We start from the raw sequence: 72,089 nt of genomic DNA, 5'->3' as shown, positions 1-72,089 counted from the left end.
AATGCTGTCATTAACCCAGAACTAGATCAGGGTCTTACCACAGATGACAAAAATTCCGAGGATAATTATTACTGTTCAGGTTTGTAGCTAAGTATATTTTTCCTATAGCTAAATCATCATTTCCTAAATCATCATTTATTTAGAAAGCTTGAAAAAAAATTAAAAAGTAAAGTTTCATGTTTCATGAAGTCTGTATAATTGAGAATTCTGTCCTGTGTTAAAAATTTGTCCGGCAGTACTGTAATGAGTTGTGTAGGCTGTACACATTACATATTGTTTTTGCTGTAAAATACTAATTGATCACTATTTACATATGTTGGACTAATTAGATCATTTTTTCTTTTTTCAAAGGGGTTCAACCATTTAGCTTCAGGGAACTTTAACCTTGCAACTTGCTGCATGCAAGGGACTGGAATCAGACAAGGGCCTGGTCCTAAACCCAGAATAACTGAAATTTAATTCCTGAAGTTCAGGAATTGCTATAATAAATGCTATGCAGAGAAGTGAAATGTGAACACAAGACTTGAAGATGGAGGTTTTACTATTATGTAATTAACAAGAAATCTTGCTAGCCTAAGTTTATGTATGTTTATAGAACTTTTCAACACTTGGAATTTTTGGTAAAGGGCAGGGAGAGGGAAGGATCCTGTCTTTAAAACTGAGTTCATGGGTTAAAAAACAGAGAATTGCATAGTGATGAGGGTCTACTCTTCATCCTAATGGATTCTTCTCTTAGCAGCCTAATTAGTGAGGTTTAAATATCATTTCACTTTCCTTGATCCTCATCTCACAAAAGCATTAAAGACCAACCCAATGGGATATAATTGCAAGTTTAAAATATTTGAAGTCAAATACTCATCCATTCACTAAAACATAGTGAAATTATTGTTTTGAGATTTTTCAAGGGATAAACTTTTTGAGAAGGATTAAAAGGGATGCATTTTTATCAAGCTTTCTAGTGTGCAATATAGGTCCTAATTTCTTACATTTGTTTAAATCTTGGATGAATTTCCAAAAATGGCAATTACAGAAGGGGCTGGTCACACCAAGATGTTGCTGAGACTTGTGAAAATGGGCTCATATATAAGCATTTCCATAAGCAGAGTGAAACTGAATAAATCAAGAGTGAGGATTTAACTTAAGAGCCCTGAATTTGCAATGGAACAGTTGGAGACCCTACTCCTGCCACCTTTTCCCTCTATAATAATTTTCCATTTGTAGCATTGTGAGTATAATTTTGCTGCCAATTCCTAGGGCAATCATCAGTGGGTTATGGAAAGCACTCAGTGATTCCACAGTGACTTCTTAGTACTTATAGATTAACCCTCTGCCACTTAAGCTATGATAGATAATCCTTTAGTCCCTATCCCAGCACAATCTTGTATTACAAATAGACTCTTCCCTAATTTGACTGTGAATGACTCAATGACAGGGACTGTTGTAACTGTACCTGGCACATAGTAGGTGCTCAGTAAATGTTTGATTATTATTAGTTACTGCTCCACAGGGATGAGGACAGAGCTCTGTAGACAGTAAATCCACAGTTAATGATGTTGTGATTGATCTATTTGGTGGGATGATTATCCATTGACAAATCCAAATTTCCATCTTTTCTTCCTTCTCTTTTCTGCCAAGAAAGTAATCAGAACTTTTTGTTTCCTTGCCTCAAGGTCATTGTTTTGCAGAGCAGAAAACATTATTTTCTTGAAGATACTGCTCAACTTCTCTCTGGCATCTAACCCATATTTACCACTGGCTTTAGTTTTTGAAAGCCCAGTCTCTTTAAGGATGTTATGTGACAGTCTATATCCCAGAGGAGACAAGAAGAGAGAAAAAGACTTGGAGGAAGAAAGATGGAAGTGGCCGCCTCTGGGTTAGGGAGTGAGTCCTTAAGACTACTACAAAGAAATGTCCCATACTCTTTGGGCCCTTGGCAAGATGCAGGACGTGGTAGGAAGGGTCATAGGGCATCTCAGAGGCTGGGCCCTTGGTACTCGGGCTGCAACTCTACAGGAATTTCAGTGATGTGGCAGCTGAGCCTGCATCTCTCTTAGGTTGAGATAGTAGCAGAGTGACCACTTAATCACTTGACCGGAAAATACCCTTCACAAGGACTCTGCTTGCTAAATATCTCTGGGACCCCTAAACAAGTAAGTGGGTGATGAAGAAGACCCTAGAGTAAAATAAGGAGAATGTTTTTAAAAGGCTTATCTCAATCATGGCACCCAGACTATAGCTGTACAGACCAAGTGAGGCAGAAAGAGTAGGTGCCATGGAAAGAAATGTGATCAAAATAGACATCTATCTGGAGAGATTTAGGGATTTAAGTACAAATCCCTTTCCAAACTTCCTCAATTTTTTCCCATAGTAGCTACGCACTTCATCTTTAAAACACTATTTGGCTGCAACAATCTGAACGTAATCTGCCTTTCAAGCCTTAGCTCCAGTTCCACTCCACATTGAACCACATCCAAATTAGTGTGTTCTCCAACATCTTCCCATTTAAATTGGGATGTTTGAGTGACCACAATGGAATCATACTATTTTGAGATGTTTCATGCCTTGATATCAGTGTGGCAAATTTGAATTAAGCGTCTTGACTACTTGCATAGTTTTATTTCTTGTTTAAAAAGGAGTAAGTACAGCTGTTATGCAGAAGAGTAATATGTGTCATTATTCTGGAGATTATTACTAATTATAAAAAATTTAGTGAGATTCATGTAAAATTTAAACATTTGACATGGGTTAGAAATTGGAAGAAACACTGAGAAGTTGAGATAAAAGAATCCTAGGCTGGCCAGCCATTCACTACTTGTTGTTCCGTGTTGTTCTCATCCACACGCATTCTCATGCTCAAGTATAAACCCTTCCCAAAGTAACAGCTGGAGTCCAAACAAGATGAAAAATGACAACAGAGCTTAGGAAAAGAGGATTAAAAGCCCTTAAGCTGTCAGAGTCCCCAGGGCATGTGACAGCTACTGCCCAAGCTAGGATCTGCTCTTTGGGAGCCTTTGGGAAGTCAGTGTCTTTTGTAGCTTTTGTGACCCCATCTATCTGAAAAAAGATTATTTATTTATTTATATTTTGAGATGGAGTCTCACTCTGTCACCTAGGCTGGAGTGTAGTGGCACGATCTCGGCTCACTGCAGCCTCTGCCTCCTGGGTTCAAGTGATTGTCCTGCCTTAGTCTCCGAGTAGTTGGGACTACAAGCGTGCGTCACCACACCTGGCTAATTTTTGTATTTTTAGTAGAGACAGGGTTTCCCTACATTGACCAGGCTGGTCTCGAATGCCTGTCCTCAGATGATCTGCCCTCCTCGGCCTCCCAAAGTGCTGTGATTACAGGCATGAGCCACCGGGCCCGGCCTGAGAAGAGGTAATTTTAAAAGCTCTTTCCATGCTTTAACCTTCTCAGTATACATACTGGAATAAGACACACTGGTTTTCCTGAAGCATAGAAATAAATCTTGAAGAGGAATTGTTTTATGTTTTCTATTTCAGTCCTTAGTAAATTAAGAGATAAGTGTGAATTTTAGGGAGATTGGACCCCCTCGTTCTTTGTGACTTTAAAATACAACGTAACTTATTGCTTCTATTGGAAACATGGGTCTGTTTAGAATAGGTATTTGATTTCTCTTCAATCCTTTTTAAGTTTTTTTTTTAAACATTTATTATTCGGCATGAGCAAGAAATACATTCTCCATCTATGGGCTTAGCCCTTTGAATAACATGTGCTTAGGTCAAGGAACTAGTTTTAAAAATTATACTTTACTACCCATGCAGACTGTAAACAATTCAGTTTCAGAGTACCTTATGATCTTACTATTATTACTATGCTTGTTAGAACTCAGTTTTTAAAGCCATCATTTAGTACAGGGTGAATCAGGTCACTATGCAGACATGCTCATCAATGATGCAGAGGAAACTGAAATATAAAACATGAAATCAGAAATTTATTTTACAGACGTAGTATGAATATATTATTGTGCTACTCTTTAATTTTTAAATGAATTTGAGGAAGAGCAATTGCTTATGTCCAGGGACATAGATTTGTTTCTTGAAATCATATAATAACTGTATAACCTTGGTCAGGATATTTTAACCTCTCTTGCCCTCAGTTTCCCTTTCTGCTAATTGAAAAGTTATCACTAAGCACCCAATCAACTAATTGTTTGATATGAAATAGCTAAACTATAGTTGGTATTTTAACTCAATATCATTTAGAATGTTAAGCTTTATCTCCTCAGAAGAAAAAGCATAATTGTCAAAGGCTATGGACTTTTATCAAATGGCAAAGGCGAGAGAGACATGCCCAAACCATTGTTTCTTTTCTGCATTTGTAATCTGTCCTGGAATGAAAGATAGGTTATACAGCAATTTAGTTGTGAATGGTAAAGTGAATGCATAGTATCAAAGACATTAAAACCACATACAAGTTAACAATTATTTCTGAGATCTTTGAGTTGAGTAAACTTGACAATGAAAAAGTTTAAGATGGGGTAAGGTGTTACTGGTCACTTCCATTCTTGAGATCATTTAAATATTATGCTGATAAAAAGAAAATAGAATAAAGTATTATTCTATTAAGGAACTTAACAGTAGAACCCAATAGAAATATGTGATAAATAAATACAATGTCAAGTTAGAAAAAATGTTGTAGTTTCATGTTGTTGGTTTGCAAATTGAATTTTTACATAAAATTTACACTAAATGGAACCTCATTATATAGTGATGAGGTCCAGTATGATCCAAATCATTAAAATCACTGTACTGCTTAATGATTCACTAAGTGGTACTGCAGTGCCATAAATTTAGCACTAGTTTCATGATTCAAAACACCAGACTGAGACACCAGCAAATCGTATGTGGATCATTAAATTTACAATGAATGTCAGAGATGAAATAAAGGGGAAAAAACACTTTGAGAGATAGGGATAATATGTGCTCTAAGGTGACATACATCAAGATAAATGATCTTATACCACTTGTGCTTGGATAATAATGGGGGGTAGTTTTTTTTTTTGTTATTCCTCATTTCATAATTTCCAGAGGGGCTGGAAGTCTAAACTCCTACGAATTAAAGCAGCTGTCACTTTTTGACTACCCTGTGATCTGTTTCATTTATATTTGTAATATATACATTTATATATGCCATTACATTTTAAACTTAGATGATTTTGCCTAGACATTACGGCTCATCTAATTTCCTATCATATTAGTTCACAATGATTTTTATTGTTGAATGAAATTTGGGACTGGTATTACATGAAACCTACCAAGAAAATGAGGTTTAATTCTGAAATCCTTAACAATGTTCATTTAAATCATACCGTTGATGAAATCTTAGCACTATCTTGGTATTTATTCTCTAGAATTGCTTGTGTGACAATCTGTGTATTGCATCTTATAAAATGCAATATTAAATATGTTAAGTATATGCCACCTTCTCACTATTCATAAGTTTTGCTGTTTAGACAACAGAGGGATTCAAATTTGAGAGTACACTGCTTGCATATATGCTTGGGACCTGAAAGGCATGTTTTGTTTTGACCACAAGTAGTATTTTTATATAAAGTATATGAGGCATTATGATTTTTAATAGTCTGTTTAACACTAAAAAGAACAAAAAATTGCTATGTGGTATCTCTAATACATTAGCCAAATGTGTTAGCCAGCAGTACTATTTCTTTGTCAGGAAAACACTAATACTTACTATGTGATGGAGATTATAAAATGCTGGTCTCAGACATGTTATACCAACTTTTGGATCTGGGGTAGTTTGTTATGCTAGGGGTACACCACAGGCTATTTCAGTCAATTATGCCAATCAAACCCTGTGGACTTTCAGACCAGAACCTTGTCCACATGTTATCTTTATTAAGTAGCTGTATTGAATAGCCTCTGTGGGGCAGATTGTTTTTTGGTGGTGGGGAGGGGGTTGGCTATTTTTAATCTATCAGAAGAATGGCATAGACAACAACAGTTCTGAGAGAGCACAGGATGGAGCAGCAAACTCAGAGGAGTCATGGAAATCACGTCCATTGTTTCAGTGATTTCTCTGTTAAAAAGTTCTCTGAAAGTAAAGGCCATGTGCTGGTGAAGATAATTTGTGGAAGTCACACAGAAAACACTTCTTTGTCTTTCTACCTAAGGATGGAGAAGGATGAATTTTTTTTTTTTTTTTTTGAGACAGAGTCTTGCTCTGTGGCCCAAGCTAGAGTGCAATGGTGTAATCTTGGCTCACTGCAACCTCCGCCTCCCAGGTTCAAGTGATTCTCCTGCCTCAGCCTCCCTCGTAGCTGGGATTACAGGTGCCCACTACCACACCTGGCTAATTTTTGTATTTTTAGTAGAGACAGGGTTTTGCCATCTTGGCCAGACTACTCTCAAACTCCTGACCTCAAGTGATCCACCTGCCTCGGCCTCCCAAAGTCCTGGGATTACAGGCGTGAGCCACCGCGCCCGGCCAGGATGAACTTTCTTCTTGAGGGAAAAGGTATATTAGTCCAATCTCATGCTGCTAATAAAGATATACTTGAGACTGGGTAATTTATAAAGGAAAGAGGTTTAATTGACTCACAGTTCGGCATGGCTGGGGAAGCCTCAGAAAACTTACAATCATGGCGGAAGGGGAGGCAAACACATCCTTCTTCACGTGGCAGCAGCAAGGAGAAGTGCCAACCAAAAGGGGGAAAAGTCCCTTATAAAACCAGGAGATCTTGTGAGAGCTCACTTTCACAAGAACAGCAACATGGGAGTAACCGCTCTCATGATTCAATTACCTCCCACAGGATTCCCCCAAAGACATGTGAGGATTATGGGAACTACAATTACAGATGAGATTTGGGTGAGGACACAGCCAAACCATATCACAAGGATAGTTTGATTCTGGCTACTGGGCCCTGGAGTGGAACATTGAGAAGGAGATCACTTATTCTTTCTTGTAAAAATAAAAAATGTTTATAAATTCTGCTTTTGTTTGGGGGAAAAGTCCAGTTGAAAGATAAAAGAGGAAATTTGTTCAATGAAAGCATTTAAAATTGACTACTTAAACTTTAGGAGTTTTATTAAAGTTGGCTAAATACTTAAGTCAATTTCTTCTTTTGGTAAGAATGTTAGTAGTAGTAACCAAAGACTATACAGAGCCAAAATGAATCTGTATAGTCTCCTGCCTCTCCCAACATTATGAAGGTCTTAGTCTATCCAAGTGAAATACAGAACAACAAACAAACACCAAAGACTAAAGAGAACTATAAAAAAGAAATGTATTCACTTTGTCCTTGAAACTTTGAAAACAATTTCTAGAATAAACAGGTTGTGAAAATAGGATATTCTACCAGCTCACACTGAGCCTAATATCTAGAAATTGCTTATAGCAGAGGGGTATAGATAATTAGGAGAGTAAATAAATAGGAGAGAAAATAAAACATGCTGTTGCAGTCTTGCATAATAAGACTTAGGACACAATTGTAAAATGGGGCAGTTTAGTAAGGTTCCAAGACAAAGCAAATGGCCTTTGGTCAAACGCTGGCTCCGAAAGAACTTTTCTTTTTTTTTTTTTCTGCCTCTGAAATTTCTCCTAAATCTGTGCAAGAAGTATATTTTATAAAATTTCTTATTTGTCCTTAATAATTAATCAGTTTCCCTTATTAGTACTTTGTCCACTAAAAGAGGAAATCATTTTGGAAGAGAGAAACATGTGACATAAGGGAATGTTCTATTCAGTTAGGTAGATAAAGTAGATCCCCTCCCTCACCCCACTCCCCTATCCTTCAGATATGTGGACTAGTAGGAAGATGATGAGCGGGCTAGTGGAGGAAAATTATCAGAATTGTGTCTTTTAACATTCTTTCTTTGAGGTCTGAAGGATCTGAATAGAGAGGAGGTGAGTTAGCCAGATTCAGATGTAAATAGAGTAGAGGGGCTTGTGTTCTACTGCTTTTTTTTGAACTATGCAAAAATACTGGGCATGGTGCCCTTGCACCAATATGGGGCAGCCCATACATTGTAAGGCAGCAGAGTAGAGGGCTCAGGCAGATAGAAATTTTGGTTTTCACTCCAGGGTCTTTGTTTGTTATGATGCGACATTAATAAGACGAGGGTTGGTGGACAACCCTGGAGCTTGACATGTCAGTGACTGAGAAGGACAATGGAGGACAGGAGAGGGATAGAGAATGTGGCAGAGACTCAAAGGGATCTGTGGCACCAACAATAATAGGGGCGTGGAGCAGAGATCAAGTCCATAGGATGGGCTAACAAGCAATGACCAACCCCAGAAAAAATCTAACACTAGCTCATCAACTACAGGTATTAGCTGTGGAGTATAACAGTATGGCCCTATAGGGGAATGAGCCAGCCATTACACAGAAGATTCCAGAGAGCGATTGCATGTCCAAGAACTAGTGCAAGTCCAAGAAATCCCATTAATACCAGTATCATGAAGTTTGATAAACCTCTCATATACCAGGGCACTGTTTTAGGACTGCCACAAAGGAGGCATGGAAAAAATCTAACAACATCTTCCAAAGGCTGATTTAAACTAAGAGACAGAGCCATTTTCAATTATTGGCTCAGATTACATTTAATCCATATTAAATTTAATTTTCCCTCCATTACTTAATTGATTGGAGCCTTCATGAAGAGTATGAAGTAGGTTATAAAGGAGTCACATTTTCCCTGCATATTTGAGTTGTAATGTGATAAACATATGTAATCGTACAGAAAATTTAATCATCTCTATGGTTGTTGGTTCTCTGTGGGTTGAAAGTAGGAGGAGCTGCACTTCCTTGAGCCTGAACAAAGCTGGAGAGACGAGTGGAATGGAGTCTCTACAACTAGGTCATTAGGCTAGAAGCCAACTGAATGTGCTGCCCAGACAAGGCCTCAAGGTCTCATAAAGAAACGCATATGTCTAGCTTGCAGAGTATATGCAACAGCATAATTATTGAGCTACTGGTGAAAAATTTTCAATAGGAAAATAAGAGCATCTGGGATGAATGACTTCTCTGTAAATGTCTGGCTTGTGTCTGAACGATCTGTTTCTCCAACATTGTGAGCATTGACTATCCATAAAAAGCTCATCATGGTCAGAAACAATGTTCGTTCAGCTGTTGGTCAACAATATAAATGGCCTTGTTTTGATCAGGTCTTCCATCTCTTTAATGTGATTCCAGTACTTAATATATTTTGCATACTAATGCCTTTTGACTAGGGAAATATCTTTCTTGTGATCTCTCTTTTGAATGTGAGCTGGGTTTTTTTTTTTTTTTCAGAGAAGATGCTTGATATTTCTTTAGTTTAGGGATATGAGGTTGTGCTTCAATCATTTTATGAAAAATTTTAACTTAATCGCATTCTAAGTGGGTTAGCTTCCTATCTTTTGTGAATAGAGATGAGGACTAAAGAAGAGAATAAAACAGAATGTAGAGAGAAGGCAAAGAAATGTATAATTATTTTCCCTTTTTAGCATTGCATGTATTAGTTTATGCAAGTATCTATTTTTACTCATATCACCATATTTCTGAACTTTATAGAACCTTGAAATCTTGTCTAAAACTGGGACATAGAAGCAGTTCCCTTCAGGATAGTATCTAAATAGTGGCTTTTAATTTAATTTCCCTTTGAGATGGGGGGTTCTGAAAAAATTTGTGTTTTTTCTTTGGGTCCCTTTCCAGATAACCCCTATTATGAACCACCAATCAATGTGTTGTAAATACTATGTTGTACTAAATTTATACAAAGATTCCATCTCCCACCTCATGGAAGCTCAGACAATGAAGAACATTACAAAAAATTGTTTGTTTGTTTTTTGGTGGGGGGAAGAGGGTGAGTGGCCGGGTTCCTAGGAGGAATGTGTTAAAAATGGTGGAGACATCAAACATGGAAAATATTTTTTCCACATATATATATATGAAAGAGAGCTTGAACTGGGAGTTTTTCTGGCCCTGTTCCACCTCTAATGCCGTGAGTGACTTTGGCCATGTGTTCCATTTCCCATATCTCATCTGTAAAACCAATCACTGATTTCATACAGTTGATATGAGAATAAAAAGAGCTAAGATCTATAAAAATATTTATCATTATAAAATATTACCCAGTCATGAAATATTAACTATATTAGTATTAACTGGATATTGATGAAATTACCTAACACTTTTGCATTTTATTAGCAGATAATCAGTACAGCATGACCCTATTCTTACTCCCATTCTATGCTCAGAATCATATAGCTGCTGCTTCTCCTCATGTTGGGTATTTTCCATATCAGGGTGAAAAGAACTTCGGATTTTCCCATCTTTCATATAAGCACAAGGAAACCCAATATCCCCATCCATGCTGAGCCTATGACAGCTTATTGACTGTTAATAACCTTGACAATGTTATTTTTCCTAGAGAAAAAGGAGACTTGATGACTTCTTTGTTCAATTTCACCTAAAGAGTAGTCTTGCCTGGTGCACACAGTAAGTGTCATTGGTAGGGAATTGTCCAGGAGGCATTCAGTATGTAAATGTTCTAATTAGATCAATGTAAAAGAGCAGTCGTACATTCTGTTATAGCAGTGTGTCTGGTTCCATTAATAAAACCTCCCGAAGGCATGCACTACTAGTTTTCTCAATTAGTTTGTCCCAGATCATTTCATCTTAAGGTAGGGAGGGGAGAAAGGGTGGAATGAGAGGGTGAAAGGGAGGTGGCAAATTTACAGGTATTTTCTTCAGCTCAGAGAGCTGCCCAAATTTGTCCCTTGTTCCACCTGGTCACTATATTTGTCTTTAGAAAATCATATCCCTACATAGTATTTGGACAAATGAAAAATCAAAACACAAATTCTCCCCTTCCTTTTTCCCTGATGGAACAGATACCACCAGCTGGAGCCCTGCCTTCTCCTCCTTCTCGTCTTCCTCTTCCTTATTTTTACTTTCCAAAGAAAATATCATTATGTAAAATTCCTAGCACAATACCTGGCACATAATAGCTGTTTAATTAAGCATTTGTTCTCTTCCCTTTCTCAAAGATATAGCATGCTCCAGGCCTCTGAAAATGGAGAGCAAGTATGGAGGGCTGTTGAACGCATAATAAGGGGACCCAATTCGTGTGAGGGAAGACATGGCAATCCTTTCTCCTTACATGTGACTTTGAAATTATCAGGCTATACAGCTGTTTGTTTCAGAAGCATCTGATGTTTTTAAAGGGAGATATATGCAAGAGAGCTTTTTTTTAACATCTGAGAGGAGGGGGAGAGGTAAGAGGGTAAAATCCTAGCAGAGAACACAAATAGTGTGTGTGCTGTTGGCTGTTGCACTGTGCTCTTCACCTCCCCTCCATATTGTTCTTTCTCCAATCACTTTCTTCTGTATTTGGGTGTAAGCCTTATCAATATCATTTCCAAGTTTCTCCCTTCCCACTCCCCCAAGAGTTAAGAAGTCATTGGAGGATATGGAGAACAGTAAGAGGTTGACCAATAGAGCACGGAGTCAGGGCAACGGTAATGACAGCTGGTAACAGTGGACAAGTGTAATGCCTAGAGGCTCTGAGCAGCCCTAGCTTACCTAGTCTATTCTAGCATACCTAATCTACCTATCTTATTCAAGAAAGCCAAAGAATTTGCTTTCATAAGGTGTGCTGACTTGCTTCAATTGCCCCTCCCATCTCCTTGAAAGACATAAACCAAGAGAAGGTGAGATGACATAGAAAGATCATACAATTAGAATTGAAAGTGAGCCTTAGGTTGACTTTACAGTTCTCAATTGCCTATATAATAATCCCTTGTCATTTCTGAGACTCGGGTTTTCCATCTGTGAATTGGAGACAACATTATGTGTTACATAACTCATGGGATAATGTGTTAAGTGCAATAAAGTATGTGAAAACCTTATGTAAATTGTATTACCTCGTATACTCTTTGCACATTTTGTGCAGAAGCCACAAGTGTACTATTCGTGGAGCCATCCCAGAGTAGCTGTATTAAGAAGGGTGACACGGAAAAATGACTGAATAATGGTTTATCATTATCTGTAGTGCTATTCTACAGAGGAGAAGGAAACAGTTTGTTTATATATATATATATATACACACAAACATATATAAATAAATTGATATATAAATTTTTTTTGAGGGTCAATAGAAGGGGATAGGTTAAAGATAAAAAAGCATTTACTGGTTATGAAGTAATATGGGTGACCATTTTTGGTTACAAACATTTTTTACCTGGAACTCTTAATGACCAAGATGGGTATGCACTCAGTGTAAGGTTACAATACAAATTTAAAGGGAGATATTGTAGCTAGAAGTGATGATACTGATGGTCAACTATCTTATAAGTTTATCAATAAAATATTAGTTTAAACCATACAAAATATCTGTTATTTCTGAAATTTGTGATATTTGCTAACCCTTGACCTACAAAAATGACAATTTTGTATTGTTCAGTTATTCTAGGAACAAGAGATAACAGAATGAATTGTGTCAGTGAGCTAGAATGTATGATTAAGAATGAGCAGGTGGGTTTGGAAAAAGGTAAGGGAAACTGGGTTGCTAAAGAAGGCATATTAACATGTCTAACCATGGATCCAGGATGAAGAAAATCCAGTGTAGTCATTATACAGTGTTAAGATGTTGGGAAAACTGGGATGCACTCAGTGGCAGTCTCTGCTCAGAATGTTTTTCTCTCGCCTTTTCATCTGGCTCACCCCTACTCATCCTTCAGGTTAGCTCACAGAAGCCTTCCCTGTCCTAACACGATAGGTTTTGCCTCACTCTTACATGCTTTTGTAGTGCTCTGTGACTTTTCTTCACAACGCTTGAGAGAATTGTTATTTTGTGTGCACACATCCATGGGTTTAAATATCTGGCACTTTCACCAGATCATGGAGCTCTGTGAGGGCAGGAGGCATGTGAGTCTTGCTTGCTACTATTTCTCCAGAGTTTCACATAACATCTGGCATTCAGGAGTTTCAAAATGTCAAGGAGTCTAAGGATGGTGACTTTTTAAGTATAAAACCAGATGATAGAGTGTAGAGGAAGAATGTGAATCAGAAGCTTAGGAGAACAGAGGAAACAGATCTGATGTATGGGCCAAGGGGGAAATGGCAACCAATACCCACTGTGACTTAAAATTTTAGAACAGACAAATTGACGTTAACCCATTAGAATTAAGAAGAGAGCGTGGCTCTATGATGTAGTTGCAGAAGTGACCTTAGTAAATGAGAAGGCTGCTCCCTCTTCCTCTACTGCACCACTCTTTTTTTTAAAATTATTTTAAAAAATTGACAAGTAATTGTACATATTCATGGGGTACTGTATTAGTCTGTTTTCACACTGCTATAAAGAAAGAACTACCTGAGGCTGGGTAATTTATAAACAACAGAGGTTTAATTGATTCACAGTTCCACATGGGTGGGGTGGCCTCAGGAAATTTACAATCATGGCAGAAGGCAAAGGGGAAGCAAGGCACATCTTACACGGTGGCAGGAGAAAGAGCAAAAGGAGAAACTGTCAAACATTTTTAAACCATCAGATTTCACAAGAACTCATTATCATGAGAACAGCATGCGGAAAACCATCCCCATGATAAAATCAACCCCCACCAGGCCCCTCCTGTGACACGTGAGGATTACAATTTGAGATGAGATTTGGGTGGGGACACATAGCCAAACCGTATCAGGTATGTAGTGATGGTTTGATACATATAATACACAGTGATCAGATCAGTGTATCCTCTTCTCAAACCACTATCATTTTAAGATAATTGCTTGATTTTTAAAACATATAATTAGTTAGTTAATTTGAGATGGGGTCTCACTGTGTTGCCCAGGCTAGACTCAAACTCCTTGACTCAAGCAATCTTCCTGCCTCAGCCTCCTGAGTAACTGGAACTACAGGTGTGTACCACTGGACCTGGCTTTCCCACTCTTTGATCTGGCAGATATTGGGAGAAGAATGATCTTCATGAGAGAAGCCATTGAAAGACACTGTGACTTCAAGAAGTCAAGTTAGTTTAGTTAAATAATTAATTAATTATTTAATGTTTTTGTAGAGGTGGAATCTTGCTATCTTGCCGAGGCTGGTCTCCAACTCCTGGGGCTCCTCCTGCCTCAGTCTTCAAAGTGCTTAGGCTATAGACATGGGCAATCACATCTGGCCAAGGGGTCAAGCTCTTGAAGAAACAAAAATGAGGAGCAAGATGAGAAATGAGGTTAGATAATGACCCCCAACTGAATTGTGATCTCAAAGGGACAGAAGGCAGGTCCTGAGGGAGAGCCATGGGTGGGTAGAAAGAATAAACATGAGGTGGATATAAGGTAGTTTTCAGAGGACATTGGTTGAATGGGAAAAGTTGGATCTGGTGTGGCAGATGTGAGTAGTGTGAAAGGAAGTTCCTGAGGAAAGAAGTGGAATGAAGTAGAGGAGAAATGCTCACGGTGTGGACAGTGTATGTTGAATGTTCTGGACTGTGAGCAGAATGCATGCTGAAAGTTACAGATAGAATGTGCCCCCCAGAATTCATATGTTGAAATCTAATCCCCAATGTGACGGCATTCAGAGGTGGGGCCTTCGGGAGGTAATTAGGTCATGAGGGTGGTGTCCTCATAAATAGGATTAGTGCTATTATATGAAGAGCCCAGAGAGCTAGTTGGATCTCTTTCTGCCATGTGAGTTTACAAGGAGAAGTCAGCCCTCCCAGGCTTCGAAACTATGAGAGACACATTTTCTTGTTTAAGCCACTCAGTCTATGGTAATTTGTTATAGCAGCCTGAACTCACTAAAATAGTGAAAATACCCAAGCAAGGTTATGGAGCTGTTGCTAGAAATCTCAGCTGTTCAGCAGACCCAGGATTCTGATAAGATGGCTAGTCTGCCAGTATTTCCACACTCTCCTTCCCAGCTAATTTAAGAATGTACAAAAGGTAGGGGGTGAGGTTCCTGCCCTAGAGCTTAGGATTGAACTAGGAGGACAAGCAAACCTCTCTATAATTATTAAAGTAGTTTAATGATATGCTTTAACAGTTATTTTGCTGCATGGCAATTAGATTAAAATGGTAAGTCAGTCACATAAATGAATATAATTAGTAGTGTTTTTGCATAGTTAAATCAAGCATTTAGAGGCCTGTTAGGTGAATGGTGGTCCAGGGAGAAAGAGAATTTGTGGCTCCTAGCACTTCAGCTAAAGGGAAGGATTATAGATTGCTCCAAGATTCTCTCTTCGATGTGGTCCTTAGAATGCAGGCTGCCTGCTTTCCAGCAACATCACTATATGACTCTAGTTACAGTCTACCCTTGTCCTTCTTCTCAAGACCCAGACAGAGAGGAAGAGGGAGGGGTGGTGAGGGGGATGGGTGAGGGGGTAGACACCTCTCTGCCATGAGAGTATAGAAAGGTCCTGACTTTGGGAAAGTATCTTGTCATCTTTTGCTCTGAAAAAAAAAATTGTATTTTATTATCTTGAAGCATTTCAAACACAGAGAAAAGGGAGAAAGAATGTAAGTGCCCTATCCATCCTTGACAGATTTTGACAGATGGTATATTTACTTCAAGATTTTAAAAAAGTAAATAAATTATACATTATAGATACAGATGAAGTCTCCTTTTGTACTTCTCCCTGATGTAATTTCCCTCCACCTAGAGGAGCCACTATTTCAAAATAATTATGCATCCCTTTCATGTGTATTTTTATGCTTTTACTATAGATATGTTTTCTTAAAAAAATTAAATTTTTAAGTGTTTTAAAATTCTAATAAATAATGTACGGTACTTAAGAGCTTGAGAGGGTTTATTCAGAAACAAGTTAGAGAATATCCAATGTTCAAGCTTGAACCTTGTAACATAAGCACTAGGAACATCATTATCTTACATATAAAGAATTCTGGTATAGGTGATTTCAGGTCAGGTGCAGCAGTTCAGTAACATTATTAAAGACCCAGGCTGTTCATGCCCTCCTGCCCTGCCATACTCAGCAAGATGCATTGCTTTCCTAATGCTTGTTGCCTCGGGTGACAAGATGGCTGCAACCAGGAACCATGATCTCACACAACTACATTCGAGGCAAGATAAAAAACAAAGAAAAAAAATCCCATATTAACTCCTCTTGCTCCCATGTACACACAGCACATAATCCTGCAGCTAGGAATATAATGGATTTATTCATTTTAAAAAAATACTAATTAGTTCCCCCCTGTATCCAAATATTTATTTTTTTTGATTTACAAATAAAAATATTACACATTTTTGGTGCACCATATGATGTTTTGAAATCTGTATACATTGTGGAATGGCGAAATCAAGCTAATAATTACTTCACATATTTATTTGTGGTGATAATACTTAAAAAATCTGCTCTCTGGGCATTTTTATTTTCTTTCTTTCTTTCTTTCTTTCTTTCTTTTTTTTTTTTTTAAATGAGATGGCATCTCGCTCCGTCATCCAGGCTGGAGTGCAGTGGTGCCGTCTTGGCTCACTGTGGCCTCCACCTACTAGGTTCAAGCGATTCTCCTGCCTCAGCCTCTTGAGTAGCTGGGATTACAGACACCAGCATGCCTGGCTAATTTTTGTATTTTTAGTAGAGACAAGGTTTCACCATGTTGGCCAGGCTGGTCTCAAACTCCTGACCTCAAGTGATCTGCCCACCTCAGGCTCCCAAAATGCTGGGATTACAGGCATGAGCCACTGCACCTGGCTTCTCTGAGCATTTTTGAAGCATACAGTGCATTGCTATTAACTCTTGTCACAATGTTGTACTTATTTCTCTTGTTTAACTGAAATTTGTTATCCTTTGACCAATATCTCCCTAATCCCCCAAACCCCCACTTCTGGTAACCACCATTTTACTCTCTGCTTCTGTGAGTTTGACCTTTAAGATTCCACACATAAGTGGAGATCATATGGTAATTGTCTTTCTGGCTTACTTCATTTAACATAATGTCCTCTGGGTTCATCCAAAATCCTGTCACAAATGTTAGGATTTCCTTTTTTGTGTGTGTGCTGAATAGTATTCCATTTTGTATATAAGCCGTATTTTCTTTATCTATTTTTTTGTTGATGGACATTTAGGTTGATTCCGTATCTTGGCTATTGTAACTAATTCTGCAGTGAGCATGAGAGTACAACTATCTCTTTGATATACTGGTTTCATCTCTTTGAATATGTACCTGGTAGTAAGATTGCTGGATCATAATGTAGCTCTTTTATTAATTTTTGGAGGACTTCCAATAATCTTTTCCTTAAAGGCTATAAGAATTTACATTTCCATCAATAATGTACAAGTGTTCTTTTTTCTCCACATCCTGACCAACACTTATCTTTCCTCTTTTGATAAAGCCATTCTAGCAAGTGTGAGATGGTATCTCATTGTAATTTTAATTTGCATTTCTCTGATAATTAGAGATGTTGAGCATTTTTTCACGTGTGTGTTGGCTGCTTGTATGTCTTCTTTTGAGAAATGCCTATTCAGGTTCTTTGCCCGTTTTTCAATCATGGTATTTGTTTGTTTGCTATTAAATTGTTTGAGTTCCTTACACATACATGCTCCTTGACTTAAATGGAGTTATGTCCCAGTAAACCCACTGGGTCCTAAGTTGAAAATACATTTAATGCACCTAACCTACCAAACACCATGGCTTAGCCTAGCCTACCTTAAACATGCTCAGAACACTTACATTAGCTTACAGTTGGGCAAAGTCATCTAACACAAAGCCTATTTTATAATAACATATGGAATATCTCATAAATTATTGAATACTGTACCGAAAGTGAAAAATAGAATGATTGTAAGGGTACTAGAAGTATTTTTTTTACTGAATGCCTATTGCTTTCACACCATTGTAAAGCTGAACAATGGTAAGTCAAGCTATCATAAGTTGGGGACCCTTTGTATTTGGATATTAATACCAATTTTAGGTATATAGTTAACAAGTATTTTCTCCCATTCTGTAGGGTTTCTGTTCATTCTGTTGTTTGTGTCCCTGGTTGTGCAGAAGTTTATTAGATGTAATTCTATTTGTCTATTTTTGCTTTTGTTGCCTGTGTTTTTGGGGTCATGTAGAAAAAAATTATTGTTCAGACTAATGTTGAGGAGCTTCTCCCCTATATTTCTTCCAGTCATTTTCGAGTTTCAGGTCTTATATTTGCATGTTTAATCCATTTTGAGTTGCTTTTTGTACTTGGGGTAAGCTAAGGGTTTAATTTCATTTTTCTGCATGTGGATATCTGGTTTTCCCAGTAGCATTTATTAAAGAGATTTTCCTTTCTCCATTGTGTGTTCTTGGCATGTTTATAAAAAAATCAATGGATTCTAAATGCATGGGTTTATGCAATTCTGAACTATCTATTCAGTCCCATTGGTCTATGCATCTGTTTTTATGCCAGCACCATGCTGTTTTGATTATTAGAGCTTTGTAGTAGATTTTGAAATCAGATAATGTGATGGTTCTGGCTTTGTTCTTTTTGCTCAAGATTGCTTTGGCTATTTATTGTCTTTTGTGGTTTCATACAAGTTGTAGGATTATTTTGTCCATATGAAACATATCAGGATTTTGATAGGGATTACATTGAATCTGTAGATTTCTTTGGGTAGTATAAACATTCTAACAATATTTTTCCAATCCATGAACACAGGATATCATTCTGTTTATTTGTGTCTTCTTTAATTTCTTTCATCAGTGTTTTATAGTTTTCAGTGTACAGATCTTTCACTTCCTTGATTGATTTTATTCCTAAATATTTAGTTTTTTTGGTAGCTATTATAAATAGTTATTGTAAATGGGATTGTTTTCTTGGTTTCTTTTTCAGAGAGTTTATTGTTAGTAAATAGAAATGCTACTGATTTTTTAATGTTGATTTTGTATTATGAAACTTTACTAAATTTATTCTGTTTTTTGGTGGAGTCTTTAGGGTTTTCTATATATAAGATCATGTGGTCTACAAAGAGAGACAATTTAACTTATTTCTTTCTGATTTGGATACCTTTTCTTTCTTTCTCTTGACTAATTTCCCTATGACTTCCCATACTATGCTGAATAGATGTGGTGAGAGTGGGCATCCTCGTTTTGTTCCTGTATTAGTCCATCCTCATGCTGCTATGAAGAAATACTTGAGATTGAGTAATTTATAAAGAAAAGAGGTTTAATTGATTTACAGTTTTGCAGGGCTGGGGAGGACTCCAGAAACTTACAATCATGGCAGAAGGCACCTCTTCACAGGGCAGCAGGAGAGAGAATGAGTGCAAGCAGGGGAAACACCAGATGCTTATAAAACCATAAGATCTCATGAGACTCACTCACTATCACAAGAATAGAATGGGGGAAACTGCCCTTATGATCTGATTATCTCCACCTGGTCCTGCCCTTGACCTGTGGGGATTATGGGATTACAATTCAAGATGAGATTTTGGGTGGGGACACAACAAAACCATATCAGTTCCTGATCTTAGAGGAAAACCTTGCAACTTTTCAGCCTTTAGTATATGTTAGCAGTGGGCTTGTCATGCATGGCTTTTATTGTATTGAGGTATGTTTGTTCTCCAACTACCTTGAGAATTTTTTTCATGAAAGCATGTTAAATGTTGACAAATGTCTTTTTTGCATCTATGGAGATAATCATATTCTTTTCCCCTTCTTTCTGTTATTGTGGTGTATCATAGTACATAACATTGATTCGCAAATGTTGCATCATCCTTGTATCCAGGGATAAATCCCACTTGATTATGATGAGTGATCCTTTTAATATTGTTACTATTTTAATGTTCTTTTAGTATTTTGTTGAATTTTTGCATCCACTTTCATCAAGGATATTGGCCTATAATTTTATTTTCTTATGGTGTCCTTATCTGGCTTTGGTATCATGGTAATACTGATCTCATGAAACGAGTTTGGAAGTATTCCCTCCACTTCAATTTCTTAGAAGAGTTTGAGGAGGATTGGTATTAGTTATTTAAATGTTTGGTAGAACTGAGCAGTGAAGCCATCAGGTCCTGAGTGTATCTTTGATGGGAGACTTTTATTTCTGACTCAGTCTTTGTCACTTATTATTGGTCTGTTCATGTTTTTCATTTCTTCATGTTTAGCTTTGGTATGTGTAGAAATTAATCCATTTTTTCTAGGTTATCCAATTTGTTGGCCTATAATTATTCATAGTGGTCTCTTATGATCCTTTGTATTTCTGGGGTGTAAGTTGTAATGTTTCCTCTTTCATTTCTGATTTGAGTCTTCCCTAAGTCTAGTTAGGAGTTTATTGACTTTTTTTATATTTGCAAAAAAGCAACTCAGTTTCGTGAATCTTTTCTTATGTTTTTCAGTCTCTATTTCATTTATTTCTGCTCTAATATTTATTATTTTCTTCCTTGTACTAACTTTGGCTTAGTTTGTTCTCTTTCTAATTGCTTAAAGTGTAATATCAGGTTGTTTATTTGAGATCTTTCTTCTTTTTTGATGTAGGCATTTAGAGCTAGAAACTTTCCTGTAATAACTGCTTTTGCTGTATCCCATAAGGTTTGGTATGTTGTGTTTCCATTTTTGTTTATTTCAAGATATTTTAAATTTTTCTTTTGAATTTCTACCCATTGGTTGTTTAGGAGTATAGTGTTTATTTCTATCTATTTGTGAATTTTCCTAAAATTTTATTTCATGCCATTGTGTCCAGAAAAGATACTTGATATGATTTTAATTTTCTTAAGTTGTTAAGACTTGTTTTATGGCCTACCATATCTATCCTGGAGTATGTTCTATGTACACTTGAGAATAATGTGAATTCTGCTGCTGTTGGATGAAATGTTCTCTATATGTCTGTTAGGTCTATTTGGTCTAAAGTATAGTTCAAGTCCAATGTTTCCTTATTGATTTTCTGTCTGGATGATCTGTTTATTGTTGAAAGTCGAGTATTGAATTCCCCTCCTATTACTGTATTGCAGTCTATCTCTCTCTTCAGATCTATTAATATTTGCTTTATATATTTAGGTGCTCTGATGTTGGGTGCATATATATTCACAATTGTTATATCCTCTTCCTGAATTGATCCCTTTATCATTATATAATGACCTTCTTTGTCTTGTTTTACAGTTTTTGACTTAAAGTCTATTTTATCTAAAATAAGTATAGTTATTCCTGCTTTCTTTTGGTTTTCACTTGTGTGGGATATATTTCCATTCTTTTACTTTCAATCTCTGTGTGTCCTTGAAGGTGAAATGAATCTCTTGTATGCAGTATATAGTTGGGGCTTGTTTTCCTCTTTTTTTTTTTTTTTTTTTTTTAAAGTCCATTCAGCCATTCTATGTCTTTCATTGGATAATTTAATCCATTTACATTCAGGATAATTATTGATAGGTAAGGACTTGCCGCTGTCATTTTATTAATTGTTTTCTGGTTGTTTTGTAGATCCTTTGTTTATTTTCTTCCTCTTTTGCTGTCTTCCTTTGTGATTAGGTGACTTTCTCTGGAGGTATGTTTTGATTCCTTTTTATCTTTCGTGTGTCTGCTATAGGTTTTTGCTTTATGGTTAACATGAAGCTTATATAAAACATGTTATTGTTATAACAGGATATTTTAAATTTATAACAACTTAACTTCGATCATATGAAAAACCTCCACACTTTTATCCTCACATTTTATAACACAATTTATATTTTTTATATTGTGTATTTCTTAACTTATTGTGGCTATTATTATTTTTAACAGTTTTGTATTTCAACCTTCCTAGTAAAAATAAAAGTGATTTATAGGTCACCACTACAGTATAAGAGTATTCTGAATTTGACTGTATATTTACTTTCACTGGTGAGTTTTATACTTTCATATGTTTTCATGTTACTGATTAGTATTCTTTTCTTTCAGCTTGAAGAACTCCTTTTAGCACTTTTTGTAAGACTGGCCTGGTAGTGATGAACTCCTTCGGCTTTTATTTTTCTGGGAAAGTGTTTATTTTTTCTTCATTTCTGATATATGGCTTTACCAAGTAAAATATTCTTGGTTGGCAGTTTTTTTTTTTTCTTAAGCAGTTTGAATACATCATCTCTCCTGGCCTGTAACATTTTTGCCAAGAAATCCCTGCTAGCTTTATTGAAACTCCCTTATATGTGATAAATAATTACTTTTAAAACATCAGGTAGCTTGTTCTAGGTGTTGAAAGCATGTTTTGAAATATCCAGCATCCATACCATAGGGCATTTAGTTTGGGGTAGGAGTGTAACAGAATGAAGGGAGCAGAAAGAAGTGCCCTGAAGGAGTGGTACTGTATTAGAAGCCTAACATTGGTCTCTGCTGCCAGCAGATCAGACATTCAGCAGCAGCAGAAGCTAGATCATCCTTGATTAAAGAGAGTCTGTGCATTGCCTCCATCTCTGTCACCATGACTAGTCTCTCCATAAGCCCATTGTGCAACTATTAGGCTGGCTAAAGGAGTTTGGCTGATAACAACTGGCTAAGGCATCACTGTTCTTTTCTTCTTTCTGTCTTTTTTCCTTGCATAACCTTTCCATTTGATTATTTAGTGCCTCTTGTGCAGTATTTGCTCTCTAGTGTGCAATAATATATGATACAAAGTTCTTCACATTTTAAGCCTATTCCTATAAGTTCTCCCACATGGCTCCTCCCAAATCTCCTTGTCCCAAATATTTCATCTTGATCCTCCCAGGTCTCTGCTGAACCAGCTAAGCCATTCATCATTGCTATTGAGTTTATGTATATCTTTATCTTGGGTTACTTTTCTCTCAACACAAAGTAGAAGATCAGGTGCACACTTGAAGTTCTGTCCACTGGGAGAATTTCCCTTCACCATCGTCTTTCACAGCCACTTTGTAGTTGTGGCAGCAATCCATTTTGGGATTGCACCCATGTACTGGGCTGGCTCACCTGTGAATCAAGTTCAGGTTATTTCTTCCTCTGTCAGCTATTACAGGGAACTCCCCATGAAAGAATAGCTGTGATCTGAACAAGGGGCATCACTGTCACAGTGGTGAGTGATATAAGGATCTGTGTATCTCCTTGTGCATCTTAGTTATGACCTTTGAACCTGCTTGAGGCTGATCCTGGTGCTTCTCATCCCACTCAACCACACGACTTGGTGTATTTGACATACACAGCTTATTTTGGGTAGTTATAGCTACATGGTGATTTAATATCTTGTAGTGAGATATTTTTTCTTTACCAAGGCCTGACAGTATGGCAAGAACTCCTTCATACATTGTGTATAGTTCTTTGCTGGAAATGATTTCATCTTGCTTTAGAACTCCAGGAATCTTCATGTGAACCTACTTTTGGGGCTTGGTACAGATACCACATGATACCTTTTCCTAGCACAAATTCTTCTAGTACCTGGACTCTGCTAGGTCATGTGGCCCAAATAGTAAGGCTACTTGTATCATAGCCTGCATTGGATTTAATACTCTTTTCTTGATTTGGGTTCCACTCAAAAAGTACCTGCCTTCTGTATCTCCCCTCACCCCATGACTGGGTCAGAACATTAATTCAAGTGTGGATATGCTACCCCTCCAGTATCTAGTCACGTCTACTAGGTGTGTATCTTTATTAAGATATGAGGTACAAGGTGCAATAATTTTGCCCTTTAGGAGAAAAAAATGTCATGGCATGCCTCAGATCACCAAACTCCTAAAAATTTCATTAATGAGTCAGGCTTCAGAATCATGTTGTATTTATCTCCCACTATCTGGTGTGTTTTACCAAGGTATCCAAAGTACTTGACACTTTGGCCAGGTGCGGTGGCTCACACCTGTAATCCCAGCACTTTGGGAGGCCGAGGCGGGCGGATCACGAGGTCAGGAGATCGAGACCATCCTGGCGAATACGGTGAAACCCCGTCTGTACTAAAAATACAAAAAATTAGCCAGGCATGGTGGCGGGCGCCTGTAGTCCCAGCTACTCGGGAGGCTGAGGCAGGAGAATGGCGTGAACCCGGGAGGTAGAGCTTGCAGTGAGCCGAGATCGCGCCACTGCACTCCAGCCTGGGCGACAGAGTGAGACTGTCTCAAAAAAAAAAAAAAAAAAAAAAAAAAGTACCTGACACTTCTTGTTCATAGGTATAAATAACAGGATGTCATCAATATAATAGGGCAGAGTGATAGCCTGTAGATTGTCCTGATGGTTTAGGTAACTTCAGACAATAGCTTAACAATGTGTGGATTTACCCTAGCACTGGGACATCTCATATGAATGTTTCTTTAAATGTCTCTAAAGGGGTCCTCTCACTTTAACACTTTGCTTTGAATTGGTGATTGATTGCCCTGATCCTGCCCTTCTCCTTTTTCAAAGCTTCTATGGCAATAGCCTCCTAATTCCACAACCCTTATAATGATTATTTCCTTTGTTCCCCTCAAACTCCAGAAATGTTGCATGAGCCAGTGTTTTTCCTCTTGCTTATATTCTGTCCCAGTTCATTACAAGTATAGTTTATTTATAACCTGCCAGGGATCATCAGTACTCTGACTACCACAAGTAATGGGCCCTTTGTCCAGCTGGCTGGCAAATAATTCAATTTCAGCATCTTAACCTTAAAACTGTTTCCTAGGACCACTCCTAGCACCAGCTGTTTTAGTTCATATTTTCTAAAAGCAGGTCTTGAGACAAATTCTTGTGAGTATTATTTATTTTCTTAGGAGGAAAGGAGTGAGTGATGGGATAGGGAGTGGAAGGCACTTAAACTAAGATGCAGTTTTGGATGAAGTCTAGCTTTAGTCTATTCCCTGAGGAAGTGTAGGGCATGAATTGTGATATTAAGTTGTTCCTTGAAACAAGCCCATCTCTGCCCCCAGGAAGGCATTAGCTGTGATCTGTCCCCAGGAGTGTGGGTGGGTGGGGCATAACCTCCTAGGTTAGGCAGCTCTTGCTTGGCTGAGGGCAATTACTTGGAAAAGGTTTTAGTTCCATGCCATTAACAGTCAACAACAACACCAACTAGGGGATGAGCACACCAGTCCTTGCCAAGGGGTCTGGCTAGTACACCAGCAGAATTCACTAAAGCAAGAAAAATACTTTCAGAGCCAAATATTTCAAAGAGATCAAATGGATTTAAATATCAGTTAAGTTACATTTCCAGGGATACTTAATCTTCTAGGTGGGCACAATCCACCCTATTTTTTTCTTGTGGGGTTGAGCGATGCTGTGATAGAGTGGACATTTGCTTGTTTGGATGTTATCTCTAGATAACCACAGACATTAGCATGATCTGTATTTATTACACTCCATGAATCTCTTCTAAAATTATGGTGTCATTTTCATCAATTCTGTAATTCTTCAGAATTTTTGGATATTTTGAGCTCTGAATGTTCAGGGATGGGAAGCCAGTGCCATCCTCAGCTGCCATCTGCTCAGTCCACATGTCCACATGGAGTCTGTATACTCGTGCGTTGAAAAAATCAGCAATGCTTCTTGTTCCCCTGCAGTCTCAGGTTCAGGGTGCTTGGACGTCTTGTCATATTCACAAAGATGTACAATCTTCTGAGCCACTGGGGGTCTGACAAGTTGGGTCTCTCGGAGCCTATTAATTCCAAAAAGTCCTTCATGTGAGGTAGCAGCTCAATAAATATCTTCAACAAGTTTCTATGACTCAGTCATCTGAATGCATTAAAATAAAAGAAGTCTCCATGCTCTTGTTATTCTAAACTCCTCTTCTTTCAAAGGCACACAAACTCTTTATGATTAAGGGCATACAATGAAGACAATTCAATCTGATCACTTCTACATCATGCAATGAACTTGAATTGTACAGTTCATAGCACAATGGTGTCTTGGAAGCAGAATGCGATCCTTATTTTTTGACTTGAATAAATTAGTCAAATCTTTCATTTTCATTTCAGATGCCTAATGGTGGCAGATGAACTTAGCTATTTCTTTTTAAATCCCTTTTCTCAAATTTCTTACAAGAAATAAGATCTTATTAGCTTTTGAGGTTAGCTAATTAGATAAAACTTTTCTTTTTTTTCCTTTTTCCCCTCCCTCCCTCCCTTCCTTCCTTCCTCTTCCTTCCCTCTCCTTTTCTCTTCCCCCCTTCCTTTCTTCCTTCATTCCCTTCTTTCCTTCTTTGAAAATCTCTTCACCCTCCGTAGGGGAAGAGGTGGATGGAATTTGACCCATAGGGCTTGCTTTTACTTTGGGACAAGTAAATGACTCTTAATTCTATCCAGCAGAAAGTTTCAGGAGGTGAAGGTTAATATATAATTTTATGTTGTGTAGAATGAAGTAACATTCAGACATCTTTTGAACAAAAAACTAAATTTATTTTTTGAAGACACCATATAAGAAACTTTAAAAAACTGAAATCATTTCTTCATTTCTGATACAAGTCTCTTGGGGTTCTATGAGAAAATATATCTTCCTCTCAAAAATCAGCTTAGAAGTTTGAAACAGCATATGAGTTCCCCATAGAGAAAAGCACTGATAACCAAAACTTCAAAGTTAATATGTTGCATTGAACTTATTTATTTATATCATTTATTTAAAATAGACTGGACTTCTCCCAAGGAATTCAAAGTACATAGGAAAAAGAAGAGAATGTGTTCAACATTTTCTGTGATTTCTTTTTCAATTAGAAAAGAATCTAGAGCAATGGAGTGATCCAAGACATGTATGTAGTTTGAACAGACACGGCTTGAGTATAGATTAGCTGTGGGTTTGAAAGAGAGGGAAGTATCAAACACTTGTTTGTGGACACTGAATAGATCATGGTACCATTTTCAGAGACAGGAAAGACTAAGAAGTGAGCATTTTGGAGGCAGGGAATGTATAGAATTTGAGTTTGGGGCACATTAAATTTAGATTGTTTATGAGACATCCAATCGGAGAAGGAGAGATATTAAATAAACCATTGGGTATGTGAGTTTGGGATCCTCAGAATGGTCTAAGCTGGAGATGGAAGTTTTAGATGTTGCTGACCCAATGATGGTACTGAAAGTTTTAATCACCTAAAAAAGAGTGTATACAGGAAGATGTCCCACATAGTGCCCAGAAGAACTTCAACTTTTGGAAGTCAGGAGAGTAGAAGAAGCTGGCTAAAGATACTAGGAAGTACTGGCAGCCACGTTTCAAAGAGGATTGAGTGCCAGTTCTGTTGACTGCTAGTGAGAGTTTAAGAAGAATGAGGATAGAAGAAGTCAATTAGATTTGCAAGGTGAAAGTTGTGCCCTCCTTGACAATATTAATTTCAGTATGATTTTAGGAATGGAAATAGTATGAGGGAGTTTGAAGAGTGAATAGGAGGTAAGAATTTTGATGCAGGGTTTGGAGGCAATATTTTCAAGAAGTTTGAGTATGACAGGGAGAGAGCAAAGGAGTGGCAATTGGAAGAGGATGGGGAGATAGGAGGTCAAAGGAGAATGATGTTTTTAAAGATGTGAGAACATTAGAACCCATTGGTGCTCTGGTAAGAATGAGTTGGTCTAGACGGAGAAGTTGAAGATACAAGAAAGAGAGCTGATGAATAATGTGTAATAAGATGAGAAAGAAAGGGATCTGGATCTCATTCAGAGGGAATGATTATTGATCTTGAGAAGAGATACTTTCTCTGATATAACAGGAAAAAAAAGGGACTGACAGCCACAGCAGATTTGTAGATGATATAATGATTTTGCTAATCTTTTTTGATGTAGAATAAACTTTCCTCTTAGGATGGAAAAGGATCATGTACAGACTTTTCCTAGGTGTTCTAGTAGCCAAATGTTGCATCAAACCCTTGGGTTCCCTCTAAGTGCTCTGCTTGTCACATCCATAAATCCCCTTTTAACATTCACACTCTCCTGAGAAATTCTGCCAGCAGATCTATATGGTCTCCGGAAGTTCAACCCTCCAAACCTCGGTGCTTTTAAACCTTTCCTAAAAGTTCAACAATTTGCCCATTAGCAAAGCTACTTGCCGTGACCTTCCACAACAGGTTAAGAAAAGGTGGTTCTTGTCTCTGAGCTTATTGGATATAGAAAATAATATTTCTCCTTATTCTATCTACCTTTTTTACAACATTTAATTTCCTTTGGACCTAGGGGTAAAGAAATAAATAGATACTAACTCTAATGTGTCTGAAATAAATGAGATGTTCCAGAAATCATTAACCCTAGAAAACATTCTTTATAATTTCCAAGGTGAGAACAATAGACATTAAAGAAAAAGAAAATGAGATCAGTGTTACTACTTGTGAGCAATTTGTAAATTCTGACATTACTTTAGTGGTAAGCATTAGGCATTATTAAATATGCAATTATTTAAGGATGGTTCTTCTTCATTTCTGGAAAGATGTGGCAAGTATTTCACACCTCAGAGAGACTACAACAGATAGTGATAACTGGAGTTACTGGAGAAAGACCAGGGCAGACTATAATTAAAATAAAACTTCGATTACATTTTCTCTTCTTTTGACTCAGTTTCTAACCTCTTATTGTTTCTTCCCCATGAAGAGTATGGAATGGTGAAAATTAGATCCTCCAAATACCTATGCTGGGACTTCCTTTATACCTGCTAATAATTATGGTATAAAAAGGAAGACTTCAGGGTCAAATATTAATATTTTAAAATGTGATGGAAACTTTCATCAAAATGCAACAAATTATAATTTCCTGAACTTGAATTTAAGGTAAAGGAGGAGAATTGCAGGACTAAGATACCATCTGAAACTTAGATGGGGGGAAAGAAAGGCCTAAACCTGGCTTGCATAGCTTTCTTGGTTCTCCTTGTTCTCTTTAAATTGGCTCACAGTCAGCTGAATTCCTGGCCTAGCCCCTCCTTAACAGAAAAACTATCCTCTTGCCAATGCAAGGCTGTTTCATCTCTGTTCTGGAGCTATTTTTTTTAAGCCACTTCAGTGAGTGTGGGTAACAGATTGTATTTGTCTAAAATGGTGCAATACATACACACACATACATATATGTGTGATATATATGTGTGATGTATATAAAGAATACAACAATTTGGAATATATATTATTTTGTATTCTTGTATTCTTTTTATAATAGGATATTGATATTCTTCTATTAAAGGATGGTGTATTAGGGTTCTGCAGAGGGACAGAACTAATAGGGTAGGTGTATATATGAAAGGGAGTTTATTAAGAATTAACTCACACGATCACAAGGTGAAGTCCCATGATAAGCCATCTGCAAGCTGAGGAGGTAGGAAGCCAGCAGTGGCTCATTCCAAGTCCAAGAGCCTCAAAAGTAAAGAAGTCGACAGCGTAGCCTTCAATCTGTAGCCGAAGGCCTGAGAGTCCCAGGCAAACCACTAGAGTGAGTCCAAGAGTCCAAAGGCCGAAGAATCTGGAGTCTGATGTCCAAGGGCAAGAAACATCCAGCAGGGGAGAAAGATGGAAGCCAGAAAACTCAGCAAGCCGGCTTATCCCACCTTCTTCCATCTGCTTTGTTTTAGCTGGTCTGGCAGCCGATTGGATGGTGCCCACCCATACTGAGGGTGTGTCTTCCTCTCCCAGTCCACGGACTCAAATGTCAATCTCCTCTGGCAACGCCCTCATAGACACACACAGAAACAATACTTTACCAGCTATTTAAGCATCCTTCAATCCAATCAAGTTGACACATAATGCTAACCATCACAGATGGCATCTGCGTTTCCTCTTCTTGAATCTGGATGGTCCTGTGAATACAGTAGAAGTGACATTGTATTACTGGTGAAACTAGGTTAGAAAGGCGTGTGTTTAGCTTCTGCCTGGTTCTTTCGTTCTAGATGTTTGTCTTTCAGCTCAGCCACAATGGGAGGGGAAGCATTCTAGCCCACACAGAGAGGTCACGTGGAGAAAACCATGTGGAAAAAAACTAAGACCCTCAGACAAGTGCCAGCATCAACTGCGAGACACGAGTGAATGAGTCTTCAGTAATTTTAGTCCCTCACCTTTGAGCCATTCCAGCTGACCCTGGGTGGAGCCAGGGTTGAGCTGTCACTGCCAAGCCTTGGCCAAATTATAGCTTTGTGGACAAAATAAATGTTTTCATTTATTAAGCCACTAGGTTTTGGGAAAACTTGCTCTATAGCAATAATAGCTGGAATATCTTGCTACAAAAATATTCTCTCTCTCTCTCTCTCTTTTTTGTTTTTTTTTTTGAGACAGTGTCTTGCTCTGCCATGCAGGCTGGAGTGCAGCAGTGCAATCTCAGCTCACTGCAACCTCTGCCTCCCGAGTTAAAGCTATTCTCATGCTTCAGCCTCCCGAGTAGCTGGGATTATGTGCATGCACCACCACGCTTAGCTATTTCTGTATTTTTAGTAGAGATGGGGTTTTGTCCTGTTGCCCAGGCTGGTCTCGAACTCTTGACCTCAAGTGATGTGCCTGCTTCTGCCTCCCAAAGTCCTGGGATTACAGGTGTGAGCCACCACCCCTGGCCTCTTTCTCTTTTTGGTATGTTCGATTTTTAACTCTTTCTCCTCACGCATGAATGTATTCATTTCCCACTTGAAAAACAAAAACTCTTTTGACTCTACTTTCTCTTTCCATTTATAGTCTTAGAAATCTCCTGTTCTTGAATATTCTATACTGGTACCTGTCCTTTTGGAGAAAAAAAAATCAATTAGCCAAAAGTCAATTTACTGGAAATGAAATTCATGAATGTCTAATTTGCCAAATATACCATTTACCACAAAGATGTTTACCTCAGTTGTTTGGTATAGATTGTAGGTCCCTGGGGGCTGTGGGATGCCATGGCCCTCAGACATTTCCCTACCCCTGTCCTCTCTCCTCCATTCTTTTATTTTCCTTTGCTGATTCTAGCCTTGTTCTCTGATCCTCCATTTGTCCAATTTCTTCTCCTCAACGTCCTCTCACGGTTCCATAATCTCTCTTTCTGCCCCTGAATCTGTAGTCTTCTCAGCCTCAACCTCCCCCAAGTCAACTTCCTCAGGAAACTTCCTCTCCAGGATTGGCATAATGGGCCATGCATCCTTCTCTCTTTTCCTGGCAAAGGCCTATTCTCCCTAGCATAGCTCCTAATTTGCCTAATTTTTCTCTATCCCAGCATCAGATGCAAACTGCACATTCTTTGAAATGCTATATTACAAACTCCAAATGAAAACAAGTCAATTGGCAAGTCATAAACCTCTGTAAACTTTATAAATAGATATAAGGAACATGATTTTGGCAAATTGGTAAAATCTGAAAATTTAACACATTGTCAGACTGGTCATCTAGTGGACTGACATAATACTTGGGATCCTCATCAGAGCATGTCCATTCCCTGTGCAATAGACATTGGTGAGTTGCAGTTACTCAACGGGCAAACTACATGCCTTGCAAGGCATAAGCAGCCCCATCTGACCGCTGTGTGTTGCTTCAACCTCTCTTCCACCACCTACCTTCTGTCTTATTAAAGTTCAAGGAACACTGAACTCATTAGTCTCTAGGAAGCCCTTGCACCCCCTTACACCTCTTGCCTCTGTTCCCTTGCACATCCCCTTTCTTGTTTGCAAAACTTGCTCTGCTCTTGTTCACTTGGCAAATGTCTTCTGAAGTTTCAAGTCCTTGACTTTCTGAGGCCATCTTGCACATTTAGCTGGTCTGTCATTCTGCCTCTGTGTTTGCACAGCTCTCCATCACGAGCAGAGTGTTTTATCGCAATTGAATGTCACCACTGGACTGTTAGACCTTGGAGGGCAGGCATCATAACTTTCATCTCTGTATACTCACTATCTAGCATAGATACTGGCACATAGTAGGCTCTCAATAAATCTTTCTTGATAGAATAGCATTTACCTAGAAAATATTGCTCCTACCATCTGCTGTTTAAAAGTAATTCCTTCACAGAACCAATTTAAAATTACTCCCTTAGGCTATATAATACAGAGACATATAAAAAACATAAACATGTCTGCAATTTGTTTAAGACTTCTACTAAAATCACAGTTCACTTTTGTGGTCGAAAGCCTCTTGAATATATATCTGTGTTACTAATTTCTGTTAGTTTTAGTGGAAGGAAAAAGCTGGTATCTACTAGCCCAAAGCAGGCTTCCTTTTATTAGATATTTTATCAGATAACAGGAGGCATGCCCTCACCCCACACCCATTTTTGTCTTTACTTACAGGGAGCTCAGAGCTATGTTAATTTTCGTGTGTATGATTTTCTCCAAACTTGGATTCAAGTCTTAGCTCTGTTTCTTCTTAGCTCTGTGACCTTCCTGGGCCTTAATTTCCTCATATATAAAATTGGGTGTCATAGCTGGTCAGCAGACTCACAGAAGTTTTGGAAAAAACACATGAAACATTGTAGGGAGAAACATTTTAGAAAGTGCTATCCAAATATATTACATTTTGATTGTTCTTCCTGAATAACTATCTTAAAAAATATGACTTGTACAACTTAATATTTTTAGTTCCTTCTCTTGCAGTCAGGAAACACAGAAAGGGTTCAAATATAGTAATCATACCCACTTCCATTTCCTACACTGTAGGTGAAATTTTTTAAATCTATATTTTTACGACAGTATTGAACACATATCTTTAATTGTAAGCTTCCTCAAACTATTTTATGATAGCAGACGGGGTATGTTAAAAGTAAAAATTCAATAAGAAGGAGCTAATTTGCTCCTGACAGGTAATTTCATGGGAAACTACAGATACTTATTAACTAATTCTATATAATAATAATAATAACTCATTTATTAATTTCTTATTGTGGGCCCAATTCTGCGCTAAGTGCTTAAATGCATTATCTTTATTTTTTTACTTTTTTTTTTAACAACAACAACAAAAAAAGTTGTTGCATTTTATCTGTGTAGTTTAAAGAGAAGGAACTGAGGTTTAAGAAGTTAAAGAAATCACATGGAGCTGACGCCATGCCTCATGCCTGTAAATCCCAGCATTTTGGGATGCCGAGGTGGGCGGATCGCCTGAGGTCAGGAGTTCAAGACCAACCTGACCAACATTGTGAAACCACAAAACCACGTGGTGGCATGCACCTGTAATCCCAGCTACTTGGGAGGCTGAGGCAGGAGAATCGTTTGAACCTGGGAGGTGGAGGTTGCAATGAGCCAAGATCGCACCATTGCACTCCAGCCTGGGCAACAAGAGTGAAACTCCATCTCAAAAAAAAAAAAAAAAGATATATATTCTACTTATGCCATTATTCATATTCCTTTAGTAATAAGTTATTTACTGCCCACTTTTACTCTTCAAGTCCACTGTATCTTATAGTATACCTAGTTTGGATATTTCTTGATCATATATGCATTATTGTATGATTTTTCATAATTATATTTTAAAATTGGGTCCAGTGATAATCATTCCCATTTCCTGAAAAAAATTAAAGTTAATAATTGTGTTTTAAAAATATTTTATAATATTCTTGAACTACAAATTAAAAGCAACCCTTTAAATGTGATCTTGCCTTCAGATAAGATACTATTTCTACTCACCTTGAGCTAATAAATCTATCAGACTCAAGTTGCCCACAGTGGGTTCATTCTTCTTTTTTTTTCTCACTTTTGTTTGGATTGAGATTCGCTCAGCTTTTTGAGCAAAGAACTTAAGAGACTGTACAGACAGATGATCTTTCCTTATTGTAAGACTTTAACTTCTGAATATAAGTAAATCCCTATTACAAAAAGTCCTTTCAGTTTACAGAGTGATTTACAATTGGATCTCTTGAAAGCCACCTTCTTTAAAGTCATTAAAATATTTGATTTATAAACAATGAAAGATCATAAATATTAGTGAAGTGTGAGACACCTGAACTAAAGTTGGGCGGTGTTAGGAAATATATCAAAAAACAATATTTGATCTTTTAAAAATCTTGTGTAAATTGTTTTACAGGACAAAATCTTGTATATATACTAGATATATATGATTATTTATATCTGTTATATCTCAGATCACATCTAATTTTGCTTGATTATCAAACAGAAGATTGAATATGACTTGAACTTTTAATTGAGCCTCTAATTGAATGCTGGATTTATTTGGATAAATATTCCATCATTCATCAAAGAAGATATTTCTCTTGTGTGCAGAAGATGTCATTGTTCAGAAAGTGATCCTAGACTTGACCTTATCTGTTACCTTTTGTTAGTCTTAAGTCCTTTCTTTCATATTCATGTATCTTACAATGCTTAGCAGCGTGTCTGACATTAATAGCGTGGCTAAAAACTTGATAAGTTTTAGCCATTCATCTCCTCCATCATCTCCTAGCACACTTCAACTCCAAATCATTATCATTTCATGTCTATTATAACCTTCTAACGTGTCTCCTTATCTCTCCATCCTATAGATTAATACCAGAATAGTAGTTTCTAAAATACAATATCCCATCCTGGGTAACAAAGTGAGAGTCCATCTCTACCAAAAGATAAAAAAAATTATCTCGGCTTGGTGGTGTGCGCCTGTGGCCCCAGCTACTCGGAGGCTGAGGCAGGAGGATCACTTTGAGCCCGGGAGTTTGAGGCTGCGGTAAGCTATGATAGCACCACTGCATTCCAGCCTGGGTGACAGAGTGAGACCTTCTTTCAAATAAATACATAAATAATTAAATAAAAATGCGACTTCACATATGATATCTTTCTAGTAAAGGCTTTCAGGGGCTCTGCACAATGCCCCAAACCCTTTAACTTCTCATTTATTTAGCATTTATCTACTTCCCAACCTTCTGTCCCACTATCACACTATGTCTCTGCATGGGTCCTCTGCTGCAACCTAACTGGTCTATTCATAATTTCTCAAACCCAACCTGCACAACTTCATGGCTTCTTTTCCTTTGCCTACAATTCCTTCCCCTCCTCTCCACTTAGCTCAGTGCTCTCCTTCCTTCAGGGTCATTTCAAATTCCTCCAGCAATTATTGTTACTCCAGCGCATGCCCCTTTACTTCATATTTGCTGTTATAAAGTATAACTAAGCTTTTTTTTTTTTTTTAATATATGCTTGGCCTCCCCCAAGATATTACATGTTGCTTGAAGGGAAGGATCACATCTTATTTTGCTTTCTACTTAATAGGTCATCAGTAAGACATTGTGAGTGGTAATGATTCTCTCTTCTCACTACAGTCAGCAATGTCTGGACTTACAGAGCAGTTTTTATAAGCTGCTTTCTTTGGCTTTCTTTGCCAAACAGGCGTATGTATAAGTATGTGGCTTTATCACTCTGCCTCAGAGCACTCCGAGCTCCTTGTTTTCCTCTGGGAGCAGAGGAGGTCAGGCCTGGTTAGTGTTCCCTGGAGCCGTCTCCTCTCCCGTACGTACGTTTGGAGCTGAAAAGAATCTAAAGTTAACCAGGCCAGTAGCCACAGCTCATTCCTGTCTCCTCTGAAGTATTTTGTTAGGAGGTATCTTATCGACCTTGTTGTCTTTCTTGAGGATTCTTACCCTCCTTTTAACTCCTGATTTTAGTGTTACCAAGCAATTAAAATAAAATTCTTCCTCTTTCTGAACTACCTCTGATAGTTCTTAAAAGAGAAAAAAAAAAGGCAAAACTTACATAGGGAGGCTTTTGAACTATTATTTTATTTTCAATTATTCCAGAAAGTACAGTCAAATAGAAAACACCATAAAATTTATATTTGCAATAATTCCCCACCCCATATGTCTGGTAAAACTGGACTCTTTGTTAATTACATCCAGTTATTTCACTAGTAGAAACATCCGATTTAGAAACATTTGACTTTATACTATAGAAATAAAATACAATGGAAGAGAAAAAAATGCTTTAATATACTCATAGCCTTTTATTGCTTCAGTGAGCAGGTGAGGAAGAGAGCAATTCTTTATTTCCAAATTATAAAGTACGATCAAATTTGAAGCTGTGAAAATATTGAACTTTTGCTGGAAAAAAATAAATGATTTGAAGCCCTGGTGATCACACAGAGAATCCAGACAATTTGACAGCTATGAATTTATCTCACTTGTGAATGAATAACCTTTGTAACTCACTTGGGACTTAAATATTCCAAACACATTTCCCTGGAAACACTTCAAAAGGCATAGTTCATTTCTGTCTTTACCAAACAGCCCCTTTGGCTACCTTTAGTTTGCTGGCTTTGTGGTTTGAGTAAGGACTTGAAAGTTTGAAAATTAACATAGTTAAAGGTTGCCAGTGGGTTTTGCTCCTATAATAATAAAACAAGATTAACTCTTTGATTATTTTATGGTTTAAACAGCTTCTTTTTTAACCTCTGAAATAAAAGAACTACACTGATATTATTTACAAAATTTCTGTTCTGTCCCTGAGCTCAAGTTCAATATATTTGTATTTAAAAGAGGACACATTTCCCCTAATGTACATGTAGCAGACCAGAATTACATGATTTAGTTGAATTCCACACAATTCTTAGAGACTTGCTGAAAACAAATTATTTTTCAAAGATAGATCCAGGACTTTAGGTAAAGTGTAATAATAGTTTTAGAGAGTTTCTTGCACTGTTATTTAAGGATCAAAACTACAAATGCACTTCCAGCATGGTGCTAAATTTGGAAGCTTGAGTATCAAACAGCCCTGCTTCAAGGTTCTTAGAACTGATTAATTTTTTTCTTGCCCCACTCCACATAGCAGGCACATGCTGAATATTGTTGATGCAGTAACATTCCTGTCAAATGACATGTCAAACCTGTTCCTAACTGTCATATTATAAGACTTAAAAATAGTGCATGAAAGTATAATTAAGACATTAGTATTCAATTAAAAACATGTCTATTTGGTAATCCCAGTTACTCAGGGGGCTGAAGTAGGAGGATTGCTAGAGCCCAGAGTTCTAGACTAGTTTGGGCAACATAGTAACGCCCCATCTCAAACATATATATGTGTTTATTTGGGGTAGTCTTGAAATGTTCTTCGTGTTTAAGACCATAGACTGCACTACTTTACTGTTACTGCCTGGGAAGGGTTCATGGAAAAAGATGAACTTCAGCTTCCGTGAGAGAAGAGATTGGTCCATTGCAGATGTGATGATGTTTCCAGAAATTGACATAGAAAGATTATGGTCAAAATAAAATTTTAAGCTTTAACTTTTAACAGCTGAAATTTAACCCACATTTACTTACTTTTGCCCTCATTAAAAGAAGCTATTCATTTTCATAAAATTTGTTTTATAAGCCCTTTTATTTCAAAAGAGATGTGTTTTTTGTTCCTTTGGTAAAGAAAATGCCTCAGGGTAAGCATGGCTTTTCTCCTTTTTGCATCTCATTTTAAAGGATCTTTCCTGGAAATCTGGTAAACTCTTGGACCACTTCTACCACATTTTCTTCCCCTTCCTGGCAACTGTCTCTGTCTTCTGTTACTCCATGCTCACTGGTAAGAGAATTTCTACCATCATCTTTACTTACTGACAGCTAAATCAACGTTTGCAACTGCTGCCCTAGCTTCACTCCTGTAATTCCAATGACACACTTAGATGCATAAATATGTTTGAAACTGTACCCCTTCTCCCTGGTTATCTACTCTTAAAGTCAGCTTCTCTCATTGGCTGTTCTCTTTCGGTTCATGACACCTTGAGATAGTAGGATGAATTTTCTTTGCCAGGGATAATTTTGTTGCAAGACACAGATACCAGTTTAAACTAGGTTAAGCAAAAGGAGACATGTGAGGAAGGATATAGAGTATTGGTATGAACTATAGGCAGGAAGAGCTGCTGGATCTCACTAGGAAGCAGGGAACTGGTCAAGTAAGCCGGACGAAGGCAGATACTCCCTCCTCTGTAGTTTTAAGTGGTGTCTTGTCATTGCTTTTCTCTGCATATCTGCCAGTTTCTTCTCCTCCACTTCCTCCTCCTCCTCCTCCTCCTCCTTTCTTCCCTCCTTTCCTCTTCCTCTTACACCCTCTTTAGTCTATTATATTTACATAGCCTCTTCATAGAGTCCCACAAATGTCTCTCTAAGCCCTGAGTCTTCCAGGACCTGCAGCTGACACTCTTCTAGATTTCAATTCCAGATTTCTGGGTTTGCATGGTCCAGAATGAGCCTCATGCAGTCTTCATCACCCAGCTCAGTTCAATCCATGCTTGATCAAAGGAGGAATGGACGATTCAGTATAAGTATGAGGAACTATAAAGAGCCATGTTCCATAGCTGAGCAGGAGAACATGAACCTAGCAGCACCTTTAAATTGTCTACTAGGTAGTCGAAAGAACATTTTGTACCATCCTCCAAGGGGATAATGTTTACTATCAGAGGTTCCATTTCTTTATTTCCAGGATGAACATGTTTTGCAGATTAATTTTAGTGTGCTACACAAATGTAAGACGCTGTCTTAGTCATTCCAGTTCTAAAGTTTGATGTCATGGTTGTTCTTTGCCTCCTAGATCTTACCAGTCACCATTGTTTGTCAATTATTTCTTCACAATGTCTATTGAAGGATCTCATCACCTTTAGAGAGCTGTGGTCATGCCCCTTAAAGTGAATTTGGAGGTTTTATACCCCTCGTGGCAAGTTCCTGCTGGGACCAGCAGCTGCAGCCACTTAGTCCCCAAGTCAGCCCCAAGTTGGGGTCCTCAGGCAATTGCTGTGCCTGACAGGATGTGCCAGGTCATTGGGCAGGCACTTGATAGGTTTGCCAAATGCCCAGAACCTAATGAATGCTGTAATCTTGTCCCCTCCCCATTCTACAGACCAAGAAATGGGTGCCCGACACTGTACCTGGGTCCCCTAGATTCAGATCATGAAGGTGGAAGAGATCTTGGCTAGCAAGTGCCATTGGCTACCCACCAAGCAGTTCCATAAATCCAAGATTAAGTTCCCACTGTCCTACTGGGTCCCACATCGCCAGCACAAGCTGGTCCCACTCCACCACCAAGAGATCCAACACCTTCTTCTAGGTGCAGGGCCCTCCTCACCCTGGGTCTGCCCAAATAAACTCTTCAAGAATGCCAAAAACAAAATCCACCATCACACAAATGTTTCCTGATTCCATTTCTTTCCCTGATCCTCCCTTCTACTGGTACCAACTTTCTTGCTGAGCTTCTTATCATCTTCCCCATTTCTCCTATTATAGAAGCTTTTTAATTTTAATTATTCATCCTACTTGTAGTCTCTTTTTTTGCCAATTCATCATTCATATTGCTGACAAGTTGGTCATAAAGCACTCCTTCAATCTTGTCATTCTCCTACTTGAAGACTTCAGTGACTCCCCACAGCCTACCAGAAGTCCAAATGGCTTATTCTGACAGTGTAAGACCTTGACCATCACTGCAACCTTTGCAGACAGCTCTAACTATTCACTTCCCTGGCTTTGTACTCCAGCTAAACTCTGCCCTAACCTGCCTTGAACTTTTCTAATTTTATGCTTTTGCTTAAACCAATTTTGCTGGCCTGAAATGCACTCCTTTCTCTCTGCCTCCATAAATCCCATCCATCATTCAAGTCACAGTGCAAGTCCTTTCTTTGTGAAGCCTTCCAAATTCAGTCCAGCCCAAGTGATGCTGTGTGCTCTTAATTATAACTCTGAATTAGTATTTTTTGCCTGTCCCATTCATTTAACAAGTCCTCTACTTCCGAGAATATAATTCTGTTGTGCCGTGCAACTTAAAAACCTTTCAATGGTTTTGTTTCTTCAATTAGATTATATATTTCATGTGGCAGAGACATTTCTTCTATCTTCCTCATGACACCAATTACCATACCTTACACAGAGGAAGAGCTCCTAAAATACTAAACATTAAGACAGAAATATCTTCAGAGAGTTTTCCACAATGCTGAATATATATCAACCTGCTAAAACTTGGTTGATTTTTCATTTTAATTTGTTCTTCTTATACTATTTGTATTTTAATTCATTCTTCTCTAAAATAAATAAAATTTAATTTTTTTCATTTCAAATAAAGCAAAAAATGTTAATTTATAGACTTTAAAAATAGGAATTGTTTTATATTAACATGGAAGTTACAGCTTTCAGGTTGCAGTACAACTTTAGTTGTGGTTACAGTTGTAGTTTCAGTTTTCAGGTTGCAGTGTGAAGGGTGGAAGTGTGAGATTGTTGACTGACTCCTAGTATCTCATTATCTGAGTCATAGAATGGGAGGAGAACAGAATTGATTTCCAGGCACAGAAAAACGTCCTGTTACTTACAGGGCTAGGCAAAAGGCAAGGAGTATGTCAAATGTTAAAATGCAGTGGCCTGTTGCCAAAAGAAATGCAAAACAGCATTAAGAATGCTTGGTTGACCTTGAAGAGTGAACTGCTGGTTCTACAAGTTTCTAATGGCTTAGGACAAGGTTTTTGTCATGGGGAGAAGCTAGTCTTTAACTTCTCCCTCATCACAAATTTCCACTCAGCTTTCTGGGAACTTTTTTCTATTTTTTTTTTCCCTGTGGGAATGCATATTTGATATATTTGGAGTAAATGGAATAATATTTATTTGGAAAAAAGAAGCTTAGCATTTAATTTGCTAGTTTACTCAGTAAATTGAAGACTTGATGCAGTAAATACCAACAATACAATGCAATTATAGATATAATTTCTTGCATCTCATGGGGAGAAGAGTATAAAGCAAAATGTAACTATAACCATAAGACCATAAGAAATCAGATTTAGGAACTGAGATATTTCTGGTATAATTAGAGGTAGATGGGGTTATTTTGATTTTATCTGTGCCTACCTTTCTTAAAATTACACATGTGGATATATGATCTCTTTGAAAGAATCTTCTGATGTTAAAATCATATTTGTCCTATCAATTAGAATTTTTCCTTTCCTCTTTGGATGTGTCATTTCTCTGAGATAATTGTTCTAAGGCCTCTTTGGTTTTCTAAGCTTTAATTGTATTTGATACCTCCTTAATGTAACTTATATTTCCCCAAATTTGTATGTTTTTAAAGCCATGCAGTTCTGAAAATATTAATCCTGGTCATTGATTCATTCTACATTCCAATGAGTGTTTGCTATGTGGCAGGCACTGTGTTGGAACCAATGACAGAGTACGAATCATAGAATCACAGAACTCTAACATCAGAAGCAATTGTTTTTAGTGTTGATATCCTTCTCTTCACAATGACAGAAGCAAAATTGAAGAGTTTAAGTTTCCAAGGGTCTTAAGCAGTGGGCTTATTCCTCCTAGACCTTCTTGAACCTATGAATGCTTTTTTAAGTCCTTTTGTTAGTCTTTGACAGCCATCTCTCTGGACTTTACCTTCTTTGTTGAATACGTTTCTTTAAAATTGGAGCTTATCAGAAAGCTCTCTCCTCGTCCATAGTGATTTCTTTACATAATAACCTTTAAAATTTTTATAGAGCTATGTCATTAATACAATTGCTATCAAAGCTTAGAATATAACAGAAAAAAATGCGCATGGTATATAATGTCGTGCAATATGAAGGTGCCATCAGATAGAGAGGAAGTAGAGCTAACAAATACCAAACAAACAAAAATGTAGTGTTTACATCTTTTTACAACTGGGAAAAGAACCAGGGAGATGGGGGTGGGGATAGGGCATGGTGGTTAGGATTTGACTCCAGGTTTTTCTAAATACAAACACAGTGCTATTTCCACTGGGCACCGTATCTCCAAGGTAGCTGCATTTGGACAATTTACTTGTCAGGATCACTTGTGTCCTATTTCCTATTTTTGAAGCCACAAAATTGTGACCTTGACACCCATGGGTCCCTTATAATTCTTTTATTAGGATACCAAATATGATAGCAGATGTTCAAAAATGCCTAGAAGATTGTTTGGACATAAAACTGGGCCTGACATATGGTGGTAAAAATGTTAACAGGTGCATCTGAAAAAGAAAACAAGAGAAGAAAAAGAAAAGCATTCTTCATTTAAGAGGAAAAAAAACCCAAACCTACTTTAGGCCTAAGGAGAATGATTGGCTTAGCATACATTCATTTAACTAATTACAGAAAATATAAATATGTTTTTACAGCATAAAGGTTGAGTCGACTTGGCATGGAAATTTTAGAAAAAATATACAGCATTTGTTGTACTACCTTTAATTAATTACTATTATTTTACACTTGGAAGGTGGACATTTTAAATAAAAAGTTGATGAAAGAGAGAACATTTGGCATCATTACAAGATTTGAAGAAGCAGGTTCCTATTATTTCTGCCAAAAAGTATTTGGGACTGATTCCAGCTCATTCTTTCAGCCAAACATCTATATTTTAAGTTTATCAATATTTTCAATGTTTCAGAGCAAGTATGAAATTACCACCTTGATAACCTGGTACACTTAACTGAAAAATTTTTATAATCCTAAAACAGAATCTGTGGCAGAGTGTACTTTTTTTTCTCTGTTATTTCCCTATCTCCTCCTTCACAGTTTGGATGGGAAAGAACATCCTGATAATGTTCAGAGCTGTTGTAGAGAGTTCTTTGGTTCACAATGGAATGAGAAAGAGACTAAAAGTGATAGACATAAAACTGAAACAATGATCTGATCCTGTATCATTCTTCGTCTCTAATAATCCGTATGTATAATTTCAAGAGCTTTGGTGCATTTATGGGTGTTTATGGACTTTACAATGAAAAAAGGCAAGAATATTCGAGCCTCCTTCTATAGCAATATACCTAAAGTTATTAAGCTGCAATAAATGCATTAAGAAAAGTATTTAGTAAAATACCTACAGCGCATAATAAATTTTAGAATATGTCATAATGCTGCAATTTGTAAAGCTGAAAATCTTCTTGGTTTTCAACTTCCGAGTATTTGGGTGCATCTTCCTCTCGTATAAAGCTCAAGGGTATACAAGTTTCAGCGACCACAAAACAACTTGGTGAGTGTTAAGCGTATCCAATTGGCTTTTTAAAAAGATGACATGGAAAGCTTAGAAAATCAGTCCTCTTTCACTCCACCAGACATTGTGCCAGTTGTTCCTTGGTGATCATTCTAATTGTATAAAAATGTCTTTTATTTTTAAGCCTAGTCCACTTCTGCTTTAAGTACTATGAAAAACATTTCTTATTTTTTGGCGATATTGGTTAACTTTTAATTACTCTTCCTTTCTATGGTTGAGCTCAGAATTATTTCATTGTTTGTAACACATCACTAAGTAATAACTGTTATCTACAGGCTGCATCTGCCAGAAGATAACCAATATTGTTAGTCTACATTGCCAGAAGTTTAAATTCCTTATCCTCAAGCAAAATTTCATAAGAGGACCCTCAGTATTTTTCTAAAAATCATCCATTTTTGAAGAGGTAAATAAGTAGCTCTTCAGATATCTTTTTAATATAAGTGAATTCTTCTGTACTTTTTAGTAACAACTTCAATGGAATATAGGGAAATACTGTACAATTTACTTCTATAAGTGTACAATTCAAATTTTTTAGTGTGTTCACTGAGTTATACTATTATCACCACTATCTAATTTCAGACCATTTTCAACATCCCAAAGAGAAACCCTGTACCCATTAGCAGTTACTCTCCATTCTTCCTTCTCCCACGTCCTGGCAACCACAAATGTACTCTCTGTCTCTTTGGATTTACCTACTAAGGATATTTCTTACAAATGGAGTCATCAAATATGTGGCTTGTTGTATCTGACTGTTTTTAAAAAAATTTAACATAATATTTGTAAGGTTCATCCATGTTGTAGCATTTATCAATATTTTATTCCTGGCAGGGCTTACAGGTGGCTCATGCCTGTAATCTCAGCACTTTGAGAGGCTGAGGCAGGCAGGTCACTTGAGCCCAGGAGTTCAAGACCAGCCTAGGCAACATGCAAAACTCTGTCTCTGTAAAAAATACAAAAAATTAGCTGAGCATGGTGGTGCATGTCTGTGGTCCCAGCTACTAGGCAGGCTGAGGTGAGAGGATCACCTGAGCCTGGGAGGTTGAGGCTTCAGTGAGCCATGATTACTCCACTACACTCCAGCCTGGGCAACAGAGTGAGGCCCTGTCTCACAAAATTTTTTTCATTCTTTTTCATGGCTGCGTATTATTTCATGACATGCATATACTGCACTTTATTTTTCCATTCATCATTTGATGGACATTTGAGTTCTTTCCAATTTTTGGCTAATGTAATTAATGATGCTATGAACATTTGTGTACAAGTTTTTTTATGTAGACATATGTTTTTAATTCTTTTGGGTATGCACCTGAGAGTATTAATAGAATCTCTGGTCATATGCAAACTCTGTGTTTAATTTTTTGAGGACCTGCCAAACTGTTTTCCAAAATGGCTGCATTTTATAATCTCACTAGCTTTGTGTGAGGGTTCCAATTTCTCCACATCTTCACCCAGACTTGTTCTTTTCTATAGCTACATATTTGTATCTGTGGGGAAGCAGCTCCACATTACATTTATTAAATATTTAGTAAAGAATCTCTGCTTTTGTACATCTCTGTTTCCATGATTATTGTCCATTCCAACCTCATCTCGTCTTTGAACAACTGCAGCAACTCTTAAATGCTTCCTTCATGATATCCTTATGTATACAATAGCCACAGAGATCTTTTAAAAATGTATGTGGCAAACACAAACGTTATTTCAGAAAGCACGTGTGCTAGAATTTTTTCTGTGAATACTTCTGTATCTGCAATAAAACATCAGTAAAATCTAAGTTTTTTTCAGGCTCTTTGAATTTAGATTTGTAGTTCTTTTAAATATATCTCTGAGTTTTGATTTGCTTTAACACTGGTGATGGAAGTTGTGGTTCATTTGGGTTTTATCTGCAAAACATTTAGATTAAAATGGCAGTAAAAGTCAAGCATTTATAAGATGATACTAATAGCTAACTTATATTGAGTACCTACTACGTACTGAGCAGTTATCTAAGTACTTTCTATATGTTTAACTCATTTATTCCTCATAAAAATTCTGGTGAGGTATTATTAAACTTATTTCACACTACAGGGGAATAGAGGGACAGAGAAGTTAAGTAACTCACCCAATGTCACACAGCCAGTAAGTAGTAGAGTCAAGATTCTAACCAAAAAATCTGGTTACAGAGCCCACATCAGTAGCCACCAAACTATCCTGCCATTTTGTCTTACTTATTGTCTGAAATATATAAGACTTAAAATAGTAGGTGACGACCAATATTTTTTTTACTTTGACTTGATGTCTATTGAAGAAATCTAGCATCTGAGACTATGGGGAAAAAAAAGAAAAACTTTAAAAAATTAAAAAATTAAAAGTTAATCATTTTCTGGTATTCAATAGGGTAGTTTAAAATATTCACACTTTTATTAATTTTGAATAATATCACCATGTCCAATTATAAGGTTGTATATTTTAAACATCCATGTTTCTATAATACCACCTAGAGGTTTACAGAATTACTTCTGCCGTACTTAAAAACAACAGCTTGAGCAAAAAAGTACTGGACAACTTAAAGGATAACTTCTAAAAGACACTCTTGGAAAAATAACATTTTCTGAAATGTACACAATAGTCAATGTCATGATATTGCCTGCCAGTTCACGTGCTACTCTTTCCTCCACGTACGTCTTTTAAACCATCTAACAGAACATTGTGTGTTTCTGAACATTTACATTCAATTTGTTAAATGTCACCGGGGAAAAATAAAACAGAGAGGACATCAGCTAATAATGTACTTTTACATTCCGTCATCCTATGCATGGTTCCATGTCTTACCATGCTGACCTAATTTGCCATGACAGGAACATGGCCCTGATTTCAGAACATTCCAACTGTGGCAATCACTAAACCTTATTGGGAATTTTTGCCCCCTTAGCAAATTGAACCAGATTGCTTTTCTCAGGACCATTTGAGATGGGTATCTGTGAGCAAGGCGGGTGGGCTGTGATGAAGAGTTGAGAAATGGAGCTTTTATATTACAAATATACTGAAGCTTTATGTAAATGTGTATCATTACAGGGTGACTGATTTTTGCTGTGAAGGTAGATTTGGGGAGAAAAAATTTAAAAATCATATTTTATTAATACTTCCTAATGTGTGGCCTTGGGCAAACCTCTTTCCTGAGTTTCCTCAAGTCTAAAATGAGGATGATAATGATAATATCTATATTTCAGAGTTTATCAGACAATTAGATAAGGATTCACTCTAAGTAAGGATTTAGAACAATATCCAGCTTCAAAAAATATAAATTCTGATTGTTATAATTTTTACTTTAACATTTTTGAAATAAAAATTATTCTATGTTTACAAGAATAATTTATCCTTAAATTCTTTGGCTGGCTGATCAACTGTAATATATAGATTGTATTATATTTCTATAACAACTTATGGTGCACCAGTACTTGATCATAGGCATATAATTCGTATGCATGTCTCAGGCCTCAGCAGCCCACAGGTAAAAGTGTTGTTTCATCAAGATTAATAGTGGGCTTTTGACAGTGCCTGGCCCCCATCTGTTTGCCCAGGATGTCAGTTTCCATGCTTTTACATTTCTTCTAGTAGCTTCATGTGTTAGGATAAGTTTCGTTCACCATCTCCTATGTGAACTTCTTCATCAAGAGTCCTCACTAGTCCCCACACCAGAAGCCCTCGGGAGACTGATGTACTGTCCGCATGTGTGCCACCTGGAGCCCTCAAAGACATGGGGCATTGATGTGGACAAGAATGTCTGCCCTCGCAACCCCCAAATGCTCAGTTAGGCTTGGTTTCTTGGGTCCCTGAAGGGGCCCCACCTGAGCCCGGAATCTCACACTTGGTTTATTGTCTCCTTAGACCTCTCACATAGGAGAGTATCTTGCAGATACTGAACTGGAACTTTAAAAATTCCCCTCTTTGAGTCATATTACCGTCAGGATTTGAACATTTTACCTTCAAGTATAAACCGAGAGAGGGAGAACCCTGATGCTGCCCGGAACAGAAGAATTTAGTCAGCATTCATTTTTTGAGCTCTTTAGTGAGGCTGTGGCTTTGTAGGGAGGTCTCTAAATAACGCTTTTTTAAAAAAAATATGTTAAGTAGTGGGCCTGGAGACTGGAACAGAAGTTCTCAAATTTTTGGTCTCAAGATGCTTTTTAACTCTTAAAAAATTATGGAAGACCGTAAAAGCTTTTGATTTATGTGAGTTATTGATATTTACTTAATAGAACTTTAAACTGAGAAGTTATAAAATAATTAAATATACAGTCATGTGTCACTTAATGATGGGGCTACATTCTAAGAAATGTGTCATTAGGTGATTTCATCATTGCGGGAATATCACAAAGGGACTTACTCAAACCTAGACGGTCTAACCTATTACCTATCTAGGTTATATGGTCTAGCCGTTGCTCCTTGGCTACAAACTTGTACAACATGTTACTCTACTGAATACTGTAGGCAATTGTAACACAATGGTAATTAATTGTGTATCTGAATACATCTAAACATAGAGCAGATACAGTAAAAATATGGTAAGAAAGATTTTTAAAAAGGGCACATTTGTGTAGGACACTTAGCAGGAATGGAGCTTGTGGGACTGGAAGTTGCTCTGGGAGTCAGTGGGTGAGTGGTGAGTGAATGTGAAGACTTAGAACATTACTGTCCACTACTGTAGACATTATAAACACTGTACACTTAGGCTACACTAAATTTACTTAAAAACTTTTCTTTCTTCAATAATAAAATAACCTTAGCTCACTGTAAATGCTTTACTTTGTACACTTTTAAATTATTTTAAAACTTTTTAACTTTTTTGCAATAACACTTAGCTTAACACATTGTACAGATGTAAGAATATATTTTCTTTATAACCTTATTCTGTAAGTTTTTTTCTACTTTTACAATTGTTTGTTTTTCTTTGTAAACTTTTTTTTTGTTAAAAACAAAGACACAAACACACACATTAGCCTAGGCCTGCACCGGGTGAGGATCATCAATATCACCGTCTTCCACTTCCACATCTTGTGCCACTAGATGGTCTTCAGGGGCAATAACATACATGGAGCTGTCATCTCCCGTAACAAGGCCTTCTTCTGGAATACCTACTAAAGGACCTGCCTGAGGGGCTGTTTCACAGCTTTTTTTTTTTCTTTTTGTAAGTAGAAAGAGTATACCCTGAAATAATAAAAAAAAGTACAGTATAGTAAATACATAAACTGGTAACCTAGTCATTTGTGATCACTATTAGTATTCCATACTGTACATAATTGTATATGTTGGACTCTCATACAACTGGCAGCACAGTAGGTTTTTTTGCACCAGCTTCACCATAAACACCTGAGTGATGCATTGTGCTGCAATGTGATGGCTACAATTTCACTAGGCAATAGGAAATTTTTCGGCTTTATTATAATCTTATATGACTACTGTTGTATACACTGTCCGTCATTCACTAAAATGTTATGTGGTGCTTGACTATACATTGACTTTAAAATATCAGTGATAGCAATAAAAATCAATAATAAACTCATTACATGTTACCATAAATATTTTTCTTTTAAAAAACTATATTTTCCGAAACTAGAAAAAAATTAGAAGAGTGGCACTGCTTAATATTTTGCAAATGTCTGGCTTAATAGAAAGCACCTGGATTCTCATGTCTTCTGTGTTCAGTGTTTTAAGATACCACACATCATGTAGCTTCTGGAAAATGGCACCGTATGAGTGTAAAAGAATGAGAGTGAAAAGGAAAGTAACATTTTAGTATATGAGAATGGTTTTGATCTTGCAGACCTCCTGAAAAAGGCTTACAGGCCCCATGTTGAGAACTTCTGTCCTGCAGCTTGAGTAACTTATTCCATGGGGAGATTGCAGGCTACTGTTTAGAGAAAAGCTGTCCTCGCCAGTCTTGGTGATTGCGGAAAGAATAAGCGGAGAGCAAGGCAGAAGAGGCAGTGTATGAATACATCCTAATCTCCTTCTGGACCCAAATCCAGCCTTTGTGACTGGGGGAATTGCATTTATCCAGAGGTGTTCCTGGATGATACCTTAGAGGAAAGGTACAGCGTGCAAGGATGAGGAATGTTTGAGTTTGGCTTTCTTGAGCTGTTCCTTTTACCCAAATGGAGAGGGTAGGACATTGAAGAGGGATGGATAATGAAATCTGAATGGGAAACTCACCAGAGGAAATCAGAGTAGTGGAGACGAGTGGCCCTGTGGCTGAGGGCTGTGGGGCAGACCTCTTGGGACTAGAACCAAGGGGGAACCACAGCCGCTTCTCAGGGCTTCTTGGCATCCACAGGTGCTCATGAGCTGGGGCGTAATTGGCAGGGACAACTCCAGTCTCTGACTGAATGGTGAGAGAACTGAGCATAGGTGCTAGTGGGGCCAGCTACCAGGCATCTGAGATGTACTGCTGGAGAACAAGTGAAAAGACGTGGATGTGGATTCCTCCTTTCTCCTCCCGTTAGAGGCCCCTTAGGCTCTACTTTTGCTTACCCTCAGTTGCCATCTTGGAGTAAAGCAGGATGTGGTAGAAGAAATCAGAATGGTTGGATATTTATGTTAAAAAAGGCTAAGTTACCTTTAAAAATTCAAATTGACAGATTGACAGAAATTAGTGGATTATTGCTGTGGTTTGAATGTGTCTCCTAAATTTGATGTGTTGGAAATGCAATATCCCAATTTATATGTTGATGGTATTTGGAGGTGGGGCTTTTGGGAGGTAATTATAATAAGATAAGGTTATCGGGTGAGACCCCTATAATGGGGCTGGTAGCTTTATAAGAAGAGGAAGAGAGACCTAAACAGCACAGTTACCCTCACCATGTGAAGCCCTTTGCCAAGTTATGATGCAGCAAGAAGGCCCTCACCAGATGCCAGCACCATGCTTATTGATTTACCAGTCCCTAAAACTGTAAGCTAACTGAAACACTGTTATTTATAAATTACTCAGTCTGTGGTATTCTATTATAACAACACAAATGGGCTACGAGAATTGTATACCTAATGTAGGCTCTTTCTCCTTCTTCTGCTACCTAACATGTTGGAACTTTATGAGTGAGATCAGATAGTTATAGAAAATATAAAGCTACTGTATTAGTCCATTTTCACATTGCTATAAAGAAATACCGGAGACTGGGTAATTTATAAAGGAAAGAGGTTTAATTGACTCACACTTCAGCATGGCTGAAGAGGCCTCAGGAAACTTACAATTATGGCAGAAGGCAAAGGAGAAACAAGCACCTTCTTCAAAAGGTGGCAGGAAAAAAGAGAGAGAGTGAAGAAGGAAGAGTCCCTTATAAAACCATCAGATCTCATGAGAAATCACTCACTCACTATCATGAGAAGAGCATGGGGGAAACTGCCCCCATGATCCAATCACGTCCCACCAGGTCCCTCCCTTGACATGTGAAAATGACAAGTTAGTTACTTCCACGATACAATGGGGTACAGGCATTGGATAAATTCTCTAATTTCAAATTGGAGAAATTGGCCAAAACAAACGGGCCACAGGCCCTGTGCAAGTCTGAAATCCAGTGGGCCAGTCATTAAATCAAAAGCTCCAAACTAATCTCCTTTGGCTCTATGTCTCACATCCAGGGCACACTGATGCAAGAGGTGGGTTCCCATGACCTTGGGCAGCTCTGCCCCTGTGGCTTTGCAGGGTACAGCACCCCCCAGCTGTTTTCATGGGCTGGTGTTGAGTGACTGTGACTTTTCCAGGTGCACATGCAGGCTGTTGGTGGATCTACCATACTGGGGTCTGGAGGACAGTGGCCCTCTTCTCACAGCTCCACTAGGCAGTGCCCCAGTGCAGACTCTGTGTGGGGTCTCCAACCCTACATTTCCCTTCCATACTGACCTAGCAGAGATTTTTTTCATGAGGGCTCAACCCCTGCAGCAGACTTCTGCCCAGACATCCACGTGTTTCCATACCTCCTCTGAAGCCTAGGCCAAGGTTCCCAAAGCTCAACTCTTGTCTTCTGTGCACCCACAGGCCCAACACCACATGGAAGCCACCAAGACTTGGAGCTTGCAGCCTCTGAAGCAATGGCTTGAGATGTATGTTGGTTCCTTTTAGCCACAGCTGAAGCTGAAGCAGCTGGGATGCAGGGCGCCATATCCCAAGGGTGCACAGAGCATCAGGTCCCTGGGCCCAGCCCACAGAACAATTTTTCCCTCTTAGGCTTCTGGTCCTGTGATGGGAGGGGCTGCCACGAAGTTCTCTAATATGCCCTGGAGACATTTTCCCCATTGTCTTGGTGATTAACATTCGATGTTACTTATGCAAATTTCTGCAGCTGGCTTCAGTTTCTCCCCGAAAAATGGGTTTTTCTTTTCTACCACGTGGTCAGGCTGCAAAATTTCCAAACTTTTATGCTCTATCACCTCTTGAATGCTTTGCTACTTAGAAATTTCTTCTGCCAGATACCCTAAATCAGCTCTCTGAAGTTCAAAGTTCCACACTTCTCTAGGGCAGGGGCAAAATGCCACCAGTCTCTTTGCTAAAGCATGGCAAGAGTCACCTTTGCTCCAGTTCTCAAGAAGTTCCTCATCTCCATCTGAGACCATCTCAACCTGGACTTCATTGTCCACATCACTATCAGCATTTTGGTCAAAACCATTCAACAAGTCTCTAGGAAGTTCCAAACTTTCCCACATTTTGCTGTCTTCTTCCGAACCCTCCAAACTATTCCAACCTCTCCTCATTACCCAGTTCCAAAGTCACTTCCACGTTTTCAGGTTATCTTTATAGCAGTGCCCCACTCTTCAAGATGCCAATTTCTTGTATTAATCTGTTTTCCCACTGCTATAAAGAATATGTGAGACTGGATAATTTATAAAGAAAAGAGGTTTAATTGACTCACAGTTCCACATGGTGGGGAAAGCCTCAGAAAAACTATAATAATGGTGGAATGCAAAGGAAAACCAAATACCTTCTTCACAAGGTGGCAGGAAAAAGAGAATGAGAGTGAATGGGGAAGAGCCCATCAGTGGGTTCTTGAATCTCATGAAATCTCACTGTTACGAGAACAGCATGGGGGAAACTGCCCCCATAGTTCAATCACCTCTCATCAGGTTCCTCCTTTGACAAATGGGGATTACAATTTGAGATGAGATTTCGATGGGGACACAGCCAAATCATATCAGATGCTCGATTTCTCTTCATGTTTGAGTGAAGTGTGCTTAAATTAGTAACTGCACGATAGCTCACAATAAGTCCAAGAAGCCTGAAAGAAAGCCATTGTGCCATTCTTTATTACCTTACCTCTCCCTGTGTCTCAATTCCCAAAACTTCTCACTTTCTTCTAACCCCTAACAGTATTCTCATGCATACTACCTTTTGTATATGGAGCCAGCAAGGTTACTGGTCTGCCAATTCCCCACCAATTTTTTTTGAGTCTGTAATAACTAGATCACTTTGCTGTATCTCTCTTTGTGTGTATATGTGTGTGCGTGCATGCTTATGCATATATAATTTTAGAAGTATGTATGTTTAGGAGTATGTATGTTATATATGCTTATGCATATATAATTTTAGGGATATGTATGTTCTACTCAAAATCTTTGAAATTGTCTACATTTTAAGACTCTAGGGTCAGAGTTTTCATAGATGAAATAAGGAGTTTGAGTTTTTTCCTGTTATTCTTCACAAATTTTTGATTTACAGTACTGGGCCTAATCCGTATTACTAATATGATGTACTGGATTTCTGCTGTGAGTCCTTTTAGACCTATTCGTCATTCTATTTCCTGATCCCTACTCTCTGCTGCTGGTAGGACTTATTTGGAATAGAACAGTAAGCTTCCTTGCTCACTGGTTCCCTCACCCACTGATTTTCACCAATGGGGTAAACCAGCTGGGCATCAGAGGGAGGGTTAAAAGTGAGGTTGGCTCCCTACCTGCAGAGTTGCCAAGAAGTGACTACCTAGTTTAAGGTTATGGCTCTGCCAGGTGGCCCTGTCCTCGCAGCCTCCCTTGTCTCTTGTTTCCTTTGACTGCTCTACCTCCTTTAGGCCTGGGGACAGTGATGGCCTTCTACTCTTACTAGCTCTAGATACTGTACTCTCTCTGTGGCTTCCCTACATGTCATCCATAGCTTTGTAAATAGTTAATTGAATATTCCTCTCATTATGCAGTGAGCCACCTGTTCTCACCAGGAGCATGACTGATATACATGGGCATCTTTAGTTTATCAAACCCAGTTTTCTCAGCAGTAATATAAGTCCCTGTCATCTTATTTATAATGCTGCATCTAGAACTCAGCATCTGAAATTACTTATAGATTAAGTGTACTATTCAATTCTTGAATATAGAGCTTGTATACTTCTTAAAACCAGGGAAGGGGGAAATCATCAGACCTTATTTCAGGGGCTTGTGTTTGCCCAATTTTTTCCCTTCCTCCCTCCCTTCCTCTCCTTTCTCCCTTTTCTTTTTTTCTTCCTTCCTTCTCAAACACGTATCTCAATCTGGGAAACTACATCCCAATAATCTTGTGTGGATTGGCAATAGTAAAAGAGCTTTGAAATAGTTAATGTCATAGAATACTTTTTCTTTTCTTTTGAACCAAGATAGAGCTTTTAAGACAGTTCTTTCTTATCTTGGATGATGGCAATGCAGCAGCTACAATATTTCAAAGGTCAGGCCCAGTACATGATGGAAAGCTGATGAAAATAGCTCTTGAGTTAAATCTGGGTAAAACTAGTAGTGTAGAACAGTAATTGATAAGAATAGGGTTTTGGCTAGGAACATCTTAAACTTACGGTCAGTTAAAGATAGTGAAATCTGCCCAGGAGAATTGTGAGTCTGAACTGGCTCACAGCAGAGAAACCATCAAATCAAGTTCATCATCCCTTAAATAAAGAGGAAGCATTAGATCTCAGGCTAATATTATAACTGAGACTGTGTAAAAGCTATCTTGAATATTACATGAAGATGGCTGTCAAGATAACTGTGTATTCAGTAGCACATCAAGGATTTTCTTATTGACAGGATAAAACACTAGGACGAAATCAGCAGCTGGTGTGATGATGTTGTTTTACATGTGCTTGGGATGATTCTGCCAAATGTATTCTACTTTGCATTTTACTTCATAGAGGAATTCTTGTTTCTCTTAAGGAGCACAGTAAAAATGAATAAAATAAATCTTAATTTATACACTCTCAGTGTAGAAATATTGGATATTTAAAATATAGATCTCATCTGTGGAAATTATTTCACTTCAAATAATTTAGACAGTTGCCAAATTCTTTGAGGATTGCCTTACTGTTGTTATTGGAAAGTGTACCTTGGGATTCATTTTACATCTCCAATATCAGTTCAGTGCATTTGCTTTCATAAAATTTTGGTCTGTGCTTGCCACTGAATTTGAGAGAAGTCTCCAAATTATTGAATCAGAGGCTTCCCCTTCCCTCAGAATCCCTCATTTTCCAATGATAAAAAGTCTACCAATTGTTCAAACCAAACACAAATGACAACTTCTCAAGAAGCTTTACCAGATCCCCCAGGTCCTAATTACCCCTTTCCATTTTTTAGCATAAGATCTTACATGTACCTTTACTGAACCCTTATTTCCTTCTACTTTATAGTATAGAAACATTAAAGAGCTTCTGCACAGCAAAAGAAACTATCAATGGAGTAAACAGACAACCTACAGAATGGGAGTAAACTTTTGCAAACTACACATTTGACAAAGGTCTAATATCTAGCACCTCTAAGGAACTTAAACAAATTTACAAGAAAAAAACAAACCCATTAAAACGTGGGCAAAGGACATGAACAGACATTTTTCAAAAGACCTACACGCAGCCAACAATCATGTGAAGAAAAGCTCAATGTCACTGATGGATAGAGAAATGCAAATCAAAACCAAAGTGAGGCACCATCTCACACCAATCAGAATGACTATTATTAAAAAGTCAAAAAATAACAGATGCTGGTGAGGCTGTGGAGAAAAAAGGAACACTTTTACACTGTTGGTGGGAATGTATATTAGTTCAACCATTGTGGAAAATAGTGTGGTGATTCCTCAAATGTAAGCTTCTTTAATGTAAGTTACTTATTTACTTTTTAAAAAATCTAGTAATAGCTTTCTGGTGCTTAATCAGGATTGCTGAATAAATACATTAGATTTAGTAGGCAACTCTTTTTTTTAAAAAAACATACTCTTAAGTACTGTGCTCGATGATAAGAAAATGTTCTAAGCTACTTACAGATAGACCTTAAGTGCTTAGCAAGACACAAATAGAATACATAAAAAGAAAGATGCTTTTCCCCAATCTGACTTTAAAAGAAAAAGCACTTCGGAGTATATATAAAAGGAATTTCCCTTTCTAATTGGAAAAAACTCAATGAAGTTATGAGGAATTTTGAAGTTGATAGACTGTTCATGCAAAGGTAATTCATTTGAATTACCTTTATTTTCAACAGGTTGAGGGAACTTGAAATTTGTTAATGATAATACAGGTGAGAACATTCCAACTAGCAACAGTTTCCTTGTTTGAAACCACTCTTTGGTGCAGGGTTTTCATGCACAGCATGCAAATGCATGTTGTGTTCATAAATCCAATCACAAATGATGGTTTTAGGACCAAACTGTATTTCTTCCAAACAAAGTGGCAGTAATATTTTTAAAAATCTGCAAGCCCTTTGAGAGTCTTCAAAAAGAATTTCATCATCTTTTCTCATTGAAGTGAAGATATTTATAACTGAGAGGATGCTGTATTGCCACTATGGGGAAGAATTGTATTCCTCACCTAAAATATAGCCACCAATAGTGTACATGTTTTGCATTTAGCATTCAAAATATATGGGGAACAAGATCTAAGTAGATGCAGTAGGATCTAGAAATTAGCCTAAGTCAGCTCTGGAGACCAGATTTAGGGAGGATTGTAAATCATACCCTTGGAATGCAACATTACTATTCAGAATACTCTAAAATGTGCTATGGATCAGAAACCTACTTCTTAGCCTACAAGTTGTTTGTTCTCTAGGTTGTGTCAGAACCTCTGTGATTTCATAAAGGTATGCTATTCAGGTTTGAAGGCCATTTTAGGATTTTTCTGTAAATACTGAGTTTCATAGATACAAAGTTCCCTGAGGGTCTATGGGTCTACAACTGTGTTTTCGTGACGATGAAACGTGAAGACTGAGGGATATTCTTTTCCAAGATGCTTTCCTCCCCCTAATTCCTGGTAGAGGATAAGCTTTTAAAAGGTTTTCTTTTTCTTTTTTGTCCTATGAAAAGCCATATTGTACATTCCCAGCATAACTTCTAGGGACATTTATACCATAATTTTGAAGAGCTCATAGTGGTTTCAACACTTCAGCAAAGGGCACAGTGAAACAATATTTTGGAAGACATGTTCATCAATTTATTGACCAGTGTAACCTCTGTCTTCAACAGAGGCCTACGATTTAGATGAGATCTGTTGCAAATGCACTAGTGCTGTGTGCCTCCTCTCTGGGCCTGCTAGAATTGTCAAATAATAATCAAGATTATGGGAGAGTGAGCTCTGATAATGGCCCTGAAATTTCCTTTAAGATGAAGCTTCCTCACATAGACTCTGTGCTCTGCATCCTGAATTCTGTAAGTGGTGCACAGGTGTAATGTTCACTCGCGTGGCAGATGTTTGAATGTCTGAATCTACCTACTCATCTTCTGGAGCAGTGTTCTGTGTTTAAGGGCCACACTGGCAAGAGCGTTCTGTCATTAATTTGTTCAAGAGGTGTTTTCTGAGCATCAGTTGTGGGGCAGGCATGCTCTCATGCTGTGGCTGCCATAGTGACCAAGTCCAAGTCTCCATCCTCATGGGGTGTGTGTGCTTCTAGTGGAAGAGTAAAGCAATACACAGAGAAAGAAACAAATTCAGGAGAGTCATAAGTGCTATGAAGAAAAAGAAATTGGTCGAGGTTTTGCGTTCAGGAGGTGGTCGTGGGAGTTGCCTCAGACTGTACATAACATCTCTACTGTGGTCATATATTTTATTTGAAACTATTTTTTAATTTGGGGCATGCAGGGAATACCGTCTCAATGCTGAAGGGGTCTTCTTGGCCTGTGTTACACATCTGCTTTGGTTTCTGTTGGGAAGTACCATTAGAACCCTCAATATAAACTCCGCATAGGAGGCAATTCCACAGCAGTATTCAGGATGGCAGTGATGCGGCAGGTAGCAGAGCTCTGCAGTCCAAACGTCAATATTCTGCTTAGGCTGTTGATTACATTTGTGAAATGTAAATCTCTGAGCAGTGACTCCTGGGATTGGCTAGAAATACACTTTCAAGATCCTTAGTGAGAAATGTGCCTTTTAAGGATTCTTGAAAAGATCAGGGGAGAATCCCTTCTCTTATTCAATTAATTGATTCTTTTTACAAGGCAGTGAGTCAAAATGCTCAGAATTTTAGGTGGCAGAAATTATCCAAAGGGATTTTCAAAAATATCCCTTTTGTTTACTATGCAAAATAACGGTAAGTAGGAATTAAATAAAACTCACAGTGTTTTCTCAGCTCTGTGTTGCTGAGGTGTCTTTCTCTTCCCACGCCCATCTCTCCATTTTGGGGCATTCAAGTGGCATAATTTGATGACTGTTTGTGGAGGGGCAGTCATCTGCAGCTTGCATGGAAGACAACCATAACATCCAATTATGATTAAAAGATTATTCAATAGAAATATTGTTGTCATATATCCAGACAGAAAACAAGACAGAGGAACTCTGTGGAACATCTCATACTTCCTTTTCTTTCCCTTGCTGCAACTTATTATACAGTTTCTTTTAAGATGAAATGATCAAGGCCCTGTTGTACCAAGCTTAACTATCATTATTGGTAGTAGTTCATCAAGCTCATCTTTTTCCACATGCAAACACACAAGACCTTTGGCCTGTAAGGCAGAACTTTTCAGTGGTTTTAAGATTAAGACTCAGTGAAGGAGCTTCTTACAGCTCTGTTCGGGCTTCACAGATCTTCAGGGACAAAGTTGGCTGTTATTCTGAATCTTTATTCTTGTTTGTGAGTAGAACGTGTCAAAGAATATCAGTATTTGAATCCCCAAAAGTAGAATCACTGACATCAGCTTTTCATCATATGCCCCCAAGTTTTAGAGTGGAGGCTAGAGTCAAGTGCTTATTGCTGTTCATACTGGAGTCATATACGGTCTTGACTGTTGACATGTATATTATTTTCTCTTGTACTGATTTATTTGTCTTCATTGGGGAAAATTATTCTGGCTGATTCCACTTTTACTCCATTTGCATCCTTGTAGGATCAGAGTAAAGTGAGAAGAAAACAGAAATTAAACCAATGGGACCTCCCTGTACAAAACACTGACTAGCATATTGCCATGGGATTTAGGTCTCATATTCTTTAAAGGTGTCCATTGTTTTGCTCTTGTACTTCTATAGTTCAAATCACATTTCATTGAAAAACTATTCATATTACAACTGAGATACTTGAACATTATGATAATTTTTTTAAATCCAGGGAAATTTCCTGATGAATAAATTGGGAAATAAAACAGACTCTTACAAAACAGTTATGCAGTATTGCTATTTTTCTCTTTTTGTTTTACCAGCAGAGGAATGTGAAAAGAAGCTGAATATTTTGATGGGGTCAATCTCAAAATGCTTCTTAAAGATGTAGGGTGGACAGGTGTGGTGGTTCATGCCTGTAATCCCAGCACTTTGGGAGGCCGAGGTGGGCAGATCCCGAGGTCAAGAGATCGAGACATCCTGGCCCACACGGTGAAACCTAGTCTCTACTAAAAATACAAAAATTAGCTGGGCGTGGGTGGCGCATGCCTATTGTCCCAGCTACTCAGGAGGCTGAGGCAGGAGAATCACTTGAACCCGGGAGGCGGAGGTTGCAATGAGCAAAGATCGTGCCTCTGCACTCTAGCCTAGCAACAGAGCGAGACTCCCCATCTCAAAGAAAAAAGATGTAGGGTAACAATACAGGTTATATAGTTTGGAAATCCATTTATCGACTATGAAATTTTAATATTTTTGCCTTTTGTAGAAACATTAACACTCCATGACACACAGTAGAGAGAAGCGGTAAACCTATCCATACTGGGAACTAGGAAGGGGGATTTTAAAAAATATTTCATCCAAGTAAACTGGTATAACATGAAATTGATATGAGATGTAAGTATGGCTATCTAGTATTTTTTTTCTGAAGAATTATTTCATATTAGAAAAAAGAATACTTGTCACATTAATTTCAGTTGTGATCCAAGATTATCAAGTACAAACAATGAGATTGTTCATGCGGGCCAAACAATTTGTTCCTATCTATACTCTTAAGAGAAGAACTGCTCTGCAAGGCTTCAGTATTTTAATCTGGATTTCAGAAACTTATCCTATTAACTTCTATAGATAGAAGTACCCTTTTTGCTTTCTTTTTCTTAGTGAAATTTTTGTTTATATAACTGGGCTCGGATATCGTGGCTGCCTGTTTAAAATGAAATTAAAAAAAAAGAAAGCAGTGCAATTTTTATGTGACTGTATTAGGCCTTAATTCAATTCTGCTTTATTTTAAACAACAGAACTATGAACGTTAGTCAATACATATGATTGCATTATCCTGCGGGGGTTTCAGTAATGTAATAAAATTGAAATAAGTTTTATCTGAAAAAAGAAACATGGGAATTTATAAATTATAAAGCCTAACAGAAAATCCAAAAACAATTAGTGTTGTATAGTTTTTCAACAGGTAGGTAATATAAATGAAACATATATATATTTTTTAAATGAGCCATATATATATAAAAATATGTACACAGGTATTCCACTTGAAGTAGCAGGGGTACCAAACATAAAGATTCAGTCTGAGAAAAAAGGTGTGCAATTTTGAATTGAATGGTCTAAAGAATTCAGACTGAGAACCAACAGCATATTGAATCAGGATTATGGCCCAGATAGGGGCTGGGGAGGTAGGAACTAGAGCCAGAGACCTACATATAAGATGTCAGTGTCAGTAGGGAGGCAAAGTTATAAACCAGCAATTCATGTGGAAATTCAATGAAAAAAAAAATGTCAGCCACGAGATCTCAAGTGGGTCAGGTATCATGAATAAGGGATCATGGATCAAGGGTCCAGTGCAGGAGGTGTACTGTCAACAGAAAAGTTGCAAGAATTGCAAACAAAAAACACCACCAAAACCCCTCCTGTATACCCTATATCCAAGTTCACCATTTTTAAACATTTTGCCACATTTGTTTTATCATTTTTCTCTGTGTGTGTGTGTGTGTGTGTGTGTATATATATATATATAAAACATGTATGTATATAGTTTAGAAATACATACACACCCCACATACACATAGTTTAGAAATACATACACACCCCACATACATATATACATATATATATGTACTCACATATGTACATGTATATGAATATGTGTATACATATATATGTATATATGTATGTGGGGTGGTTGGGGTGTGTGTGTGTGTGTGTGTGCATGTGTGTTTCTAAACTACTTGAAAATAACTTGGAGACATCATACTACCTTCCCCCTAATTATTTCCTAAGAGTAAGAACAAGGACATTCACTTATATAGCCGTAGCACTGTTATTAAGATCAGAACATTAACACTGATTATAATATTATTTTCAAATATACCTACTTTATTCAATTTTCACCAATTGCCATTCTTCAGGGCATGTTTTTCCTGTGCTCTAGGATTCAATTCAAGGTTATGCATTGCATTTAGTTTTCATATCTCTCTGTTCTTCCTCTCTCTTTTTCTGGCAATTTTATTTTAATTAGGGGGAGTAACTTGTAATTTTGATATAATTTGCAACTTCTAGAAAAACACAAAAATATGAAGGACTTCTATATATCCTTTACTCAGATTTACCAATTGTTTATATATTTATACATACACATATGTGTATATGTGTGTATGTATATGCATGTGTGTATATATATGTAAATATGCAGGATGGCGAGGTCAGATGAAATAAGCTAGAACTATGTAAGGCAAAAATCAGAGGCACTTTGTGATCTCTGAATGAATTAACATTTATTAAACTACGTTTTGCATATGGTTTTCAGTACTCTGCCTCTACTTTCATGAAATTCTGTGAATCAAGAAAGCAACTTTATAATGTTGATGGGAACCCAGAGCACAGGCTCTATGGAGAAGCCACAGGGCAGTCTTATGATTCAGCCTCTGCCAACCCAAGGTTCTAAATTTTAGGCTGCAGCAAAGGTAACACAAAGAACATTAGGATGCTGGCACAAAGAAGTCTTTTTGCACTTTTTTTTTTGGTATATTAAAACTTCTCCAGAGTTAATAAATAAATTCATGAAGTCAGAGAGGACACAGAGTCTCCATGTAAAGTAGTTGGGCAAAGATTGAATACTTTTGGGTCTAGTCACAGCCTCAATTAAACTCCAGGAGCCTTAGTTGAAGCAGCCTTCTTGAAGGTCATTTTCTATTGCTGACAATAGATAGGAGTCTGTTGGAATACTGAAGATTCAGCAGATACTGTATTTGGTATGTGCTAATTTACTGGAACTATATGATCTGATCTCATCAAGAAACTTTTGGATTTGTCACCAGGCTGATTCAGATAAGCAAAATTCCCTTCAGCAAGACAAAAGAGGAAGTCATTTATGTAAGCAGAGATTCATTTTAGACTGACTCAGTTTTCTGAGTTGGAGGCTGAGGACTTGAAAGAGGCAGTTTCCACTGAATTCCACAAGCTGAAGCAGACACGAGTGAAAAAGTGACTGGCACATAGTAGGAGCTGAAGTTATTCTTGTTAAAATTATACTGTGATGTTTCATCACCTTTAAGTCTGCTTCCGATTTTTTAAAGAGGCTAATCATGTAAGGATGTGGTGGGATATTAATTGTTTCACTCACTGACTGCTTACCTGTTTTACATTTTCACAGTTTGTGAGGTTGAAGAGAAGAAGTGAAAGGAAATGAGGCCCTAGCCTGCCAATTTTCTATTCATTACCAACCTGGATTTGTGATTTAGTGAGACTTGAGTATTAAACAGTTGTTTGACAATGTCTTGGGTTTAGAGGTGCATTGATTTTTGCAATCCCTGCTCTACCAATACCTTGAATAACAGATAATATGTTTTGTTTGTGGAACTCTGTCACTTTAATTCTCTTAAAATGTTTTGTAATCTGAGCCATTTTTGCTTGCTGGCATTTATTTTTTTCCAAGCATTTCTGTTTTTTAACCCCACTTTTTTTAGGCTCTTGTTATTTATCTTGTAGTTTTCATGAGGCCATCTATTAAGATTTAAGTCAACCATTTCATGAAAGAAAAAAAAAACATGCAAGAAGAAAATACACGTCTACAGAGCCAGGATTGAATCTTCCACCTCTGATATCCCTAAAGCACCTGTAAGTTTTAAGTCCATACTTGTTTATGAATACAAATATAAATCACCAAAGGCCACCCGTAGGGCATGAAAACTACACATCCCTAGGGCAGTCTTGAGTCTTCTCATGATTGACTTGCTCTATTATTTCACATAGAAAACATCTCTAATGTGGAAGAGAAAACTTTGGTTCTATGGAACTGTGCTATCTTTTCATCGGGAGCACTTCTCATACTCAGAGCCAAAGAGAGATTTATATCTAATTCTGGGTGACAAAGGCAAGACTACAGTCACCCAGGGGAAATTAGGCTTAAATCTTCCACTGTTTTTTTCATAAATAGTGAACATGGTCGAAAACACTTAGCTTTTTAAAATGTCAGATGCTATTTCAATGTAAAGGTACATTGGAATGTACCTGTACCTCATGTAAGGAATCCTATAACGATTTTCTAAGTATCCTAAATGCCCCTGCCTAAAAGTCTTACATTTTTAGATTTGATCATGGCCATCAAAGGTTTATCACTAAGCAGAATGCATGACAATGACAAGACCATAGAATATAAAAATATTTCTCAAGTTTAAGCACCCACATTTTATAATTTTAATCAAGGAAATCAAAGTATATTTGAACAATCCATAAAAAGTCATCGTGCAGATGGACTCTTTAAGAAAAGAATCCTCATAATAACTCCATCTGGTGCCAGGGAGTATAATGCAGTTTCAAGCAGCTATCATGAGGATTTCTGGGAAATCTTTTAAGAATTTCTGATCTCGTGACAAATGTGTAATCACTGTCTGTCACCATTTTAGATGTGGGATAACAAATGGGAGCCAGAAATATGAAAGGAAAGGGCCAGAATATGTGTATGAAGCTGTTTGGAAATTGTATGAAGGAACTTATCACCTTGGAAAGAACAGTCATTTCAGAAACTAGAGAGTCATGGTTAGCAATAAAGCAGCGGGATCAATAATGCAACTGCACAGCAACATCACCACCACCACCATCACCACCAAGGAAGATCATACTCACCCCAGGGACAAGATCAGTGTTGAATCTGTGTGTTAGATTGTTGATAGAGCACTCTTGATTAAGGTGGAAAGGGCATGGGACAGTGGCTCCCCTGCCTGAATGAATTGTTCCATTCTAAGAAGTATTTTGCTCACACAGGTGGCATTAAAAAAATAAATAAATAAAATAAATAAATAAATAAATAAAGAAGTAGATACATAGAAAAACAGAGACAGACAGACAGACAGACAGACAGACAGACAGACAGACAGACAGACAGATAGATAGAGCAGGCAGCAGGCATGTGTTGGCTACTAATTTTTCTAGGTCAGATTTACCACCTGGTCTCTGTGCAATAAAAATTTGATCTGCAGGACAGTGGTTGAGCTTTTTTCCTTGGCTTGGTATCAAAAAAGACTGTGTTTAAATAGTTCTTAGAGGTGAATAAATAGTTCCTGTCAAGCGTGTACTTGATTTACAAAAAACTCCATATTTTTCACTCTTACCATCGTAGATAGAAGTATCATTGAGAAAAGAGCATTTGGGAATTTTGGGATTATACTAGCTTGCTTTCTGAATTGTCTTCATTCAGCAGGCAATTCTAATTTTATGTTCTTTTGGAAGGCCTGATTTAAGAATCCAGTTTCCTTCAAAAAAAAAAAAAAACAGAAAACAATTTTAAGATATCTCATGAGAGTTAAACTTTTTATTGGTAATAAAAAAATATATATACAGATACAGAGAGACGGAGAGAAAAATGGAAGAAAGACTTCATCTTTACCAAAATTTATTATCAAATTATGCCTAGCTAATCTACCCATGAAAATATGAGCAGACACATCGTTGGAGAAGTAAAGAAGTTCCTCTGTGAGAGACTTCCTCTATGTTCTTGTGCGTCATGGTCAGAATGCATTTTAAATAATCTTTGAAGTAAAAACACATTTGAAGTAAAAACACAACTTACAATTTAAGTTTCTTCTAAAAGTTCTAGGCAAAAAATATATACATTAGAAAGAGAAGCAAAGTTATCTATATGTACTATAAAAATAAAATTGTGATGTAAATCAAAGACTTTCTTGCATATATGGAAGGATAAACATGTTTAACGTTGTGGTGAAGTATATGCAGGCTTCCTAAACAATGATATTTACAGGTACATTTTTAAATAAAAAATATTTCTTTCTTGCACGTACATTTTTAAATAAATATATTTCTTTATTGAAAAGTGTATTAACACTTTTCAATAAAATTATCTTTGCCAGGCTCTTTTCTTGCTGTGTAGTTTATAATCCAAGATAGAATTGATTTAAACATTCTCACCACAGAATCTACAAGTTTGGTGAATACAATAATGGAAATAGTAAAACAATGTTTTAGGTGAGAAACAGCAGGATTCTGACAGAAAGACTTCCTGTTGATACAGGGTAATAATGCAAAGAAGGATTGGTTATCTCATTTTCAATGAAGGAAGGCTTTCATGAAGGAGGCCAAAATCAGCAACATCTTCTATCAGGAAGTGATGAATGCTTTACAACATAAGAGAGATTTTGCAACAGAATTTTTCTTGTGTTTATCTGTTTGATATGGAGATTTATGACTCATAATGATTTAAAAATTGATATTTTCATTCTTTCACCTGATACTTTTAGAAAATAAGAATGTGGTCCCTATCTGACCCCAACCATATCCCTTTAGTTTAATGTTTGTCCCAAAGTTGTGCCTAAGTGTGTTCACCATCCATTCTCAATGTTCAGTCGAGTGCAATAGTAGCAACAACAGCAACATCAGAAATGGATGTGACTAGCACTTGAATTATAAAACATTTCCCCTTATTCTATTTCACATCTTCACAAAACTCTGTGAAGTTGTTAGAGCTGGTATTAGTACTTTTTTCCCCCCAAATATAGAATCTAGATTGAGCAAAAAGGTCAATTAACTTTAACTAAGGTCATAAGATTGATCAATTAGAAAATGGGAGCTGAAGTTCCTAGTTGATTCTCCGATGAAGAAGGGAATATTGGAGTGGGCTGGACCTGGAGTGAGTACTCAGCTTTCCCCTGCCTCATGTTCTAGAATCCTTGAATAATATGACTGCTGAGTTCCTGGTGACTCGGGACATGTCATTGAGAGAACTCACTATGACGGAGACCTCGTCAAGAAATATGTTATTGTGTTGTGTACCTAAATTACCAGATTAGTTACAGAGATTAATTTAGAAAGTGTTCTAATGTACAATTTGTATTCATCGATTTGTATAAATATATCATGTTTGTTTATATGCATTTTTTTGGTCCTGTAAATTAATCTTTGTGTAGATATTCCTGAATTTCAGGAATATGTAGACTCACCCCAAGGTATTCTAAATTTATAAGCTCACCAGATCTTAGATCCAGCCACAACAGAAGTGAAGATTATACTCTCTTAAGTGGAGAGTTGAAGGTATTTACTGGAACATGACTATATACCAGTAAAATGAAATAGGGGGCAATGAAACTCTAAATTTCAACCGGGTAGACGGCTAATAAGGCTCATTTGTATTTAGGAGGTTCTTCCTTACCTCGAAAAAATAAAAAAAAACCCTAATACCTTGAATCTTTACTCTTTTACCCTTTCAGTGTGTCCATGTTTTATATATTTGATATACACAGATATATATTTATATATGCAAATCCTTTCCATATTACTATTTTATAATTTTTCCCAGTGTTCCAGTGCTTCCCTTTAATAATACTTGTTTCCATTCTTTTTAAATTAAAAATATTATACAAGCTAAGCTCACCCTTTCAACTCTTTGATATACGAGAGTTGAGATACCTTTGAATAATTAGGGTACCCATCTCCTCAACATGAGCTGTCATTGAGGATGTCCTAATTTTATATTAACTCTAATTTTAGTTTATCACTTTCCCCTCCAACAAATTATTAAAACATATAAATATTTTACATAATTTTAAGTGGCCCTCCAGTTTACAGTTTATAACAATAATACAATGGAATGTTCCCTCATTCATAACAGTAGAAATTGTCCCATGTTTTCCCATTTAGAAGTAGTTTCTAGTAGTATAAACTGTAATATAAGCGCTGTTATCTGCATTCACTTTAAGAAGAATTACTTGGTAAGTACAAAGTAATTAAGCAATAAGACATGACAGGCATTGCATTTTGGGGAAATTATTATACATCTCAGATGTCTTGAGAGGTTCAGGCCAAAGGCTGAATGGCTTCAACCACCCAAGAAGAATAATAAACCCTCAAGAAATGTACCACCTGTCATATCTTATTGCTATTATGGAATGGAAATCACGAAACCAAAACAGGGGGAAAAGGTTAAATCTGTGCCCTTGCTGAGGATTACTTACATGACTATGACATCACTGACAGTTCTATGTGTGTCCAGAGAATTCTAAAGCCATTGCATAATTATTGTGAAAACAATACAACTCATTTGAAACTGCTGCTTCAGCATTCCACGATGCCATCTTTGTCATATACCAGTCCCCCGATGTCCTCTTTTTGCAGAAATCATATTAGTGCTCTTAATCCCAAGCTTTCCTCTTTCACTGATCATACAGCTTCAGGGGCAGGGGTGGGTAAGCAAGAGGAGGTGGAGATTGTTATGTAGAAATAATCTTGCCCCCTAGAGGATTGGAGGCATTTGGTTCTTTGTATGCCTTGTAACACCCCAAGGTCATTATCTCATGATAATCACATCTCCTGGAGTTGCCTTATTGCTTAAGTGTAACACTAAATTTTAATTACAATGAAATAGAGCCCTTCTGGTAGTTTACACAACATCTTGTGTTCTCATTGCCAGATGGAAATACTGCAGAGCTTTTACTATAATGTCATGTGGTGGTCCTGGACTCCATTACAATAAACACGTATTGAGGAAAGCACTTTGTTTTGTGGGACTAATCCACTTTCTTTTGGAGTATTTCAAGTCAACAGATTACTAAAAGATTTCTGCTTTGTTTAAAAATATTGAAGCACTGTCATACTATTTTTTTCTAATTTGACTGTAATGGATAAACGTCATTAAAAAAATCAAAAAGTGGAGTGCTGCCTACTAACAGACGAGAGATTATTTTACATGCAGGACTTGATTTTTATGGTTTCTCCTTAGTTATTTGTTTTATTTTGAAACTCGGTGCACCTGAATGCACATTTTTTTTAAAGAACCTTGTATTTTCTTCTGAATTTACCACATTTTCCCAAGTGATTACTGTACATTTAGTTCCAGCATTTGGGCAGTTTCTTGGGCTGCCCTGTAATTCTGATTCCTTCATAACCACTAATTTGCTTGTTAGATAAGTGTACAGTCCTAAGAAAGACTTTGAACCAGGCCTGAGAACTATGAGGTAGCTAGAGAGGTGGTACATAGTACCATCTTTAAAGAATGATTATAATAAGAAAAAAGACAACTCTAAACATGAAGTGTGACTACAGTGATCTTTAGAATTCTTTGATATTCTTATTTCTGACAAAAATTCTAGGTTAAACAGTAGGCTTGCCACAAAGATGCAAATTCAACGTTAAGTCTCCCTCCCTCCCTCCCTTCCTTCCTATATTGCTGCTCGAAGCTGCTCCTTTGCTAAAATTCCAGGACTTCTCCTTCATGGGTACTGGAGAGTACAAAATTGGTTTCTACCTTGCCGCTCCTGTCACTCTGGCCCCTTCTCTTCTTACAAAACACCGGGCCTGTCTTCCCTAGGGCCCTGCCTGGAATGCTCTTTTCCCAGATGCCCAGCAAATCCCTCACCTCCTTCAAGCCTCTGCTTACAAGTCACCTGCTCAAGAAGGTGTGCACTGATCATGCTGTTTAAAATTGTAACCTGCTTCCTGTCTCATGTCTAGATCTCCCTTATCTTGTTCTACTTTGTCTTTTTCTATGGCATTTATCATCTTCTAATCTACTATATGACTTATTTATCAGGCTAATATTTATTGATCTCCTCTTGATAGAATCCAAGCTCTCTGAGAGCAGGGATCCTTTGTGGTTTTGTTTACTGATATATCTCAAGTGTCTAGGGCAGTGCTTGGCAGACAGTAACTCTTTGATAAATTACTTTTGAATGAAAGAATAATGAAAGTAGATGTGGAATACCCCGGAGTTTTTGGCAGTCCCTAGGCAGTCACAGAAGGACCTGGGCTGGACTTTTTACTGCTAACACTTTTCTTAATGTGCAGAAAAACCTAAGTATGATCCAGCTCCTTACTTAAAAATACAAAACGCTCAGGCAAGCAGAATCAGAGAGTTTGGATCCTGCATTGGCAAAGTTATTTTAGGAAGAGATTCAATCATTATTTCCTTAATATTTGCTTACCACAAAATACTTTAATATATCCAATGTCATATCTGTAATAATTTTTTACATTCAAGTGTTTATATTATTCCATTCACTTTCCTAAATGCTGGTTATTTTAGCAGATCCTCCTGCACAGTAAAAACATACTACCACAATTCTATCAATTTATGTTTTAATCTGTGATATTATTACAGGCATTTTTGTAAATTTATAACAATTCAATTGCATGCTACTCCACAACTGAACGATATTATTGTATTAAATTATTCACTTTAGATGTCGAAGACAGGGATAGTCACCCAAATATTTATTAAGTTGCCAGTCTGGAAAATAGTATCTTTTCTCCAAAGGTTAAAAATTGTTTTATTCTTACATTGCAGTGTGGATAAAATATTAACAATAAGTAATTCTGAAAGCAATGATTTTAAAAATTAATGGTTTAAAACAAATTAAAGAGACTATACACAATATATTGTGTTAGCATCCACTTCTCTTGAAGGTGAAATTTTAATAGTTTTATTATTGCTGCAATCTTAACAAAACTTAACAAAACTTCTCAAAAGGTTTAGGTCTATGCATTTTTATTTTACAGTATATATAAATATGATTGAAAGCTACATTTTTATATATTAGCATTCTATGCCCATTAGGTTTTGTTTTATTTCATTTTCCATAATTCAACAATATTTGCCACAAGGATAGTTTATAAAGCTTCCAAGATATGGGTCTGTTTTTAACTTTGCTTAGGCCATTCAGTGTTTATGTATATTTAAAATCCTTTTTCACCTTTGAATCTTTTTCCTCCTACTCTATTGTATTACTGCTTTGCTTTGGGATTGGATTTAATCTCACCATGTCTTATCAAAGGCTGCTTAAAATTCTCAATGACTATAGAACAAAATCCAGACTCTTTTCAGGCCTATAATGCTTGATCTATTCTGGCTGATCCTTCCATTTCATTTTGTGGACTATGTCTTGGTCATTAAAACCTCAGTTACACTGGCTTCTAAACATCTAGAACCTTCCAAGCACTTGCTGTTTCCTCAGCATGAAACAGCTTGCTTCTAGTTTTCAGATAATCAGCTAGCTGCTTCTCCTGCATCTTAGCTTGAATATCTTCTCAGAGAAACCTGTCCTAACCAGTATGTTTCATTATAACACCTGGTTTATTTTATGCATTGCTTATTCCAGTCTGTAATTATTTTATATATTTTTTTTGTTCATTGTTATTCTCTCCCATCATAACGTAAGCTACTTGAAGGTAGGGCCCTTATCTCTCTTGCTGACCACTGTTTCTCCAGCAACTTGTACATATCAGGAATTCAATGTTTGCTGAATGGATGGATGGATGAATGAATGAATAACAAAATTAAAAGTTGGGATATATATATATATATATATATATATATATATATATATATATATCTACTGTTATAAAATTTCCTGATATCTCACTAATAGTAACTTTATTTCTCTCCAGGATCATTTTTTGGATTTAAAACTAGAGAAGGACAGAAAGCTTTGTAATAAATGTCTGTTGAAATTAGGGGTTTAAGATTTACAAGGATTTTTTTTCATTAGTACTCTCTAATCCCCTCCTGGAGGTCACATTTTTCCTGTATTTTCTCATCCCACACAGTAGGGTTAAAATTTGTGCTTTTAAATGCTCTATATTAATTTCACTGATAATCATATTTCTATATACTTTGGTTTATATAAGACCAATGGAAGATTTTAAGGGGTGTTTAAGAAATTGTCTCCCAGCCATTCCTTTATTCACTACACAGTAGGCACTATGCAAAGAGACTCTCAGATGTTTAGTTACACTGAGAAATTATTTTGATTCTTACCCAGCTTGAAAGTCCTTAATATTTTCTTTAAAGTTATTTATACCATGAGAACCCAAATTATCACGCTGTCTGACACCATAAAATTTGATCGAGCTTTTATTTTTTCTAATTGGCCATATGAAATAATACAGGGCATGTAGGATGCCTCAAATTTATTGTTACTTCCTTGGTAGTTCAATACCAACTAGACTTAGCATGACCAAGTAAAAATATAAAGAAAACATTCAGCATCATTTTGTAATTGTCTGGAAACAGGAAGCCAAACTATTATCTATAGCACAGGGCAATCCCATTGTGGAAATTTCACCCTGACCGTACCCTCTTATCTTGTTCTTCTCTTACACACAGGTCATATTATGCACTGCTTTGTGCTAGTTTGACAAGAACTAATGTGGATGCTTAAATATTTTAAAGGCTGAACGCTTCTGAATGATAAAATACGGAGCTGATCAACTCTTCGTGTTGCGTTTGTGGTTAATGATAAAGTAATTTAATACTTCTCTCTTTTTTGGTCTGTTAGTAGTTTCAACAACAAACACTAAAGTTCCTTTAAGGAAAAATCTTCAAATAAGGCCATGCAATGACACTTTTTAACTACAGTTGTTTTTTATTCAGCCATAAAATCTATCTTTCATAAAGAAACCCACTTACATGTCTTACTTCAGTGAAGGTTATTTGTAGACTGAAGGTCTTTTCTTGTCAAGATATGATGAATACCATGTGTGAAGACAGAAGAGCATCAGACCTGTATTAGCTGGAAAACCCACTGATCTGTGAATAACCTAAAAAAGAAAACCTGAAGATTAGCAACGTCGCTTTTAAGAATGATCCATCAAATTCAACAAGCAGATTCACAGAGATGAATCATCTGGTTTCTTTTATACCTACTATACAGTAAAGGTTATTTCCTTTCTCTACAAATAGAAGTTTGAAAATAAAGGGAGGCTTTTAAACACCCCTTGGTATAAGTCAATAGTCTTAAAGTGTTTCTGATATTTTAGATATAAATCCTTACTAATGACAATTAAAATGGTGTTGCCTGTTCATTCAGTATTGGATTCAATATTTTAGGGAATCAGTCTCTGTTCTTCTGTTAGTGTGTATTGAAGGGAGACCAAATTCTCAGTATATTGCCTCAAAATTTTTTACACTAACTTTTAATTTTATGAGAAGTTAAAATATCTGTTGAAATTATTTTTAGGAGTTGCCTAGGTAGCTTACATAGTCAGTTACCATGTAGATAAATACAAATAATTAGGAAAGTTTCTATTCTGAATGCCAAGTCAATTGATTAAAAGCATAGAAGGTTTAGGGTAAATAAAAATCATTATATAGAGGTATAATTTTGTTAACAGTAAGTGCTTTGTTTCTATTTTTAAAATTTTAAAATAGATCAAAAAGTGTACGTTTAAAATATACATTGCATAGTATAATTTTTCTCAGTTCTAATGTATTGTGTTTGTAGTGGTTTCATTCATTTCTTTTCACATTGTATGGATCAAATAACTTAAAAACAGAAAGCACTAAAGAGGAATCACCTTAAGGATTTTTCAAATTTCTTTTATATCAGTGTTTTTATTAAACATGTCCTAATACAATTGAAGTGAAATTTATTTTATTTTTTTATTGATGTATACCAATATTAGACAACAAAAATAAGTACTTACACTGTAATACAGCTACTGAAACTGAATTTTTGTGCCTTATTTCCTAAGGAAGACTTCTGGCAGTGTACATACTTTAGTAAATCAAATTAGACATTGGGTGATTTTTTTGTTGTTGTTAAGCTAGCAGTAATTGAGATTTCATGGTGTTTTTTTTTAATTTCTTTTTAAAGATAGGTTTAACACAAAGGATAAATGCTTGAGGGGATGGATACCCCATTTTACATGATGTGATTATTATGCATTACATGTCTGTATCTCACGTGCCCTAT

The 72,089-nt window shown here is 37.1% G+C and overlaps 1 non-coding gene and 2 pseudogenes across 1 annotated transcript, besides 1 other annotated feature; all 3 read left to right on the top strand.

Annotated features, from left to right (window-relative positions):
* Positions 1-38,205: 38,205 nt before the first annotated feature.
* On the top strand, positions 38,206-38,315 carry LOC124900340 (uncharacterized; annotated as a pseudogene).
* On the top strand, positions 38,505-38,764 carry RPL18AP17 (ribosomal protein L18a pseudogene 17; annotated as a pseudogene).
* On the top strand, positions 44,867-44,932 carry LOC124900345 (small nucleolar RNA SNORD37). Its single transcript, XR_007063956.1, has one exon. It is a non-coding gene; the product is annotated as a small nucleolar RNA SNORD37 (small nucleolar RNA).
* Positions 69,919-71,889: an enhancer, noted in NCBI's record as "VISTA enhancer hs141". NCBI's record gives its function as "enhancer in: dorsal root ganglion[2/2] | eye[2/2]" and the evidence as "EXISTENCE:transgenic organism evidence [ECO:0001131][PMID:17130149]".

This window comes from Homo sapiens, chromosome 13, assembly GCF_000001405.40.
Source record: "Homo sapiens chromosome 13, GRCh38.p14 Primary Assembly".
Lineage (NCBI taxonomy): Eukaryota > Metazoa > Chordata > Mammalia > Primates > Hominidae > Homo > Homo sapiens.
This window is presented reverse-complemented; position numbering and strand designations above follow the sequence as displayed.